At 35.4% G+C, this 72089-nt stretch overlaps 5 protein-coding genes and 1 non-coding gene across 6 annotated transcripts in view; 2 read left to right on the forward strand and 4 right to left on the reverse strand.

Annotated features, from left to right (window-relative positions):
* LOC111783356 overlaps positions 1 to 257 on the reverse strand; it is a 4913-nt gene extending 4656 nt beyond the window's left edge. Inside the window, exon 1 of the mRNA XM_023664282.1 lies at positions 1 to 257. This exon is cut by the window's left edge and continues 258 nt beyond it. The gene's annotated coding sequence lies outside the window, so the exon portion shown is untranslated.
* A 14622-nt stretch (positions 258 to 14879) lies between these two features.
* Positions 14880 to 16355, reverse strand: LOC111782728 (alpha carbonic anhydrase 7-like). Its single transcript, XM_023663519.1, has 6 exons — positions 16238 to 16355; positions 15935 to 16152; positions 15644 to 15853; positions 15390 to 15554; positions 15259 to 15312; positions 14880 to 14953 (listed from the first exon to the last, which is right to left on the reverse strand). Exons 1-6 carry the CDS (start codon positions 16323 to 16325, stop codon positions 14882 to 14884), a joined length of 807 nt encoding a protein of 268 aa, XP_023519287.1. The 5' UTR covers positions 16326 to 16355; the 3' UTR covers positions 14880 to 14881.
* A 3087-nt stretch (positions 16356 to 19442) lies between these two features.
* On the forward strand, positions 19443 to 20924 carry LOC111782727 (alpha carbonic anhydrase 7-like). Its single transcript, XM_023663518.1, has 6 exons — positions 19443 to 19560; positions 19646 to 19863; positions 19945 to 20154; positions 20244 to 20408; positions 20486 to 20539; positions 20845 to 20924. Exons 1-6 carry the CDS (start codon positions 19473 to 19475, stop codon positions 20914 to 20916), a joined length of 807 nt encoding a protein of 268 aa, XP_023519286.1. The 5' UTR covers positions 19443 to 19472; the 3' UTR covers positions 20917 to 20924.
* A 2329-nt stretch (positions 20925 to 23253) lies between these two features.
* Positions 23254 to 26157, reverse strand: LOC111783606 (alpha carbonic anhydrase 7-like). Its single transcript, XM_023664524.1, has 6 exons — positions 26085 to 26157; positions 24853 to 25070; positions 23820 to 24029; positions 23578 to 23745; positions 23427 to 23480; positions 23254 to 23337 (listed from the first exon to the last, which is right to left on the reverse strand). The coding sequence occupies exons 1-6, from the start codon at positions 26155 to 26157 to the stop codon at positions 23254 to 23256; spliced, it is 807 nt and encodes a 268-aa protein (XP_023520292.1).
* A 9343-nt stretch (positions 26158 to 35500) lies between these two features.
* Positions 35501 to 35605, forward strand: LOC111783729. Its single transcript, XR_002813412.1, has one exon. It is a non-coding gene; the product is annotated as a U6 spliceosomal RNA (small nuclear RNA).
* A 33737-nt stretch (positions 35606 to 69342) lies between these two features.
* The window catches only part of LOC111783166 (BEL1-like homeodomain protein 8), a 3943-nt gene continuing 1196 nt past the window's right edge, over positions 69343 to 72089 (reverse strand). The window contains exons 2-5 of the mRNA XM_023664064.1: positions 71588 to 72089; positions 70753 to 71129; positions 70612 to 70672; positions 69343 to 70195 (exon numbers count right to left, since the gene is read on the reverse strand). The exon at positions 71588 to 72089 is cut by the window's right edge and continues 440 nt beyond it. Coding sequence (XP_023519832.1) covers positions 69764 to 70195; positions 70612 to 70672; positions 70753 to 71129; positions 71588 to 72089 — 1372 coding nt within the window. The 3' untranslated portion in view covers positions 69343 to 69763. The remainder of the gene's footprint in view (positions 70196 to 70611; positions 70673 to 70752; positions 71130 to 71587) is intronic.

Here is a 72089-nt window from a genome sequence, read left to right on the forward strand (position 1 = left end):
ATAGAGATGTAGGGGCGGGAAAATCTAAGTGAACCCAGGTGGGAATGGGAGGGTGAGGGGAGAAGAGAGCATAGTGTGGAGAGTATGAAGAGGATAAGGAATTTTTTGTGAAGAAATGGAAATGGGTATGAGAAAATTCAAAATGGTTCAACTGGGAAAGGTCAAGAACATGGGAATTGGCAAAATTGTGACAGAGGATTGAGAGGGAGAGGGAGAGCGACGGGCGGAGGGAGAGAGGGATATGAGCATTTGACCTTTTTTGGTTTTATGGAGGATAAAGTAAAAACTTTAGAGAGTTTCAATGGCTAAAACAATATTAATAAAAATATAAACTATAATAGTGAAAATTTGGGAAAATTGGTCAAAGTCAACCTCGATGGGTAAATTGGTCATTTTGACCCTCCTTTGTCTAACTCGAGGTCTGGAATATTGGTGGTTAGAAGTCTAATGTTTCAAAAATACTCATGAACTCTCGTCTTCCAGACAGTACATTTTTTTGCTTATGGATTACTATAACTGTTCAAGAAGACACTTGAAACTAGAAGCATAAATAAACTCACTTGATGGACTACCGAGCTACAAGTCCCACAACATAGGAGCGAGATTCTCTAAAAAGCTAAAGTCGCGAGCAGTTAAGAGAGCCCACTTGGAGACTAGGATCTCAACCTTGAAACTCGAAGAATAAACAAACCCACTTGATGGACTACCGAGCTACAAGTCACACAACATAGGAGCGAGATTCTCTAAAAAGCTAAAGTCGCGAGCAGCTAAAGAGAGTCCACTTGGAGACTGGGATCTCAACCGAAAATGCTAAGGTTGCAATGTGACTCAACAATTTATTATTTCGCTTACATAAATCTAAAAAATTTCAAACTCAAATACTCAACTTATTTTAAAGTGGGTTCTTCTCAATCAAGATAACTTTAATAAACTAGTTATTTAATATATTACAAAAATTTTAAAACAAAATATTAATAATTTTTATCAAAATGGTAGAGGTACTTTTGTTATTTTAATTAATAAAAATAATTAATATCCAGCAACACGAAACAAACATAATCTGACTTGCCTAAATCAAAGTATGATAAATCAACAGAGATAAAGTAAAGCATATCTCATCAAAGTTGGTGTGATCAAAGCATTGTGCATGCTGGCTGATAACCTGATCCAAAAACAGATCCATAGCTCATTCTCGTGCTTAGACTCAAACAAATTAAAGTCCCGTGTTTCTAAAAAAACGTACCTTTATACTTTGGAGATTAATTTGAAAATAAGGCTTTTTATCTATATCTATATATATCTATATATCTATATATATATATATATATATATATATTTCAACGAATACGTTTCAACCTTAAGAAAGTTGAATTATTAAACCTCACTATAAAAATTACAAAAATATAACTTGTTTTGGTGCGCTTTGATGAACAATAATAAATTTATGCAAAAATAAATTAATTTGAATCGACTTCTAAGCATGCAAGATCACTTCCTTTCTTGTAGGGGTGAAATTTAGTTGAAAGATTTTGATTTTCGACGACAGAGACATTTGAGCTGGAGCTTGTCTCTGAGAATGAGTACCTAATTTGGTTTGATATACCAAGAACTCTTGAATCAAAGACATTAGTACCTCTTTGGTTTCTCTTGATAATAAAATATCTTAAGCAAGGAAACTTGTTTTAGATTCGAATCACGTTGCAAATAAAATTAACAAAATCATGTCTTACTGATCTAAACTACGTAAGATTGTAAAGAAACTTAGTTCGAGACTAAAAGAAAGTACAAATGCTCTTTTTACTAGTTTTATAAGTTTGATTCTACAAATACAACATCTATGGCTTTTATCATCCCACTTGAACGATTCGAGATCAGTCGGAGAATATACACTCTCATGGCTCCAGACAGATATTTTGGCTGATCTGGCTTGTTTCTAATAAGCTCAGACCTCTTTTTTATTAGCTTTCAACTCTTTGATAGCGTTTAAAGATAGGTTTTTTCAGGAATTTTTGACGAGAAGTAGATATTATTATTGTTGTTATTTGCTTCATCAAATGAAAAACGACCCATAGAGATAGGGCCAACACACGTGACAATTGGTAGAGTAGTCAACTTCTGCTTGAAATTAACATGATATCATTTTCATGTATAATGGCTATCATCTCCTCTCAAATCATATTTCAAATCCTTAAATAATATCAGATTCTTATATTGATTACTATTCTACCATTAACAATAATAATGTAACGTTAAATTTTGTCCTAAAATTTTAGGGTTGTTTTAAATTCTTATAATTTAAAAAGTTTACAATTGGTTCCTCAAATTATAAAGGTTTTATCTATTTACTTTCTTTTTTACCCAAGCTGATGAACAACCCGTGAGATTCCACATCGATTGAAGAGAACAACAAGTGTCAGCGATGACACTGAGCTCCAAAAGGTAGATTGTGAGATCCCTCATCGATTAGAGAGGGAAACGAATGCCAGCAAGGATGCTCGGTCTCGAAGGGGGGTGGATTGTGAGATCCCATATTGGTTGGAGAGAGGAACGAAGCATTCCTTCTAAAGTGTGGAAACCTCTACCTAGCGGCTACGTTTTAAAAATGTTGAGGGGAAACCCGAGAGGGAAAACCCAATCAACACAATATCTGCTAACGATGGGCTTGGGTTGTTACACAACCTATTATAATTTTTTTAAAGTACAAAATCTACGGACAAAAATTATTATTGATAGAGATACAATTAGCCAACATGTTTAAGATAGAATTAGGAGTGTTCATATAACTCGATAATCCGAAAAATTCAGACTACCCAACCCAAATCATAACGTTGGGTTGGGTTAATTTTTTTGTTCAGTTTGGGTTAGGTTGAAGTTTAAAAAAAACTAAAAAATTGGTTCAATTTGCTGGTTTAATTTTTGTCTCAAAATAGGATTACAACCTAACTCAACCATTTTAAAAAAATTAAGAATATTTAATGTTTCTCATAGATGTTAATGATATGTTATGACTTGTAAATGTTTGATATTACTACCCAACCCAAATCATAATGTTGGGTTCGGTTAGATTTTTTTCAATTTGGGTTAGGTTGATGTAATGATCCTAGATTTCCATTAACCTAAAGTCGCTACTATCATCATACTCTATGCTCTTATGTGGAAGTAAACCTTTAAAACAACATCGTAGATCTAAATTCATCCTAAAAACATAATATAGACTCAAAATATTGTTATGGTCTTACGTGTTCGAAAACATATTCAAAATAAGATGAAAATAATGATAATAAATAAAGTAAAACATTAAATGCAAAACACCCTAATTATCATAAGTCTAAGAATTTAAAATGCTATTAGTCTATGCACGTGTCATGGTCTCTTGTTGCGATGCCATTGTCAGCCGTACATTGGTGCCTTGCCTTTACTTGAAATAGAAGTAACACACAACTTGAGTATTTTAAGAAATACTCAGTAAATAACCCCATTTTTGGAGTTGGAAATGCAAACACAAGCAACTCATGATCCAGGGACTTATTATTAAAATTATCATAGGGGTGGCCTCTAGCGTGGACAACATTGGATGTGCAGTACTTTCCTATGCACAACCCACATGTGCAAGCGTGGATCACAAGGCGGTTTGCACCCCTCTAGACCCATCATAATCGAGCTAGCTTTTCGTAGTGACGTATGGAGGTCAGCAAACCCTTGAGTGTCATGCGAGGCATGCTCATCATCACCGTCATTGTAATGAGGCCTTTTGGGGAAGTAGCCCGATGTATATGTACACACAGAATGCATGAGGTCCCTATAGTTTGTCATCTTTAAAAGATCTTTTGATACAACCCTAAGTTCCATTCACATATTACCATAAGTAATGTATGTACATTAGTCTTCATACGTTCATCATCATTATCATTCACACGTGCAAGCATGGATCCCAAGGCAGTTTGCACCCCTTTAGACCCATCATAGTCGAGCTAGCTATCTGTAATGACATATAGAGGTCAGCAGACCCCTGAGTGTCATGCGAGGCAAGGAACACTTTGATGCACACGAGTGATTACTACCAAATGGTGTTGTAGCTTTGCCAACCAAGAGGATGAATTGATTGTCAATACAACTCTACACGAGTGATTACTACCAAATGGTGTTGTAGCTTTGCCAACCAAGAGGATGAATTGATTGTCAATACAACTCTTTGTGCGTAAGTTCGAACCAAGAGGAGTTTTGCACAAGATGCATGAAGGAAGCTAGAGCTAATTTGGATTGAAAGATGACGTTCCAAACATCGTCAAGTACCTATAAGTTTTTGGTATTTTTATTATATTTGGATGTGATTATTTGCTTCTAGTTGTCCTAAAATGAAGAGAAAAATATCTTTGTAATGATGTATTAAAGTTCTACCACTTTCATAAAGAAATCATTTTGATCCGAGTTAGGTAGGAAAAGTAATCTAGGAAAATGCTTGCGCAGGCTACGAGAGCGATATACGTGTCAATCTGCAAGTGACACTATGTGTCCAGCCATAAGTGGGCCACTTGTCGAGCAATGTGTGGTGTTGCATGACAGGCTGAGGTGATCGGCTTTCCGGGCGGGCTTTGTGCATGTTATAAAAAATTATCGTTATGCCCCTAGGTTGCTATTTCAAGAAGCATGTCGTTTTATGTAGAGAGATTATGCATCGCTAGAATACAAGTTGGGCAACATGAATCAGTATGTTATGCACGATGTTAGAAATTACCAAAATGCCCCTATGATGAAATTTGTGATGGATGTTGTTCTATATGCTTTCTGTTGTGTCAGAAAGGAGGATTGACTGAGGTGATCTGCTTTCCGGGCGATTGATAGATATTATCTCTCCATTGAGCTTTTTTGTCTCATTGTTTGCATGAATGTTTCATTTTATGTTTTAGTGTTTCAGGTGATTCATAGGACATCTCCCTAATAAGCTTGCATGCATGATTAGATTATGTATATGGTGCTCTAGGTGATTGATAGGATAATCATCTTGGCAAAGCATGCACAACAACCAAGCTTTATTTAGGGTGCTACCGCTAGAGTGGTTTACATATTGACATAAGTTAGTACGTTTCTAATAGACCTTGTACCCTAGGTAGTGAACAAATAGAGATTTAGACTTGTGTGCTTCTAGAGATTGGTTTAGCTCTAGGACCTAACCATGAACATCCTGGAAACGAGAGATAGGTTTTAAACTGCCTATGTACCCAATAAGAATCTATAGACCTCTATGACATCCAAAAATGACAAAGGTAACCTTAGGTTTGCGCAGAGTTGATTACATAGAGACGATGAAGATAGGTCGCTTCATTGTAGGTTCCAAGGATGAGAACTAGAGCTTGAGACAGCCCAGACTTTCTCAATTTATGGAGAAGCACTAAATGATGCTAGAAAGATGGACATGCGAACTTGGATTAGAGTCTAGGGAGCCTATGTAATTGTGAGCACGTCGTGAATGATAGTAATGACTAGTAGTGACCTTTAAACCTCGACAGGGTGGAACATTACGTGCAAGGAGTAGGGTAGCTCTAGGAGCACCATAAAAGATGGACACATGTTCATGGACAAAGAATCCGAGGAAGTATTTCTAAGAGGACTATGAGGTTTAGTACAATTTCAGCATCCATAGATGGGTGTGCAGAGTGTAAACGTCCATAGTCACGGTTTGGTAAAGTTACTATCTAGACAACGTAAAAACTTGGGTTAGGAAAGTGGACAAGAGCATGTCATACCCTAGGAGTCAAGCATAAGCAACTTTCGAGAATATAATTTTTTAAGGAGAGGAGAATTTGTAACATCCGAGCTTCGACTGAAACTTTTGAGGTTTATTGATGACCTTCGAGGAGAATTTTAAAATGAGGTACATAAGAAAAATCACAACAAAAAAAAGATGAAAAATTAGAAAAATGGGTCAAAATCAACCCTAATGGGTAAATGGGTCTTTTTTACCCACCATCCTAATTAGGGATCTAAAAGAACTCTAATCAGATCATTAAGGAGGAATTAGGTTATGACTTCAATCAGATATGAAAGTTTTCATTGGAATTAGGTTATGATTTCTTAGTATGTTGTTCTTGGAAGAGTTTCACACGAGACTGATGAAGGAAGCGTGAGCTCAGATGATGATATTTCGACGTCTACCAACTATAAAATTTGTAAGTTTTTGTATTTTTTGGTATGATTATTTCCTTTTTGTGTTGTCTTATTGGTAAATGATACGAAGGAGGCAACAATCACACAATATATACTTCAAGGAAGATGTGAAGAAAATGTTGTTCAAATTATCATAAGATGTTGCAATTCATGTCACATTAAAGAAAATCAAACTTCATTTTTATTGTTAGATGATTACAAATTTGGGGTGGATGATAATTTAGAGGGAATGTACTTTAAGGAATGCTTTTTATGAAGATTTACCTGAGGATGTCGGAAGAATTTGTCCGTTAGTTAAATCTTTTCTTTGATTTTATTCGTGATTTTGTTATCTTATTCATATTTTAGTTAGAAATCAAATAACAGTAACCATTTACGTGTGTCAGGTATATTGCTTAGTGATATATAGCATTCTTAGGAAAGAAAGAAAATCAGAATCCATTGAAAATGACAAATAGTATTTTAAACCGAATTAAAAAAATTAAAAAAAAAATTCAATCCATATGAAATAATATTGTTTTTTTTTAATTGAACTTTTATTACCAATCTCGAACCATGAAAATATGAAATTTAATTTTTTTTTTTTAATTGAGTCAATTAAGTTTATATTCAAAACAGGTGAAGGCTCGATATAAGTGAGAATGAATTTGAAGGATGAAAGCAACCAAATTTGGATCTAGATATTCGAAATAGGCAAAATACTATCGAAGGTTCGTGTAGGATTTCGCTAGGATAGTCTCGCCTTTAACACAGCTAACGAGAAAGAAAAGGGGTGCTTTTTCATGGAACGATGCTTGTGAGACAGGCTTCCAAGACCTAAAACAACTTAGTACTCATGGTACTCGAAAGTTCAGAAGGATATGTGATCTATAGCGACCTGTCTAAAAAAGAACTAGAATGTGTGTTGATGCAACACCGCAAGGTCATTGCATATGCGTCCTGTCAACTAAAAGAATGTGAAAAGAACTACCCTACCTACGACCTAGAGTTGGCAACCGTAGTATTCGCGCTAAAAATTTGGCAACACTACTAGTATGGAGAGAAACCCAAATTTTAAAGAACCACAAGAGTTTAAAATATTTTTTCACCTACAAAGAGTTGAACATGAGGCAAAGAAGGTGGTTAGAATTAGTGAAGGACTACGACGTAGGTATCGAGTACCACCCTGGAAAAACAAATTTGGTCTTGGACGCCCTAAGTAGAAAAACGACCCACTCGTCGACAGGTAAGGATACAAAAATATTTCAAACGAGCCAACATAGTTGTATCTGTAGTAACGAAAGAGTCACAATTGGCTCGACTCACAGTACAACCCACGCTTAGGCAGAGAATTATTGACTCCCAACGAGAGGACCCTAACCTACAGAAAATTCTAAGCCAGCTATCGAGAGTCCAATAAACGAATTCTCGAAATTCTCAGAGGAAGGATTATTGTGTCAGGGACACCCATGTGTCCATAAAAGAGTTAATGAAAGAGATATTGCCAGAAGCTCACAACTCGTCATTTGTCATGCAGGAGGTACTCAGATGTACCAAGATTCAAAACAACACTTAACATGAAGACTACCTAGACCCTAAGTATAAAATATAGCTATGGACTTCATAGTAGGACTACCTAGAACGTTGAAAGACTATATAGTGATCTGAGTAATTATCGATAAGTTGATTAAATCTATACGATTTTTAAATATAAATAAATAAACTAACCACTATTTATTAGTTCTGTTTTAATTTTAAAAATACATGTTATTGACACAAAATTAAATGAATAAAAAATTAATTTCAATAAATTTTAAATTTTTATTATAAAATTGATAGATTGATTTTAAATTTTAATATATTTATTATCTCTATTGTTATATTATTATATCACAATTTTCACCTATTTTTTTTTTCTTATATTTGAATCTAAGTAAAATATTTTTACATTATTTTTTTTTGTTATGTATAATTTTTTTTTAAACTATACATTATTGTTTTTTTTAATTTTATGATTTATTCTTATTTTTTTGCTAACAAATTCTGAAAATGTCACTAATTCCCAAGAAATGTCGGTATTTAGTTGTATGACAATATTGAACTATGTTAATATGTTACAAATTGTACTGGTTGGTGTTGATGAATTAATTGTTTTGAATGATTATAAATTGATTTGTGTGTGTTGGAAACTTTTAATACATTTTATTTAAGATTATATCAAATAATTATAAATGGTAAATAAGTAATTCTTTTTCAAAAAATTAACAACCCGACAATTCAACCTGAAAATATAGGGTTGGGTTGGGTTACCGATATCCAATTAATTCGAACGGTTGGGTTCAGTAAAAAAAAAAAAAATCCCTCAACTCAATCCCGACTACTTACACCCTACTTTTAAACTTAATTAAAAATATCTCTAACCAAAATCTTTACTTCTCATCTTTCCTAAAATAATATATGTGTGTTCGTTGTTTTTTTAAACACTAATTAAACTTTATCAACTAGAACAATGAATAATAAAAATGAAAAAGATATTATATATTTTAATGGAATAAATTCGTTCACCACTTATATTTATAATATTAATGAAAACGCAATATAATTTGAATGATTAGAATAAGATAATGACACAATTATAAATAAAAACAATAACCAAATCTTTAATCTTTCAATTATTCCCAAGTTGAAACAATGGTTTGAATTTGAATTGTTTAATACAATTTTTGTTACATCATATGCATAACAATGACATATCAACCACTCAACATAAGAGTTATGATCGGAGATGAAAATTAGAAGATAAGATAATGTTTAACTTAGATTATAATTTATTAGAACTTTAATATATTCTTGTGGGCAGGTATGTGCATCGTTATAAGAAATGCTTATATTCTGATTAATATTAATAGCACGCGTCTTCTAGGAAGAGGTTTCCACGTCGTTATAAGGAATGTTTCGTTCCTATCTCCAACCGACGTGGGATCTCATAATTCACCTCCTTGGGGGCCTAGTGTCACAATCGTGGTTTCTAGGCAGCAGATTTGGCGATTGTGCGACACCCACTCTCAGCACCGAGTGGGTCTAGCCTACTTCGAGTTACGTTGCCTGCGGTCGGGCAACGTGAATACAAACCTCGGACCTCGATTTCAAGAGAAGATTTTAGAAAGCGCGGAAGAGAGGTTTTGGAAAAAGAGTTTTGAAAGCAAGGGAGAGAAGTTGAGATTGGTGTTATATGGGAATATAAGCAAAAGGCAACAATAATGGCTCACTGCATATAACTATCGGGTAGGGAGAAGTTGACAACTAGTTGTATCTCCCTATAGTACATTTTAAGGTATTTCATGTCTATCAGACATAGCCATGATATCGCTGAAACGTCATACTCTTAAAGAAAACAAAAAAGAAATAATACAACATGAAAGCGGTAAAAGAAAGCAATAAAGTAGTACAAGGTAAAGATTTCGGTGTGTCACGGGCATGCGGCCATGGGCGACATGCCTTGGACAAGCATGACTGTGACACCTAGCGTCCTTGCTGACACAACGCCTGGTATTTGTTTCTGATACCATTTGTAAGAACTCAAGTCCACTACGAGTAGATATTGTCTGTTTTGACCTGGTACGTATCACCGTCAATCTCATTAACGCGTATGCTAGGAAGAGATTGTTTCATTCTCCCTCCAACCGATATGATATCTCAGCTTTAAGTTGATAGATTATTATATTTACATAATTTTTGTTTGAAGTTTTATATAAAATTTTTGACATCAAATCAAATGATCTCATTCTTGACATTATAAAATCCATGAAGGAATCTAAGCTAAAAATGGTGGAGTTTCTCAAAAGGAGTTAAAAGCATCCACTCTCTTGGGTCTCCTCCACTCTCTAGTTGGTGTCTTGTAATGAAAAAGGAACCATTTTTTGTTCTAAAAAATTGAGCTCTCTTTCACTTTTACAAACCACTTCATGGGCCATCTCCCACTTCCTTGCCATATTGTTCATTCCTTTTTATCTCTTATCTTTTTCCCAAAAAGGATTTTTTTTTTTTTTTTTTTAATCTTTTACGAAAGAAAATTTTATAATTGATTGAATCATTTCTATCCGAGGTCGATTGAAGAGGAGAATAGGGTATGGAAACCTCTTTTTAGTAGACACGTTTTAAAATCGTGAGACTGATGACGATATATAACAAGTCAAAACGGACAATATTTACTAGCGGTGGGCTTAGACTATTACAAATGATATCAAAGCCAAATATCGAGCAGTGTGCCTGTAAGTACGTTGGGCTCCAAGGAGGGTTGATTAGGAGATCCTACATTGGTTGGAGAGTAGAACAATGTGGTACCCTCTGTCTGGTAGACATGTTTTAAAATTGTGAGACTGACGACGATACGTAACGAGCTAAAGTAGACAATATTTACTAGTGATAAACTTGGACTATTACAAGAATACTTATCTCGAAAAAATATTTTTTCGTTGATTGATTCATTCCATACTAGAAATATTCGATAACACGAATTCATATTCCTCAATATATATTACGATCATTAAAATTTACTAAATCCCGTGAACCATATGGATTTCAGAGGATAGGGACAATATGATATGCCTATTGAGCAGAGTTCTATTTTAAGCCGATTGTTCTTTTCCAAAACAGGAAAAAAAACAAAACAAAACAAAACATAGCCCGNTTTTTTTTTTTTTTTTTTTTTTTTTTTTTTTTTTTTACTGTCAATTCGTTGTTGGAACAACTTTCAAATGAAGTGGGTGAAAAATATTTAGCTCATCGTTTGATCCATATAAATTCAATCGTGTTTACCAAGAAATAGCATCAACTTCAAAGTGTTCATGAACTGTTGATCATTGAAATCTACATATTTATCGAGTAAATATGATCACGATACAAAATACTTCAAAATGCTTCGGTACTCTGATTTAATCCCACGAACATTTTGCTGAACATATCTACAAGAATTGGATTTGATAAAGAACATATCTACAAGCATCGAGCTAGCTAGGATTAGAATACCTTGTCAAACATTCACAATAATTTTACAGATCGATTTGAAATGACTTTTAAGCATTTGTAAATACAGTATATAAGAACTTTCATTAAAAGAAGTTTCCATACCCTTATAAAAAATGTTTCGTTCTCCTCTTCAACCGATGTGAGATCTCACAATCCACCCCTCGCTCGCACATTATATACTCCTGGAGCTAAGAGCCACTTATATCTATAATAGTTAAGAGGCTTCAAATATCAACTCTGGCTCTATCCTTACGTCCTCAAGTTAAGAGAAGCTCTGGAAGTCAGAAGTATACCATTAGCCGGCATGCTATCTGTACTAACTGGAAGGACAGGTTGGGGTGTATACAACGTAACATCTGGTAGAGGAAAGTTATGTGGAAAGTACACACCAGCACCATGTTCATATCCATCGGCTAGTCTAATGTAGATAAGGACGTGTTGAAAAAGTAGGTAACTGTTGCAACCTTTTAGGCCGATAAGACCTATTCATGTGAATGGATTGATGTGGTCGAGGTGGATGCTTGAGTTGTGATTGAATGTTTTGATTGTTTGAGGAAGTGCCTAGTAGTTTTCTAAACTTATGAATTTGTTTATGATCAATTGTCTAATAGGATTTTTAAAAATTTTGGTTTTTAGTTATGTAGAAGCTTATATATATTGAAACTATGTAACTCTTTTGGCTACGAGGGAGTACAATAATAAAACATTTGCAGTTAATTTCATTATATCTTCTACGGTCTCTTTTCAATCTTTTTTTCAACAAATTTGGTATCAAAGTCAAATTCTTGTCAACAAGAGAGTGATTGTTTTTTTTACGATACGAAAATGGTAGTAGCTGGTTTTTCTTCTCTTGCACACAGCTTATACCAATTTTTAATGCTGAGAAATTTGAATGGTGTAACGTCGTGATGAAGACCTTACTTAGATTGCAGGAGCTATGGGACTTAGTGGAGTATGAGTTTATTAATGTATTAGAACCCATAATAGAAGGAAATGGAAGAGTAAGAGAAACAAAGAAAAAGGATGTCAAGACCTTCTTCACTATTCAAGAAGCAATTCATGAGACTATCTTTTTAAGAATGGCAGCAGCAACCACATCAAAACAAACATGATCAATTCTACAGAGTTTTAAGAAGATTCAAAGGTTATAAAAGTGAAATTACGATCTCTAAGACGTAATTTTGAAACTTTGCACATGATGAATGATGAATCAATTGCTGATTTTTTGTCGAGAGCAATGACAATAGTCAGTTAGATGTGTGTCATGGAGAGAAAATTTTAGATAAAACAATTGTTGCAAAGATGTTGAGAAGCTTAACTCCAAAGTTTGACCATGTGTTATACTCTCCGTTGATGAACTGATGGCCGGGCTCGCTTCAAGCTCATGAATCAAGAATCAATATATCATTAGAAAGGAATGAAAAAAAAAAGGCATGTTAAGTGAAAGAGATAGCCAACCACCAAAGAGAAAAATATTTGTTTAGCAAGTAGAGGACGTGGAAGAGGAGGATTTTACAGCAATCATGATGGTGACGGTAACATGGGTAGAGGGAGAAGTGATGGACTCAAGCAGTCCAATGAACAAAGTAACATAAGGAATGTCATTCAATGTTACCATTGCAAAATATATGAGCATATAAAAGCTGATGGTTGGTAAATAAGTTTTACTTCAAAAGTGATAGATCATGTCCAATTTTTGTCTGATTTAGTGTACAATTTATTGGGTGTTGAACAATTGATAACTAGAGAACATTCGATTATATTTGATAACAACAAATGTATCATTACAAATAAGAAATCAGGCTATAAAGTTCAAATTTTCATTAATTCAAATAAGATGTTTCCATTGGATGTTTATAACATCGAAAATTTTTCTCTTGCTGCTAGTACAAAAGATGACTCGACACTATGAGCATCTTCATACGAAGGGCCTGAAAGTACTCAAGGACAAAAGCATGGTTTTCAGATTACCAAGAATTGATTCAATTAGTTTATGTGAAGGATGCATTCATCGCAAACAAACTAAGAAGTCCTTTGCCATTGGAATAAATAAAAAATCTTCAAATTATCCATTCATGCTTATTTATGTGGGCCAATTCAAACTAAATCCTTGGGTGAGAGTATATTTTTTACTATTTATTGATGACTGTAGTTGCACGAGCAAGATTTAGTTTAGAAATTTTTCAGAAATTTCAGAATTTTAAAGGTATGGTAGAGAACCACATTAAATTTTTTGTATAAATAGAGGTGGCAAGTTCATATCTAAAGAATTCAATCTCTTTTTGCTAAGAAAATGACATCCAAAGGAGTTAACAACTCCTTACACTCCAAAACAAAATGGAATGCTGAACAAAAAAATCAAACTAGTGTGGAGATGATAAGAGTATGTTACAAGAAATGAGACTTTCAAATCAATTTTGGGCAGAAGTTGTAGCAACATTCCATTAAATCTATCATCAACAAAGGTTGTCATGAATCGAACTTCTTATGAAGCATGACATGAAGGAAACAATCTATAAGTCCTATCCGAGTTTTTGGTTGTGTTGCTCATGCTTTGAAAAAGCCTCAAATTCGTCAAAAGCTTGATTAAAATTCTAAAAAAAAAAATACATTTTATTTGGTCTTATACTCAATCAAAGCATATAACTTATACACCTCTCTTAATGAAAAGATTTCAGTTAAAATTGATGTAAAATTTGATGAAAAGGCAAGTTGAGATTGGATTAAAGAACATGAGATTACATGAGATTACAGTTGAAGTTTTTACAGATGAAAAGCACAGTCAACTCCAGTGCATCTTCTAGTACCTCTACATCAACACAAAATTTGTCAAATTATCAACTTCAATATCACTAAACAACTCTTCTCTTGAAGAATCTTTGGATGAGACATCGCCAAGGAAGTATAAATCTTTAGCTGACGTATATGCATCATGTCAATTTGCTCGGCTTCAAACCCTATAAATTAGGAAGAAGTAGCTAAAAAAAGAATTGGCAGAAAGCCATAGTAGTAGAAATGCAGACAATTGAGAAAAAATGGAACAGGGTTGACATGGAAGCATACAGAAGCATATTCTTTTACCTTTCTCCTTCCTAATCCGAGAAATAAGCATTGACCATTTATTCGCTATCTAGGGTTCCTTCTATTTTATAAGCATTTCCCCCTTCATCTCATCTTGGAATTTGGCTTCTAAGGCTCTCAATAATTTCTCACATATTTGAATTTTAAAAGAAAAAATTTAGAATTACTTCTCGTTAGGGCTCAAGTATTACATCGCTCGTGTGCATCAACCCACTAGGGTGGGCTCGTTACACTCCTTCTAGGCTTGACTACGGGTTAGCCCACGTTCATACTATCATAAATCAACGAAAAAAATAAATGTGTATCATATCATGATGTATGCCTCTGTACATTACATATTAAAGAAATAATCCGTTCTCGTAACATACAAAATACATGAAGTCTTACCTTTTAAATCATATTACACAGTGGAAAACTGATTAAGTGATTAGGCTGTACTATTATAACCATTCAAAATAGTACCCTCCATTAACATCTTCTATCCAATATAACAAAAATGTCTTATTATTGAATATATCATAAATTTATGATATTCATATCAAATACAAAATAAAAATAACTTCCCAATGTATTGGGAAAGAAAAGTATAATCAATATTCATGTGTTGCAAGTGACATTAATTTTTCCCTCATGATTTGACTCGGAGTTGAATCTTTCGATCATTAAGCGGTTGCAAAGGCCTTGCATTAGTGTCTGAGTCCTGCATATATATAAACCGATTAAAACCGCTCTAATATGCTAATATGAGAGCAAGTAATTGAATCCGCTCAAAATTAGATGATTGAGTGGAGAAAATTATCGTGGTTTCATAAATGAACCAAGTACACAAACCCTAATTACACAATTAAAAATTAGAGGTATATGAATACAAATCAAAATACGAATATGAAAAATACATGAACAAAAATTCGATAGGATCAAATAAAAGTTTAAATGCATGCATAACAAATTCCAAACCTCATTTAAGAACTAAATTGTCCATTGACATAAAATTATATTACTTACATCATGAACCGCCACTCGAAGTAACTTCACTTGTTCAGGTGAAACGGTCCTAACCTGAAAACGTATAAAAATGATTTAAGCATTAAAACCATGAATATACATAGGATGATCTAACTTGAAAAAGAAAATACCTTTCTGACAAGGGTCCAAAGCACATTTTGAGAACACGGCGGAACAGTTAGAGAGCCAATATATCGATAATATAAACTGCTTCTCATCTCTAATTGTGACGGATCAGCCAAATCAATTGGTTCATCTTCTTTTGTATCAGAAACTTCTTCCAAATACTCTTTCATCTAAGTGAAGAAAAAAAAAAAAGTGTTAAATTTAGAACATAACAATCTTAATCAGTCTCATCTTCAAAAATTGATATTTGAACATTTACCTTGGACAAGAAATAGTCAGGTCGTCCAATTTTGTAGAGAACACCAATGACAGCAACACTTCCTGTTGGGCTTTGGTGCACCAAATGGGCTTCTAAAGCAAATCTTCTGCCATTGATTGTATGCTCAGAGGGCGAATGCCAATGGAATTGCTTAAGAAAGTAGCGAGTTCCATTAACTTCCATATAGCCAGCCCCTTCACCCCATTTCAACTACAATAACCATCACAATCCATACTCAAAAGGGTTTTGTTTAAACATAATTATAAGCAAAGTTGACATTACAACAATTACCATAATATCATGGCCTCGGTTCTTAAGAGTTGCATTAGAAGGCTTATACTCGGTCTTGAGGTTCGTAAAATGGGGTACAATTCGAACTCGCTCGTGCAATAGATCAATGGGAGATTGCATTAGCCCAGCCTTGCAGCTATGCCACTCTCTCTTAAGATCTCCCCAATGGGAAGGCCCTCTCTTTCCCTCTTCATTATAATCAAACTCCTTCTGATCCTCTGCATGCAATATCAAACAAACATTTAAATATTATACAACAAAGCTCATATCCTAATAAACTACATGACACAATAGGTTGCCTACCAACTTCTTGAGACATTGCACGCCATGAAACCAAAAGGAAGGCACACAAAAATGTGCAAAACAACGCATGAAAAGAGAGCTTCTCCATCTTAAAAGCTTTGATTTCTTCGTTAAATATTTGTTTGTATTTCAGAGCCAAGAAATTGGGTATTTATAGGCACAAAGGTGAAGTATGAACACATGGAAATCAGAAGCTTCTGTGTTCCTTCCACCGTTAAGTTCAACTAAGTTTGAAAAAGAGGAGAAAGGCAATGAATTCATATATAATTAATGGATATTGGAAACAAAGCGCTGCCGTACGGTTTCTTTTATGCATGTAAACAGGGTGGTCCTTTGTTGAGAGTCTTCTAAAATTGAGGTGAAAAGATATCAATGAAATGTTGTGGTGCATATAAGATTGAGAATGGGTATCAAATGAAGTTGACAAAAACAAAGATCGCCCACACGTTTATAAGTGACTCTCTTGAAAATAAGGTTGCAAAAATANACAAAAAAAAAAAAAAAAAAAAAACTTCAACTAATTATTATTTCTCTTTTGTTGTTCTAAGATGTGGGGTCGTAAGTAATTGGGTCGGAAAATGCAAACACATGCAACTCATACTCAAAGGATTTATCGTTAAAACTACCATTTGCTCAAGTTGCAAATTCTCAGATGTAACAATACTCAACAAAATTCGGATATTAGTGAATTTCACACCGAGAGAAAAGATTTTAGCATAATCAATGGCTTTCCTTTATGAATATCCTTTAACTACTAATTGAGCCTTAAATCTTCTTTTCACATTTGGTTCAACCTTGATTCTCAACACCCATTTGTTCCGTAGGGCTCTCTTTCGTTAGGTAACTCAGTCAACACCCACGTATTATCTATTTAAGTGAGCTCATTTCATCTGGTTTGCTCCCACTTGGTTGAATCTTCAACCTATAGGCCTCATCAAAGAATTTTGATTCTCCTTCGTCAGTCACAACAAATAGTGTAATGAAGGTGAATATCTATCTGGTGCTCTAATAGTTCTGAATGATCTCCTCAACACTTGCTTAGGTGTCACTTGCTCCACTTCTAGTTCTTCAGCAACAGTTTTAGAAATTTCTTGAGCTTCTACTATAACATCACTGTGCGAGTTTTTTCGCAACTCAAGGTTAAGCCCGACTTACTTTGTAGTCTTAGAACTTATCTTCTTTTTGTCCTTTTATAAGACATTTTCATTAAAGGTCACGTCATAGTGTCTTATGATTTTTTTGTTCTTGTCATCCCAAAACTTGTACCTGAAGATGTCAAAGCCATAGCCTATAAAATAGCACTTTACAATCTTAGCATCGAGTCTGTCTCTCTTCTCTGGATCAACGTGAATGCAGTGCAACCAAAAGTTCTCAAGTGAGAGTACTTGAGTTCTTTTCCTATCCACACTTCTAGTAATTTCAACTCCAAGGGTACTGACAACTCTCTATTGATCAAAAAGATGTTGTATTCATAGCATCAGCCCCTCTTTGGTAGTTCAGAATGAATCCTCATGCTCTTTGCTCGCACATTCAATATTTTGTTCATTCTTTCTACAACACCATTTTGTCTTGCCTTACTGAGAACTGTCCTCATTAATCTAATTCTTTTAGTTGCACAAAATATTTTAAACTCTGACTTGTCGTACTCTCTTCCATCGTCAGACATAAGACATAAGACATTTGATCTTCTGATATGGAAATCAACCCAAGGGAAAGTATGGAACGGATTACCTTGATGATCAAGATCAAGAGTAAAGAAAACTCGTTTCTAAACTCGTGATTCGAATCACTCCACAAGAGAGATTGATCATGTCGAGCTTGAATGATTCTACATGCAACCTAAACTACATAGAATTGCAAAGAAACTTAGCCATTGGCTAAAGAAAAAGCACAAATGCTTCTTTTACTATATTTTCCAAGTCTACCTTACAAATACAACATACATGACTTTATATAGCCTCAAAAATGAAACTACTAAAGTTATTCCAAGAGTTGTAACATTCCTACTTTATGGCCATAATTAGCCATTATGTAAATGTAACCGAAATTAAATAACAAGTCTTAAAATACAATAACTCTAAATTACTCTAAATTGTAACCCACCCAAAATTTACAACAATCAAACTTCATTCTTCTTCAATGTAGCATGAGTTGAAACATCTTTTGATAATTTTGACAACCTTTTCTTCACATCTTCATTGAAGTATATTGTATGATTGATGTCTCTTGGTTCATATCATCTTCAAGCTGATCTGATTTTCAACTTCAACTTTTTCCTAAGTCAGTTATGAAGTTCGGTCTCATATAATATATGTTGTATGTAGTTTTGTTTTTTTACCCTAAAGTTGTTGACTCTGACAATTGAGAGGAAAATGTTGACGGAGTAAAAAACGGCCAAAGGAAAATTCTTCTAACAAGAAAATAATTGAAAACAAAGGGAGAGAGAATATTTGGTCGGACCACTTTTATCTCACAAAAGTAAGGTCACTTGTTATATTTTTAAATATTCATTGTTTTCCTAACATTTTGCCTAGTAAAAGTAAGAGACCTCTTGTGGAATGACGAATTTTGGTGTAAAGGTCATGGAACCATGTTTTCTTAGATAGTTTTCTATGTTTGTTTTCTATAATAGGTCGAGTTATTTTCATGTTCCAATTAGATTTCATGAACTCGAATCGTTTCTTAAAAAGTAATTCTCGAGTATAATTATTTTTCGCTAGAGTCGATTTGAAATTTCATGACATATAATAATTAGTTAGAAAAGAAATTTTGGAAGTTTGTGGATTTTTATTAGCAACCTCATTTTCTAAAGTGTCTATCTTTTCTTTTATGATCTATAAATGTGTGGTGACATTTTTTTTCTGTCGACTTCATTTGATATCCTTACAAAACAAAATCCTCCATTTTTTTTTTCACCACAATATGTTATTGATAGCTTTTCACCACAATTTTAGAAGACTCTCAATTATGGACCACCCTGGTTATACGTATAAAAGAAACTGTACGCCATCGCTATGTTTCCAATGTCCATTAATTATTAATATGTACGTAATATAGCGCCCAAGAATTCATTACCTTTCTCCTCTTTTTCAAACTTAGTTGAACTTAACGGTGGAAGGAACACAGAAGCTTCTGATTTCCATGTGTTCATACTTCACCTTTGTGCCTATAAATACCCAATTTCTTGGCTCTGAAATACAAACAAATATTTAACGAAGAAATCAAAGCTTTTAAGATGGAGAAGCTCTCTTTTCATGCGTTGTTTTGCACATTTTTGTGTGCCTTCCTTTTGGTTTCATGGCGTGCAATGTCTCAAGAAGTTGGTAGGCAACCTATTGTGTCATGTAGTTTATTAGGATATGAGCTTTGTTGTATAATATTTAAATGTTTGTTTGATATTGCATGCAGAGGATCAGAAGGAGTTTGATTATAATGAAGAGGGAAAGAGAGGGCCTTCCCATTGGGGAGATCTTAAGAGAGAGTGGCATAGCTGCAAGGCTGGGCTAATGCAATCTCCCATTGATCTATTGCACGAGCGAGTTCGAATTGTACCCCATTTTACGAACCTCAAGACCGAGTATAAGCCTTCTAATGCAACTCTTAAGAACCGAGGCCATGATATTATGGTAATTGTTGTAATGTCAACTTTGCTTATAATTATGTTTAAACAAAACCCTTTTGAGTATGGATTGTGATGGTTATTGTAGTTGAAATGGGGTGAAGGGGCTGGCTATATGGAAGTTAATGGAACTCGCTACTTTCTTAAGCAATTCCATTGGCATTCGCCCTCTGAGCATACAATCAATGGCAGAAGATTTGCTTTAGAAGCCCATTTGGTGCACCAAAGCCCAACAGGAAGTGTTGCTGTCATTGGTGTTCTCTACAAAATTGGACGACCTGACTATTTCTTGTCCAAGGTAAATGTTCAAATATCAATTTTTGAAGATGAGACTGATTAAGATTGTTATGTTCTAAATTTAACACTTTTTTTTTTTTCTTCACTTAGATGAAAGAGTATTTGGAAGAAGTTTCTGATACAAAAGAAGATGAACCAATTGATTTGGCTGATCCGTCACAATTAGAGATGAGAAGCAGTTTATATTATCGATATATTGGCTCTCTAACTGTTCCGCCGTGTTCTCAAAATGTGCTTTGGACCCTTGTCAGAAAGGTATTTTCTTTTTCAAGTTAGATCATCCTATGTATATTCATGGTTTTAATGCTTAAATCATTTTTATACGTTTTCAGGTTAGGACCGTTTCACCTGAACAAGTGAAGTTACTTCGAGTGGCGGTTCATGATGTAAGTAATATAATTTTATGTCAATGGACAATTTAGTTCTTAAATGAGGTTTGGAATTTGTTATGCATGCATTTAAACTTTTATTTGATCCTATCGAATTTTTGTTCATGTATTTTTCATATTCGTATTTTGATTTGTATTCATATACCTCTAATTTTTAATTGTGTAATTAGGGTTTGTGTACTTGGTTCATTTATGAAACCACGATAATTTTCTCCACTCAATCATCTAATTTTGAGCGGATTCAATTACTTGCTCTCATATTAGCATATTAGAGCGGTTTTAATCGGTTTATATATATGCAGGACTCAGACACTAATGCAAGGCCTTTGCAACCGCTTAATGATCGAAAGATTCAACTCCGAGTCAAATCATGAGGAAAAAATTAATGTCACTTGCAATATACTTTTCTTTCCCAATACATTGGGAAGTTATTTTTATTTTGTATTTGATATGAATATCATAAATTTATGATATATTCAATAATAAGACATTTTTGTTATATTGGATAGAAGTTCAAGAGCATTTTTGTTATATTACAATGTGTTTATTTCTCTTCGTTACCCGAATGAAACTAATTTGGTTTTCGAAAGAACCAAATTGAATCAAGCAAAAAAAAAAAAAGTTATGAAATTGGGAAGAAAACAAGGCCAAATGGAGCATACATGTCTGCCCAAGTGGAGGAGGCAGAGGACACGTGCCAACTTATTAAAAAATATGAAAAAAAAAATGTCAAACCAGACCGAACCGAGTAGCCGTAGACCAAATCATGAGAAGCTCGAGCCCATAGCCATAGACCAAACCGAGTAGCCTTGCACCAATGTCATGTTAAGAGCATGAGTACTACGTTAGGCGCTTGACGTACTCGTATGTGGCTACGTGCGTATCCTCCTTTCCATCCATATGTGGAGGCGTATAGGCTCGTTTTTCACCTTATTAACCCGTTTCTCTATGTTTCACCCTAATTTTGAATTGGGATGTACTATAGAAATTTAAGAAAATTTGGAGTTCATACCAAATGGAAACACGAAGGCACATGTCAACCCTATGTAAGTTATGCAAACTTTCTTCAAGAAGTTCTTATACGGGTGGCTAAGACATACTATCTTGCTTTAGGTGATTAGGTGGTTAGAATAGATGAAATTAGGATTGTAATAGGGTAATTTGGATGGTAATGCTATGTAGGATGTAAAAAAATTATTAAAATTTCAATTAGGATGAGATTTTGAGATGAATGCTACTTTAAATTTATTTTGTTGCGCTAGAAAGGAGGATTGGATATCATGTAACACCCGAGCCCGATAAGAAATTTAAAACCTGATTTTTTTTTTTTTTTAAATTCGAACTTCTAAGATTTTATTGAGTGTCTTAGAGACCAGAGCCATGCCCTACAATTAGTCGTGCCAATAGATTGGTAAATCCTTGAATGTCGAACAAAGGACTCTAAAAGAAAAGGAGTCAAACCTCCTCGAAGGCAGTAAAAAATGACTAAGACTCCAAAGAAGTCGAGCCTCAATTAATGGGAGGTGTTTGATGAAAGTGTCCCACATTAGTTAATTTAGGGAATGATCATGAGTTTATAATCAAAGAATATACTCTTTATTAATATGAGGCCTTTTGGGGAAGCACAGAGCAAAGCCACGAAAGCTTATGCTCAAAATGGACAATATCATACCATTGTGAGGATTATTGGGAGTGAGTCCCACATTGGTTAATTTAGTGGAAGATCATGATTCCGAATTCCTTCCCTAACTCTAATTTCTAAATTTTGTTAAGTATTCAACTTTAATTTTTCTTGGTATATAAATATGTATAACAATACCATGAGTGTGAGGTCATTATGCATGGCCCCCTATCATGGGTCATTTATGGAGTATTCTTTAGAATACTCGGGCCGTGTGCTACATCATTTTTTCAGGTAAAGGCAAGGTGATATGTACGGTTGACGGTGACATCACAAAATAGAGACCATGACACGTGCATATGATAGAAACATATTTAATTTTCTTAAACTTAAGTTAGGATAGGTTGTTATGCATTTCCTATTTTAAATTATTTCAATTTCGTTTTCAATCTCATTTCTGAATTATGTTTTGAACACGTAAGACCATAACGTGTTTTTAATGATGAAGTATGTTTGTTATGAGATTTATTATTTAATAGATAATGTTTTAAGAAATATATTCAGCATGAGCTTAGGTTAAGATGATGGTAATAACTTTAGGCGACTAAAATCTAGGTTCGTTACATCCTTTGTCTTGGATCATCTTCTAATGTACGTAATCTTGAGGAAAACCTTCCTAGGTTTGATAGTAATAAGCTAAAACATGGCTGAATTTGGTTTTTATGTAATTGAATCCAATAGGCTTGAACTTAAACTAAATTCAAACAACCAAAATGTAATCTATAGGATAAGTTCTAACCAGACGAGCTCGAAAAGGTCTTGTGCAACTATAAAAAAAGATGGGTCATTACCGAAACATATTCAAATGATTTCGAAATCGTATATGTGATCATTTCAAATTATGGGTTAACTGATTATAGATAAATGGTACAAATCTTGAGTTCCTAAAATGAACCAGGTTTATTTTTAGTATAATTCAAAATTGAAACATTATTCATGGGTACGAAATATTGTTATGAACATCGAAATACAAATGTGAAGAGTAGGGGTTGGCAAGATAGCCTAAATGGTGAACGAAAATTCGTTCTTGTCAAACTTCACTTTCCTTAGGCCTTTGGAGTTGCGTCTTTCGATCATAGATTGGTTGCAATGGTCTTGCATTAGTATCCGAGTCCTGTAATTATATAATTTATAAAGTGTTGATAGACTATTTTTTTTTTTATTAATTTAATTTTTTTTAATCTCAATTAATTTATAACTTACATCATGAACAGCTACTCGAAGTAGTTTCACTTGTTCTTCGGTCACCGTCCTCACCTGAAATGAAAATAAATAAACAAATTGAGTTATGTTCGAATGGGTTAATACCTCTCAAATGAAATAATATTAAATTAGTATTAAACTCGGAGAATACCTCATGTATCATAGTCCACATTACACTTTCAGTGCACGGTGGCACGGTAAGCGAGCCCATATATCTATAATATCGTTTGCTGCCTATCTTTATCCGAGTTGGATCGATCACTCCGATTATTCTCTCCTCTTCATGGCTATCGGAGACAAGTTCCAAATGATCCTTTATCTAATAGGAAATAAAATTGTAATAAGTATATGATTTATAATGCTATTTCTTGAAGATTATGAAAATATACTCACAGTTGATAAGAAATAATCAGGCTCTCCAATCTGATACAAGATTCCAATTACAGACACCATTCCATTTGAGCTCTCATGGACCAAGTGAGCTTCGAGATCGAACTTCTTACCATCAATGGTGTGCTCAGAAGGTGAGTGCCAATGACATTGTTTGAGCTTATATTGCATTCCATTTACTTCCATGAATCCACCTCCTTCTACCCATTTCATCTGCTCAACAATTCAAATATTTCACTAATGGGTTAGTTATAACGGTCCAAGCCCACCGCTAGCAGATATGGTTCTTTTTTAGGTTTTTTCTTGCAGGCTTCCCCTCAAAGTTTGTAAAATGCGTAGGGAAAGGTTTCCACGCCCTTATAAAGAGTGCTTCGTTCTCCTCCATAACTGATGTGGGATCTCATAATCCATCCTCCTTCAGGGCCTAGCATCCTCACTGGCACTCGTTCCTTTCTCCAATCGATGTGGGACCCCTACCAAATCCACCCCCTTCAGGTCCAGCGTCCTTACTAGCACACCGACTTGTGTCTACCTCCTTTGGAGAACAACCTCCTCATTGGCACATCGGCTGGTGTCTAGCTCTAATACCATTTATAACATCTCAAGCCCACCACTTGTAGATATTGTTCTCTTTTTTCCCTTTCGGGCTTCCCCTCAAGGTTTTTAAAATGTCTCAAACCCACCACGAGCAAATATTGTCCTCTTTGGGTTTTCCCTTTTGAGCTTCCCCTCAAAGTTTTTAAAATGTTTAAGGTTTCCACACCCTAGAGGTGTTTCGTTCTCCTCCCTAATCGACGTGGGATCTCACCGTTTTTCAAACGCGTCTGCTAGAGAGAGGTTTCCACACTCTTATGAAGAATGTTTCGTTCCCCTCCCAACCGATGTGGGATAACATAAATATAACCATTACGGTCTATGCGTCCTTATACTAACATAAATTTAACCATTTGATATGTAAATAAGCTAGAAGAGAGTAAATGCAAGAGTTCAATATCTTCTAAAAGGGTTGTTTTTAGAGTTTTTCGTTATTGATTACCATCATATCATGGCCTCTGTTCTTGAGAGTGGCATTAGAGGGTTTGTAGTTGATTTTGAGGTCTCCAAGATGCGAAATAACTTCAACTCTTTCATGCAACATATCGATGGGAGATTGCATTAAACCAGCCTTGCATGCATGCCACTCTGGTCGAAGCTCTCCCCAATGAGTCGGTCCTTTTATTCCATCGGATTCATAATCAAATGCTCTTTCATCCTCTGCATGATCAATGATCATATAATCATTAAACCAATTGAGAAGGGAAAAAGATATCATCAAGGGAAACAAAATGCTAAATATATAGCTTAGGCTACAAAATTAGTGGATGTATTTGCTTACTTTGGAATAGGACAATGAATCTAATTTGTCCATACTCTCCTAACTTTGTTTTTGATTTCTCCGATAACCCTCAAGACACGGTTCCTCACTTATATATCTAGGATCTTCCTCTTAATTAGTCAACGTGGGACTCCAACAATTCTCTCCTTGAACAAAAAATGCCATTGAGCCTCCCCTTTTGAAGAATCATCTATATGTCTAGCACTATTCTTATAGACGATTTCTAATTTCTAGATCACATTGTTAGATCGATAGAGCTCTGCCACAAATTTTCACTATGACTACACCTTCGAGAACTCCAACAAATAGATCTATCTCCTCTACCAATTTTTTATTCGTATCATTTCAAATAATTTTACTCTGAGATCCCACATCGATTGGAGAGGGGGACAAATCATTATTTATAAGGATACAGAAACCTCTCCTACCAGACGCGTTATAAAGACCTTAAGGGGAAGCCTGAAAAGGGAAAGTCTAAAGAGAACAATATCTCCTAGTGGTGGGATTGGGCTATTACAAATGGTATCAGAGCCAGACACTAGGCGGTGTGCCAACAGAACACTAAGCCTCAAAGAGGGTGGACATCGGGAGGTGTGCCAGCAAGGATGTAGGGCCTCCGAAGGGGGTAGATTGTGAGATCCCACATTAATTCGAGAGAGGAACGAGTACCAACGAGGACGTTGGGTCCTCGAAAGNAAAAAAAAAAAAAAAAAAAAAAAAAAAAAAAAAAAAAAAAAAAAACAATATTTACTAGCGGTGAACTTGAGCTCTTACATTTATCATCATCGAAGTATAACTAAATACATTTAAAACTTAAAAGGGTCGAATCAAAAAATATATATAAATACATAAAATGAAAGTACGTAAAAAACAATGTAATATGAATCTCTCACCAACTTCTTGGGATTGTGCCTTAAATGAAAGCAAAAGAATGCAAAAGAAGAAAGAACACAAGAGCTTCTCCATGTCCTAATACGAACTGTGTTTGATCTCTAGAGAATTTACAATAAAGTGTGATTTAAGAAGATGGGTTTAGGAGTTTTATGGTATTTATAACATCAACTTATAATGTGAATGAAAGAAGAAACATTATGAACCTTCTCATTTTCTTCAACCAATGTTTGTTTTTCAGCGAAAAGTTTGAAATTTTGGGAAGAAAATATGAACTTTTCCACTCAAGAAAAAGACATTAATTAATTTCTAATCATTCATTATTGAAAGCAAAACATGAAGTTCAAATAATTCAGGTGGTTTCCGTTTCAATATTGTTTTCCACGTTCATTAAGTCAATGATGATGATATGTTTTGTATTATTAAACTAATATAAGAAAGGTTTATGTTAATTAATTTTCTTAATATTTGGTGTTGAAAATTTAACCAAACTGCATAGGTTAAAAAAATGAAAAGAAAAAAACAAAAACAAGTTGGGCTGCTGTTCGAGATGATCAAACGTTTGATTATGTACCCAACAAGAAAATTGACCAAATCCATGAACCAACATTTTGGTCATAATATATTGTAGTTTATGTTGTCTTTCAAACCTATGATCAAGGACATTAGTTGTCTGTTACTATTTAGAAACGAAAAAGTTGTACAAAATGTGTTTTTTTTTTTTTTTTTTATTATCTAAATGAGCTGATTTGAATATCAGTTTTCAAATTAGACCAGTTTAGTCCTAAATTACAAGTTAGTACTTCAAAATTTAGAAAATTTCTATCAAATTGAGTTGGGTTGGGTTAGGTTAGGTTAAGTTGGGTTGGATTAAGAGAATTTTTTAGATCAACCCAGAATTTCAGGTTGGTTGGATTGATAACCCAACTCAATCCTCACTCAACTCTTATAATTTGGGTTGGTCAGTTCGAATTTTCGAGTTTTCGAGTTCAATGTACACCCTTACTCTAAACTAAGGTTGTTCGTATGTTGGGTTGGGTCGGGTTAGGACAATTTAAAACCAACTCAATGGTTTTGGATGTAAAACTTTTAAAACAAAACGACCATTATTAAATAATGAATCCAATTCAACTCGGTAAATTTTTTGGTTCAGACTAATTTGGGTTGGGTTGTGAGTTTTTTTTGTAACAACCATACAAAATAATAATAATAATAATAATAATAATTAAATAAATAATAAAAATAATAATTTTACCTAAACTACTCTCCACTAACCTCTCCTTCTTCTACCAACTATCTCTCCTCAACCAACTCTCACGCTAAATCCCAAATCCAAAATGAAGAATGTATCCGTGGTTCCTTCAACAATTAAAAAAAATACCAACAACCAAATTTACCGTCTTAGCTATAGATGTGACTGGAAGGAGAAATTTTGGTAAGTTACTACTGTAAATATTTCAAATCTTGTCAAAATATCACTTCATAATCCGATCTACTTTTCATTTGTCCATAATTCATTGTTTTTATTAACCAAATTAAAATAAAATAAAAAAAAAAAAAAAAAGTAAATATAGAAGAAAAGGAAGTAAATAGAGAGTAGAATGAGATTGGGTGAAAATAATTAACCTAGTAAATACAGTAAAGAAAGATTTAGTGAAAAATTAACTGACCAAGAAAAGTTTAACAAGGTAAATACCGAAGATTTTGTGAAAAATTAATGGAGTAAATATAAGAGGAAGAGGGAAAATTTAACAAAGTAAATGTAGAGTAGAAATCTTTAATTAAAAGAAAAATAGATGAAATATAGAGGGAAAGAAAAATGAGAGATATAGAATTGATTAAACCATGTGTCTGTGTAATTCAAGAATCGAATAATATTGGTAAAAAATAATTGTAAACATAATTAAAAGAAAAAGGAAAGGAAACACATAATAAGAGGAAATAAAAATTATGGTAAATGTTAAAAGAGTTTTAGATGGATGGCATGAAAATGAAATTATAACAAATATAAATAAACATTTTAAGACTTTATTCATGCAATAATGTTTGCATGAAGTTTAACCTATGGACTAACGTAAATTAGAGAAATCATTTTATAGAAGTTCGAACTTGAAATTGATGTCATGAACTTACATAGGTTGACTTGAATATCAAACGATAGAATCGAACTTTCATTAAAAATAAATTAGTGACAACAACTTAAATTAATCAGGTATGTGATCTTACTATATGATAAGTTAGAAATTATATGAGTTACAATTATGATGATTGAGATATGATGATGTATGAATGGTATCATATGATGTCGTATACTAGTATATGTTGATGTACGAGTTATGATGTTGTATGAGCGGCGTTGTATGATGTCGTATACTAGTATATGATGATGAATGAGTTATGATGTTTGAGTTATGATGCATGATGATGTGTGTAATATATATATATATATATATTTATTTATTATAACGCATGACAGTACTTGATATGCTTGATGCACTTGACGACGATATGATGAGCATGATGATTACATTATGTTATCTTAATATGACAATGTTTTTCATATTGAGCATGTTGTATGATAATGAGTGTCATATTGCATCATGTCAATAGACCGACATAGGACACAACCTTAATAGCATGAAAATGATGTTAATATAAATATCAAACGAATATGTGTTACTTATGTAACAAAGAGATGAGACTAGAGGGTTGTGTCAGAAGAGAGGTTATGATGAGATTTAGAGGGACCTTAGGCATGTTGTATGTTCATAAGCATAGAACTACTTTCCCTAGAGATGATGAGTGCGGATGCGCACAATATGATGATGAGGGTGTTCATGAGGTGCATGACATCAGGGGTTCCACCGACCTCCAGACGTCACTACAGATTTGCTTGACTAGAGAGGGTCTAGGGGGGGTGTGAGTCCACCTGGGGATTCACACTCGCACGTGTGGGTCGTGTGTAGGGAAGTAATACACATCCATAGTTGTCCAAGACTGGAGGTCACCCCTAAATGAGATATAGATAGGTCCCAAGAGCATGATTCCATGTGTTTCCATTTGTATGGTTCCTTATAGTGGGGCCGCTTACTGAATATTCTTTCAAGTACTTAGGCCGTAGTTTTTTTAGGTAAAGGCAAGATGCACATGTACGGAGGACAGCGACATCGCGAGTAGAGATTGTGACACGTGCATAAGGTAAACTCATATTTAAATTTCTAGTGTAACGCTGTGTTAGGATAATAATAATAATAATAATAATAATAATAGTAAAATAAAAATAATAAAATAAGTAAGAAAAAAAGATTAACGGATCACCCCTCCTTTAATCTCTCCACCCTACCCTAAAATGCCTCCTCATCCGTCATCAATAATTCTACAACCAAAAGAGAAAAAGAAAGAAAAGATTTGATGGGGAGAAGAAAGGCAGATAGATCTTCTGAGAAGAAAGGCAATTTTCTCGGGAGAAGAAAAGCAGATAGATTTTCTGGGAGGAAAAAAAAAAAAGGAAGATAATGGAGAGATAGTTAGGCAGATGATTGAAGAGAGATGTCATTTGGGGGGTTAGTAGTCAGATTTAACTTTTCCTTTTTTTCTTATATGTAAAGATATTAATATGTTGCAATTATGTAGATCTGAGTTAGAAACGATGATATCTTATAATTAAAAGTTGGTAGGAGAAAAGAAATACAAAGAAAGAGGGAAAGACTGTGAAAACAGATCAAACAATCCGAAGAAGGGAAGAGAGAAAAAAAAAAAATAAAGAAATAAAGAGATTTCCAAATAAAAGAAAAAAAAAAGAAATATACCGTAATAGAGAGAAAGATTTAGAAACAACCAAATATATAGAAAATCTTAAATATGGTAATTAGACGGTTAAACATAGTTAAAAGAATTAGATATGAGAATAGAATTAGAAAAGATTTAGAATTAAAAGGAAAACAAAAAAGAAATACACCGTGATAGAGAGAAAGATTTAGAAACAACCAAATGGATAGAAAATCTTAAATCTGGTTATTAGACGGTTAAACATAGTTTAAAGAATTAGATATGAGAATAGAATTAGAAAAGAATTAGAATTGAAAGGAAAACAAAAATGGAAGAGAGGAAGATTTTAAGAAAGAAAAGAAAATTAAATCGATCTAAAATGGCTCCGTTAATAGATTTGAAGGAAGAAAAGAAAATTAGAATAGATTAAAAATGATTTTGTTAATTGCATATACATTTTTTAGGAAAGAAATGAAAATGAGATTAGATTGAAAAGTCAGTAAAGTCACCGAATTAAAAAAAAAAGTATATATATATATATATGATGATTTATGATATTTTAGGAAAGGAAAGAAAATCATATTTCATAATAGAGGAGATGAACGGAGTGATGAAGGTAAGTGGAAAATATGAGAAAATTATTATAATTTGTACCCATTAAATATAATATTATTAGATTGAATGATCAAGTAACATGAAGTTTATTACCCAATACAATTTAGAAATAATGAAAACATGGAATTCGAATTTTTTACTAAGGTCGTTTTAGAGCTGTATTTCACATTGTTAGTTGGATTATTAATTAAAATGTGAAATGCTAACGAAAGGTGACGAATGGTTCGATATGAAGCGAACTCTAGCAATCTTTGGAGCAACTCTCGAGGAACGGGAGCTTACGTTAATTAAATTAGGGAATACTTCGGCTAAGGCCAACCAGGTAAGTGGCCTTACTATAGGATAGGCTAAAAATTGTACGAGTTACGATGATGTATGAACTATGTCGTACAATGCGGTATATGAGTTATGATGATGTATGATATATGACTTTGATGATGTATGAGTTATGATGATGTGTGGGTTATGATACCTGATGATGTGCTCACTATATATATATTTTGATGAATGTCGTACTTGATATGTTTGATGAACTTTGTGGCAATATGATGAGTATGATGAGTATGATGATTGCGTGACGTTTACCTTAATATGATGACGTTTTCCATATTGAGCATGCTATATGATGATGAGTGCCATATTGCATCATGTCGTTAGATCGACATAGGACACAACCCTAAGAGCGTGAAAATGATATTAATATAAATATCCACGAGTATGTGTTACCTAGAGTAACAAAGAGATGAGACTAGAGGGTTGTGTCAGAAGAGACATTATGATGGATTTAGAGGGACCTCATGCATATTGTATGTTCATAAGCATAGGGCTACTTCCCCTAGAGATGATGAGTGCAGACGCGCACCGTATGATGAGCGCGTATGCGCACAGGTGCGAAAGCACACAGATGAGGGTGTTCATGAGGTGCATGACACTATGGGGTTCCGCTGACCTCCGGACGTCGCTACAGATTAGCTTGACCAGAGGGTCCAGGGGGTGTGCGAGCGCCCTGGGGATTCACACTCGCACGTGTGAGTCGTGTGTAGGGAAGTACTACACATCCAATTTGTCCGAGACTGGAGGCCACCCCTAAGATGATTAGAGATAGGTCCCTAAATCATGATTGCATGTGTTTGCATTTGCATGGCCCCTATAGTGGGGCCACTTACTGAGTATTCTTTGAAATACTCAGGCCGTGTGCCACATCATTTTTCAGGTAAAGGCAAGGCGCACTTGTACGGAGGACGGCGACATCGCGAGCAGAGACTGTGGCACGTGCATAGGGTAAATTCATATTTAAATTTCTAGTCTTAAGTTAGATTAGGTTGTTTTGCATTTCATTGTTTTAAATTATTTTATATTTGTTTTTGTTTTCTTTAAATTTCAGTATTTCATATTTAAACACGTAAGACCATGACTGTGTTTTCCAGAGAAGAAGTTGTTTTAAATGTTTTTTTTTTTGAAGTTTACGTTATCAATTATGTTTATGTAAGAGTTATATTTCTGTATTATAGATGAGCATGAGACGTTAGTAGCGACTCTGAGTATGTGGAAATTTAGGGTCGTTACATCTAGTCTTAGGTTAGAATAGGTCTTGCAATTCATTGTTTTAAATTATTTTGTATTTGTTTTTATTTTCTCAAAATTTTAATATTACATATTTAAACACGTAAGATCATGATCATGATTGTGTTTTCTAGGGAAGAAGAGAGTGTAATGTTTTCAACATTTATACTATAGATGAGGTTTTCTTCTCAGAGTTATATTTCTCCATTAGAAATGAGCCTGAGACGTTACTAGTGACGTAGAAATTTAGGTCGTTAAATATTTATTTAATTTATTGTTTTAATAATAATAATAATAATAATAAATCATGAGCTCAATAGAAAATTTTAAATTTGACTTTTTAAACCCAATATTGAAAGTTTCAAAACTTGAACTGTGATCGATAATAATCTCTTATGGCATGTGTTAAGGATATTTAGTAATAAATTATAGTTTACCGTATATATTATATTTGATATTTTATTATAAGGCAAATATTAGATATTTGCCTTATTGCCATAGGTATCTTTCCATTTATTGTTATTTCCATTTATTACTATTTCCATATCCTTGTAATTTATTTGATTATTACTATTTCCATATCCTTGTAATTTATTTGATTATAAATAAGATAACTTTCACACCATTTAGGTGTGGTGGATTAATCAAACATTCACAGCATGATTGTAATATTTTTCAGAGAGGTATTATTTATTTATTTTTGTCTGAAATAGCCTAATTTATTTTCTAATTTTCTCAGGTACTTATGAAAATAGCATTGAAAAATATTAAAATTTTAAGAATTAAATTACTTCTTCAATCATAGAGCTAAATTAAAAAAAAAAAAAATTATATATCATAGACCAAAACACATTTGACTTTAAAAATATTATCACGTGTGAAAAGTGATTAGAAAAATTCTTTAATAATGTTTTTCACCTGAGAAAAGTTATGGCGGATGAATTATTCGAATTTGTTGGTTAATAGGTCTTTAAACTTTAAAAATTATCTGATAAATTTTTTATTTTTTAACTTTTCTATTAAAAAATTTTAAAATTGATTGCGGTTAAATGTAAAATCCCAAGCATATCGAGTAAAATTTTAATATAGCTTGAAGTGGAAGAACATCGTCCTCCGAATTGATGCTCTAGTGTACATAATTATATAGAGAAATAAATGGAAAGAAATATAGGATCAAAGCAAAATAATAGGTGGAGAATACTCGGGATGAACCAACGATTAAATTAATTAAACAATCAAGACTGATACAATAGATAGGTCATAAGTCAAGAAGATGATAATGGCAGATTCACCGAATCTCAATTATCATATCATGTCACCCATGTCTTTGTCTAGTTTTGAATAACATATCACCCTTATTATAACAACCTCTAAAGGAATTCTAATTATTCCGAGTCAAAAACACCTTTTATTTATATCATTAAGTTCTAGTCTAAATTACTTTTCTCGAACATAAACTCATTAAATATTGTAAAAAGTCTCACGGCTAAATCAATCCCCTAGTAAAAAGTTTTGTCATTATGCTCGCCTAAGACTAAATCTAAACTCACGGAAAAAAGTCGGAACAAAATGTACAAGTAAAGGAAAGACGAGAAAACTATTTGGTGCATCAATCCTCTCTCCCGCTACAATCTCAACGTTTACGAGCCGTGAATCTCTTAACTCTCAAGCAACCTCCTTTGAACACCAAAAAAATGTACACCCTCTCGAGAACGAGCTAGAAAAAGAATTGTATATAGAAAAAACACTATAGCAAGATCTCGAACACGCCCAAATCTCCCTAGTCTACTCGAAATAGTTTAAAAATCTACAAACAATGCTAATAATCTCTTGAAACAACCCACAAATATTTAAACCAAGACTCTAGTAGTGAACATATTTTATATAAGCTTGATGATCAATATGTTAGATGAACACGACTCTCCACAATGGTATTGGAATGATAGTCTACTTTGAGCATAAGTTCTCATGGCTTTGCTTTGGGCTTCCCAAAAGGCCTCACACCAATGGAGAGAGTATTCCTTCCTTAGAAACCCATGATCATTCTCTAAATTAGTCGATGTGGGACTTTCATCCAACACCATAATCATTTATTGAATGAACATATTGGTTGTAACTGCTTAGGCTCACCGCTAGCAGATATCATTTATTGAATGAACATATTGGTTGTAACGACTTAGGCCTACTACTAGCCAATATTGTCCTCTTTGGGCTTTCTCTCCCGGCTTTAAAACGTGTTTTCTAGGGAAAGGTTTCCACACCCTTATAAAGGTTGTTTCGTTCTCCTCTCTCAAAATTGTGGGATATCACAATCCCCCCCCCTTCAGGGCCCAGCGTCCTCGTTGGCACTCGTTCCTTTCCCCAATCGATGTGGGACTCCCGCCAAATCCATCCCCCTTTAGGGCCCAGCGTCCTTATTCGCATACCGCCTCATGTCTACCCCCTTCAGGGAACAGCCTCCTCGCTAGCACATAGTCTGGTGTCTGACTTTGATACTATTTGTAACGGCCCAAGTCCACTGCTAGCTGCTAGGGGAAGGTTTCCACACCCTTATAAATGATGTTTCGTTCTCCTCCCCAGCTAACGTGAGATATCACATTGGTACTATTTTTTTTTTATTTTAGAATCAACCATTTATATTGTGTTTGGGATATTTTAATATGAAAAAGGGTTGACGAAAGAGTTTGGTAGAGTCATAGAAACCATTCCATTTTCAATTCCAAAGTAGCTTGATGTATAAGAAACACGTTCATTGGGAGATAATATGTTTACAAGAAAATGATCTTTGTATCTTTTCCAACCACTCCTATGAGGTTTGATGGAACATCTCACCTACATTTACTAGGGTTTTCATTGTTTACATGTAATAAATATATATTATAAAATGTAAAAAATCATTTTTCTCAAGATTGGACTATTATTTGGATTTAAAACTAATCTAACACAACTATGAAATCATATTAAGAAGAAGAATTTTAAAAAGTTAGATAAAATATATTTTCGGGCTCTAAAATATGTATCATGACTAACACGAGTCTTCTAGGATCTTTAATCTCACTCACATACGTACTAAGAAAATTTCTAGCAGGTCACCCAATATAGAATTGTTCTAAGTACAACATGGTTAACGAAGGAGCTCCTATGATTGAGTCACTGACAAGAAAGATGCACCTTGTTGGTATAGGTAGTAATTTTCAATTGTTGCAAGTCTTTCTTAGTTATCATATCCTCAAGATCATTATCATTCGGATGTGGTTTTGGTTAATTCATGTATCTCTCCTTTACTCAAGGTGACACATGCCCACCAGCTTCCACTTTGGTCCATCCTCGAACCACATCTTATTAGGCGAGGTACCGTGATACCATTTGTAACAACCCCATGTCCAAGATTTGAAATTCGGGTTCGATACCTGATGACCCCAACATTCCCTTGCATCTCTCACGACATGGTCCCTGCCACCATCACTAGTTTGTCAAGATTCGGGGACATTCGATTAAATTGGAACAATACAAAGAAGATTAGCATGACCCTTATGCAATGACGACACACACATGTCAAGAAATGATCCAAATATTAGGCATTGGTCGTTACATAGTCAACATCACTTCATCATTTCCTTAGATCAATTAACGTTTAACTCTACCTAAGACATGTAAAATGTATTTTTTTTTTTACAGGTAGTTCAAATTCGAGGAATAAAAAATGTAAATTACTCGACGTATTTTAAAGAGAAATTAGGATGGATTGTTATATTTTTACCCCCTTTATTTTAACAATAGCTACCATGGAGAACCAATTTGCCTAGTTTGAACTTCTCCCCATAAGAAAAGGCATTAATTTCCAATCATTGAGTATTTAAAGAAAAAGAACTCCAATTAGGTAATATATGTTTCAATATTGTTTCAAATGTTCATTAAGGTCAACCACGAAGAAATAATTGGTGTCATTAAACTAATATCGGAGGGATTCATTTTCTTAATATTTTGTGCAAGAAATGAAACCTAAAGAAAAATGAGTATCCATGACATCATACTCAACCCAAATTAAGGGGAGAGAAAAAAAACGTCACGAATGGGGAAAACGTGCAATTTTGCCCGAAAATCAGAGATATTGACATTTTTTAAATAAAATAATATATTGTTCATGATAACGCTAATGACCTTCAATTTTTTATCAAATGAATAACATTAAATTATCAATAAGATAATACAAATTATTAAGAAAAAAAATAGATCATTAATTACGATAATTTATGGCATTAATCCCAACAACCTAGGATCAAACATGAAGAACAAAAGAGAATAAAGAGAAATATACGTGGAAACACTACGATGGAAAACTCCACGATCACTAGGGTTTATGTATAGATGGTTCAAGTAACTCATAAGTAAGCATCATATCATACAACTTAACAATTCTCACTTGGAGACTGATCTAGTCAATTTAAAAAAATTCATTCTCAAACGATTCTCCTCATAATCAATATCTTCACCCCACTACATCTATAGAAGCTATAAAAGACCAACCAAAGCTTTGTACAACCTCTTACAAACATCAACACATTTTGTCAACATGTTTGTTGGATGCACCTTCTATATTTTCAAAACACATATCACCTTCTTTCACTCTCCTACGAGTGAAATGGTATGATTATTTGATGTGTTTTGTCTTTGAATGATAAACCGATTTCTTCACTGATAGTATGACATTTGTCTTGTTTCAGCCCTTACTTGGTTGGTTGGGCGCCACTTCTGTGTCGCCACCTTGTCTATTTGTATGTGAGGGTGAAGACATACTATCTTCATAGTATGGTTGTGACACTATTTCCTACTTAAACTAGTCATCGTCCTTAATGACTTTCTCAGGAGTATAATAGCATCGTGGATTATGACATTCTCTGCCATTTAAAATTTACGTTGTCTCCATGACGATTCGAATATCGGACTGACTACTAACACACGCTAAAAATAAACTTGCCTCAGATCGAATATGAAACTGCGCACTACTTATGGACTATCTCACTAACAAACCTTCTTTCAGACTCTAAGACTCACAACATAAGTACGACAAACAATGACTTGTCCAAATGTTGTGGACTATCCCACTAGAGACCTACCTTGGTTCTCCCAAACTCGACCAAAGAATCATTAGGACAAAACTAGCATCAGAATATCCTTGCTTGAGCTAAAGGGGAGTGCCCCCCAAATGTGTCCATATTAGACTCAACACAATTATTTTATGAGTCAGATTAACCACAATATTTCCTCGTCATGGCCACATCTCATACTGAAGTAAAGTTTAGAATCTTTTAACACTCCCTTTACTTTAACACAACCAACTCTTTACTTAGCAACTTTCATACGACAACAATGGCAAGCATGCGACACACCTACTTTTGTTGTTTTCCCCTATGTTTACCTATTTTTTCGTCTCGATTTTAATACTAACCCTATTTTCACCTAAATTAGGTTCCTCCAAGGGTTTTTCCATAAATTTTGGAAACTTTTTCGACTAGTAAGCTGCTTTCGGGAAGGCATGCAACAACCCGATAAGTAACCACACAAAATTAGGAAGTTATACTTGTAGGACGTGCTTGGTGATGCATGCATGATAGTGAAAATTACTTATAGGTGACTAGATCCGAAATATCCTATACTTGCTACCTTGATGAGATTTCGTATGTAGATTTTTGTATACTTTACTACTCCTTATATTTAATTATACTATGTTGGTGGTTGGGGTATTTGTGTTTCTGCGCTCCAGGTTCTTGATGGATGTTATTGCATCGTTGAGTTCGTGTGACTGCATGCATAGTTAAACATACATAAACTCATGTTGATTGATTGTGTGAACTTATTCTATGAATGATAAGTATAGCGCGTACCCTTGTAGTGACTGAGTTAGGTTTATATAGAGGACCCTCCAGATATTGCGTTAAGTGGTATCGTGAGGGACGACTAGAGGGTGAAACCCTTTAACTCTGGACTACAATAGACTCGAGAATTCATGATTGAAGGAATCGGGAAGCTAGAGCCCCTATCAAAACCACCTAACTACCCTTGAGATCTAGAGAACTACTTTAGAACCCTGAGACAGGAAAAAGATTTCTTAGCCTATAGAAGCTGATATAGTGTTTGAGGACCTTCCACTTCCCTTTCTACTCTGGTGTGGTACCATCGAGCTAGGTGTCATGTTGGTTAGGCTTGTGTTACTTAGTGGTAGGCCGACTACATTGCATGGTGCATCCATCCTATGGTAGGACGTTGATTACATATGTAGGTCAAAATTACCTACATAGTGGGTATGTCCTATGGGAGGATGTTGACCACGTTGGTGACTTGTTCGAGCTGGCTTGTACCAGGGGTTAGCGCCCCCAATCGTTAGGTGACTTCATGGCTTGTGGGATAGGTTCGCTAGCTAACTTTTCCATGGACGACGAGTAGGCTAGTTGTCACAACCGAAATTTTTTAGAATGAGTCGTGACTCAAATGACAATATGGATGCAATGTGAATGTAATAAACAATTGAAAAGATATCAATGCAAAAAATCATTTATTTCAAAAGAAGAGAATTTCAATACAATGAATCAAGTTGTGACTAGTTTTGACAATGAAGATACATGAAAGTTTGTGAAAGTAAAAAGACTAGACTAACGCCCCAAAACATGCTTTCTTATGTCGCAATCCATGTATCTCAAACACGCCCTCTCTCTCGACTCGTAGAATCATGCACCTGAAAAAGAAAATGTAGCAAGGATGAGTATAAAAATTATACTCAGTAAGCCACCTACTTGTAGGCTCTCATCGCGTTCTAGGCTTAAAAGATTCACACGGGCTTCTTATCGACTCTAGGACGGCTGATTCTAGTCTTATCCCCTTGGAGCTTCTAGTTCTCTGTCCTTTCATTTTAAATCTTGAGAGTTCCTTATGTCGAGCTATGAATGACTGGTGACCCTCTACGAGGCGTTACCTCATACATGACGTATATGAGACTATATGGTGTCTTACCTAGGGGTGAGCTGACGTCTCCCAGGTCCATAGAGTCACCCTCGTTGGGGGGGGGGGGGGGTACCCCTTCTGTATCTCACTCAGCTAATGGTCTGTAAGACGTGGGTCTCTCGTTTCCCATGCGAAACGGCTAGGTTCAATCGGGTTTTGAACAGGAACCCCTGTTCTCCAACAAAGTTGTTGACACCGTTCACATATTACAACCGAAGGACAACAATTAAGTTAGTTGGTAAGTCATGGTGGTCTATTAGGCTGTTAGGGAAAAGATTAAGTCTAAATTAGGCTAGTCAACCTAACCACCCCTCCCTAGTGTTAGCATGATACTGTTTTATTAGAATGAATGGGGTGTGCACAGAATAATTATCTAGAATCATCCTACATAATTCATGCAAAATAAACATACATGCTCAACGACGCCATAGCATTCATCAAACACCTAGAACGCAGATCAAAAGTTTCCATCCTCATTTCAGCATGAAATAAACACTCATATAACGGAAATATAAAGCATACTAGCATTCTAGACACCATGCTTCCATACTCTTAATTTTCTAATCACCTAAATTCATTTCATTGTAAAAAAAATCTACGTAAGGTAAATATTCTAGCATGCATGCATTACAAGAGAATCCTAAAAGTATTTCTTACTAAGTACCATGCACTGACTTACATGATTGACACTTGCCCTTTCGTTTCACGTTTTCACATGAATAGAGTGTCCAAAAATAGTGTTTTTCTTCAATTAGGTCCTACATCACATTAAATATGATCAGAATTGGAATCAGGATAAAAATTGAGCAAACTTCTTGAACTGGTCGAAAACTGACTTATTGGGATTTATGCCTTAAAGTCTCGTAATTGATTATTTAGTTTTTAGCAAATAATTTTTATTATTTTATTTGTAATTTAATTGTTGTCATGGTATGAAAATCAAAGGTTATTAATGTAATCTTAAACAATATGTGGTTGACACATAAGAGAATCGTGTTCAAGTAATAACCTAAAGAGTCTATAGTATATGGATAAGATTGGGTGCCATATCCTTGTAACACTATTGATACGGTCCACTTTGTAGTCATTACAAATGATTTGATCCAAATCGTTTATGTGGAGACATGTACGTGAGGGTGTCCTATACAATGAGTTTGTATAAGACTGGACCAGTAAATATTTAATCTCTCTTTATAAATCTGTTAATTGAGAAGATTAATATTTCACATGATGATCATATGCAATTCGATCTTAATTCTGGGTGAGTTATGAACTCCTACCGGTGAGGGCTTGTCCTTTAATTTACCTGGGTGAGAATAACTCTTTTAGCCGATTTAATATGCCTACAATTTTGGTAACTTGACCAAATAGGAAGTTGGGAACTTAATATCATGAGATGAAATTCACTCATTTCCATATCAGGGAAGTAGATGAGTTATTCTCTTAAGTACTGATTTCAGGACTTGAACAATGGGGCCCCACCCTCTCATTGGCCCAAAAGAGACTTCGTTTATGATCGGATCATAAACAAATTGTTCATTGGAGAATTAGTGGTACTTAAGGTGAAATATGTAATTACAAGGATAAAACGAACTTTTGACCCACTGTAATTATAAAAAACTCGTGAACGATCGACTTGCTTGTAATGATTATATCAATGGACATAACTTGTCCTACAGTGCATAAAAGTGCAACTCTAGGTCTATAGTGGAGTGTGCATAAAAGTGCAACTCTAGGTCTACAGTGGAGTGACCTATAGTTAATGAATGAAAATTGATTAATTAAAGAGTTTAATTACTTAATTTTATATCATTGGAGCTTATAATCGATAGGTTCATAAGGTTCCCTTGCTATTAGAGCTGATAATCGATAAGTCCATAAGGTCCCTTGCTGGCTCATAATAAATTTGAAGTGTTTCAATTAATATTTAATATATTGATATATTAAATATAAACGAAAAAATATATTTAATTTGAAAAGTTGAAAGTAATATTTAATATATTAAATATAAATGAAGAAAAATATATTAATTTGAAGGGTTCAAATTAATATTTAATATATTAGATATACTAAAGAAAAAAATATTTATTGTATCTAATATAAATTAAAAATTAAATCAAATAATTTATTTTGCAAATTCAAATTAGTTAAATATGTTAGGATATCTTATAATATTTAAATATGATTCGTATAAGATATTATATCCTAATATATTAAATATGCAAATATATTATTTGACAAAGAGTTTCTATACACAGGATCTCGAATTAAACAAAGACATACTATCTCTTTCATTTTCTCGAGAAAATGAAAGTACATTTTCTTCTCCAATCTTTTTGGGATTTTCTTTGAAGAGGCTCTCAGCCTTGACCTTATATTCAAGTCATAACAAGAAAGACCTCGTGGAAACTTTTACGTGGTTGAAATACTTCAACAAGTCATGCAAGGTAGAGTTTCTACAAAGTAGAGTTCTTACTCTCCTATTTATTGCTTTGTTTAAATTCATAATAAAATCAAAACGGTTCCCAATGCTTCTATTACGTGGATGAATAGTTCATTCCCTTCATGACTCACATGCACCAGCTGTCACGGTCATGCTCGTCCAAGGCGTGTTGCCCATGGCCGCATGCCCATGACAAGTCAAACCCTTTATGTCTTTCCATGTTCTAGTGTTTTACTTTTGTATTTCTAGGAAGTACGACATTTCGGAAAAATCATGTATAGGCCTGCCAGACATGAAATGCCTCATAATGTACTATAGGGGATATGACTAGTTGTCAACTTCTCCCTACCAATAGTTATATACTGTGAGCCGTTGTTGTTACTCTCTTGCTTGCATATACATAACGTCTCTTTCAAAATCTCTCTTTCCAAAATCTCTCTCTGCCCTCGTTTTCTAAAATCTTCTTCTTAAACTGAGTCTAGAGGCTTGAGCATACGTCGCTTGGCCGTAGGCGACGTAAGAACGAATTGACTTAGCTCACTTATCATTGCAAAGTGAGTGCCGCACAATCGCAAGTCCGCTGCCATCAAGAGTGCGATTGTGACAAGTGGTATCAGAGCTTTGTTAGCCCTGTGACATAGCAAAGACCGAAACCATTTTGACGACAAAGTCGACACCTAAATCACAAGCCGACCGGCTTACTTTAATAGAGGAGGAAATGTTGTTCCTCAAAGTAGTCCTTGACACCATCCGCTTCCTGGAAGCACGGGTGACGGAATTCAATGGAAAAGTCGTAGAAATCGACGCAATGGGCAACCGGCTGGATGGGTTGCCAATCACAGAATTAATGTTTCGAGTGGCCTCACTCAAAGAAAGAGTTGCTCCTACGAGCAGCTCAATACCTACTGGTAACGCCGATAGCTCTGTCGCGCACAAGAAGGGACGTGGCGAAGAGTTCGACGGGCTACAAAATACTATGATGAGTTTTTTTAATGGATTAGCTGACAAATTCAGAACAACGATCGATGCCATCCAAGAAAAGATGGCCAACATGAACACTCGAATTGGGGTGTACATGAAAGCCATGGAGAACGTCACGGCTGGGCAAACTCATACAAGATCCAACAAACTGAAGTTCCGAGACCCCAGACCCTTCAAAAGGAACCGGGACGCCAAAGAGTTGGAGAACTTCATCTTTGATGTCGAACAGTACTTCAAAGCCACAACGGCTTGTACCGATGACATAAAAGTGACAGTAGCCTCAATGCATCTCATAAACGATGCAAAACTTTGGTGGTGTACAAAGGTTCAAGACATCGAGAATGAATTGTGCACCATCGACTCATGGGAAAACCTCAAGAGAGAGTTGAGGGACCAATTCATCCTCGAAAATGTAGAACATATAGCAATGGAAAAACTAATAACCCTAAAACAAACTGGAAGCATAAGGGACTATGTCAGACAGTTCTCGACCCTAATGCTAGATATGAGGGGCACGTTAGAGAAAGACAAGGTATTTTTCTTTATAAATGGATTACAATCGTGGGCCAAAACAAAAATACACGAGAAAAAGGTTCAAGACTTAGCTACCGCAATCGCCAGCGCCGAGAGACTCCTAGACTTTGGGAACAAAGCGAGTTTCCAAAGAAGAACAACACAGGCTCCCAAACACTGGGGGCAAAACATATAAGCCGCCAGGTCATTGAAATGAAGACCCCAATAGGCCAAACAGAAGTAACGACAGACCAAGTGGGTGGACAGATAGACCTCCTCAGAATAACCAAGCGGGGACATCTCAAGGACCTTACCCTAAAAAGAACTACCCGACGGCACCTTTACAATGCCTGTTGTGTAAAAGCCCCTCACAAACTGTCCTACTGTCCTCATCGGGTCTCTCTCAGTGCACTCCAAGTGTCCATTCAAGAGAGCAACGACACAGGAGTCGAGACTACGCCAGACAAGAGGGAAGATCAAGACAACCCCCGAATGGGTGCGCTTAAATTCTTGTCAGCCCTCCAACGGAAGGTCGACCCAAAGGAGATAATAGAGAAAGGGCTCATGTTCGTAGATGCAACAGTAAACTCCCGACCAAGCAAGAGCACCTTGATAGACTCAGGTGCGACCCACAACTTCATCGCCGACCAATTAGCACGAAGATTGGGACTCACCATAGAAAATGACCCTGGAAAAATGAAAGCTGTCAACAANCAGCGCCGAGAGACTCCTAGACTTTGGGAACAAAGCGAGTTTCCAAAGAAGAACAACACAGGCTCCCAAACACTGGGGGCAAAACATATAAGCCGCCAGGTCATTGAAATGAAGACCCCAATAGGCCAAACAGAAGTAACGACAGACCAAGTGGGTGGACAGATAGACCTCCTCAGAATAACCAAGCGGGGACATCTCAAGGACCTTACCCTAAAAAGAACTACCCGACGGCACCTTTACAATGCCTGTTGTGTAAAAGCCCCTCACAAACTGTCCTACTGTCCTCATCGGGTCTCTCTCAGTGCACTCCAAGTGTCCATTCAAGAGAGCAACGACACAGGAGTCGAGACTACGCCAGACAAGAGGGAAGATCAAGACAACCCCCGAATGGGTGCGCTTAAATTCTTGTCAGCCCTCCAACGGAAGGTCGACCCAAAGGAGATAATAGAGAAAGGGCTCATGTTCGTAGATGCAACAGTAAACTCCCGACCAAGCAAGAGCACCTTGATAGACTCAGGTGCGACCCACAACTTCATCGCCGACCAATTAGCACGAAGATTGGGACTCACCATAGAAAATGACCCTGGAAAAATGAAAGCTGTCAACAACGAGGCCTTGCCTATTGTGGGAGTCTCCAAAAGAGTCCCCTTCAAATTAAGGGCCTAGACAGGAGAGATGGACCTTGTCGTGGTTTGCATGGACAACTTCGACATGGTGNTGGACAGATAGACCTCCTCAGAATAACCAAGCGGGGACATCTCAAGGACCTTACCCTAAAAAGAACTACCCGACGGCACCTTTACAATGCCTGTTGTGTAAAAGCCCCTCACAAACTGTCCTACTGTCCTCATCGGGTCTCTCTCAGTGCACTCCAAGTGTCCATTCAAGAGAGCAACGACACAGGAGTCGAGACTACGCCAGACAAGAGGGAAGATCAAGACAACCCCCGAATGGGTGCGCTTAAATTCTTGTCAGCCCTCCAACGGAAGGTCGACCCAAAGGAGATAATAGAGAAAGGGCTCATGTTCGTAGATGCAACAGTAAACTCCCGACCAAGCAAGAGCACCTTGATAGACTCAGGTGCGACCCACAACTTCATCGCCGACCAATTAGCACGAAGATTGGGACTCACCATAGAAAATGACCCTGGAAAAATGAAAGCTGTCAACAACGAGGCCTTGCCTATTGTGGGAGTCTCCAAAAGAGTCCCCTTCAAATTAAGGGCCTAGACAGGAGAGATGGACCTTGTCGTGGTTTGCATGGACAACTTCGACATGGTGCTTGGGATGGACTTCCTCCTAGAACACAAAGTTATCCCAATGCCACTGGCGAAATGCTTGGTGATCACCGACCACAACCCCACAGTAATACCTGCAAGCATCAAGCAACCAGGTAATCTTAGAATGATCTCGGCCATACAATTGAAAAGAGTGATGGTGTTACTATAACACGTGTGGAAGCAATTTGGATCTTAGGCACTCTAAGTACATAAATTATAATAAATTAGCTAGCATGTTCAAAAGCATTAAAACTTAATGAGTTTGAATACTAACCTTTTGTAGTTCAAATTCATTTTTCTTCACGAACCGGTTTCGAACCACCACTAGTGTCTTCCCTACTATTCTCTGGCCTTAGAACGAGCTTGTGGAATCCAATGAGTGACTAAACTTGATTGGAATTTAGTATATGTAAAGAGAGAGTTTTGAGAGATTTTCTTTCCAGCAAACTTTCAAGGTACGTCATCACTTTATTTCTAGAGTCATATTTGCATGTCCATGCAAATTTGAGATTACCCAATTTTGACACTCAAATTTGTGCGATTATGCGGCAAACATCCAAGTTTGAGTTAACCAAATGTTGACCATCAAAATTCCACTCAAATTTATGGGGTTTATTTGTCAAACATGCATGTTTGGTTAAATCAAATTTTGACACTCAAAATTCCACTCAATTTGTGGGATTATTATGTGGCAAGCATGCAAGTTTGGTTAAACCATATATTGACACTCAATATTCCACTCACTCAAACATGGATTTTTCCATGAAGTGAAGTCAACCAGTTGACTTTCTTTATCTTAATTCAACAATTAATTTAAATAATTAATTTCAAATCAAAATAATATTAAATGATTAATTAAACAATTAATATTTAACATTAAATCAAATGTCAATCCCAATCAATTTCGGCACATCTTCATTATGAATCCCTATTCATAATTAAAATATTTAAATCTTATTTAAATATCTCCAATTCTCTCTTTTTGTTTAATTCATAATTAAAACAAAATGTGGTTAAATATATCGTATATATTTAATGTGNGGAATTTAGTATATGTAAAGAGAGAGTTTTGAGAGATTTTCTTTCCAGCAAACTTTCAAGGTACGTCATCACTTTATTTCTAGAGTCATATTTGCATGTCCATGCAAATTTGAGATTACCCAATTTTGACACTCAAATTTGTGCGATTATGCGGCAAACATCCAAGTTTGAGTTAACCAAATGTTGACCATCAAAATTCCACTCAAATTTATGGGGTTTATTTGTCAAACATGCATGTTTGGTTAAATCAAATTTTGACACTCAAAATTCCACTCAATTTGTGGGATTATTATGTGGCAAGCATGCAAGTTTGGTTAAACCATATATTGACACTCAATATTCCACTCACTCAAACATGGATTTTTCCATGAAGTGAAGTCAACCAGTTGACTTTCTTTATCTTAATTCAACAATTAATTTAAATAATTAATTTCAAATCAAAATAATATTAAATGATTAATTAAACAATTAATATTTAACATTAAATCAAATGTCAATCCCAATCAATTTCGGCACATCTTCATTATGAATCCCTATTCATAATTAAAATATTTAAATCTTATTTAAATATCTCCAATTCTCTCTTTTTGTTTAATTCATAATTAAAACAAAATGTGGTTAAATATATCGTATATATTTAATGTGTATTTCCTAATTTAAATTCGAACACTTCGAACTCACTCGTCACGCAATTCTAAGGTTTAGTCCGATATGAACTAGTAGAGGGACCTAATGGACCTACAGATCATGGGCTCCAACGATCCGAGATTAACTGGCTAAACTCATTAACCTTTTAACCAACATTCGTTAACTACAAGGACACTCCACTATAGACTAGTAGTTGTACTCCCCTCACTATAGATATATTTCTGTTCATTTGATATAACCATGATTAGTAAGTCGATCCTTCACAGGTTGTTCGTAACTAGAGCTAGGTCAATTTACCGTTTTACCCCTAAAGTTACTTCTTGTTCCTTAAGTCCCACTATCCTCTAATGAACAATTGGTTTGTGGTCCAACCACCAAACCGAATCCCTCTTGGGCCAATGAGAGGGTGGGGCTTCTTGTTCAAGACTTGGAGTCAGTACTTAAGGGAACAACCTCTCTACTATCCCTAAAAGCGGGTAGGAGTGAATTCCATCTTGCACCCCACGTCCCCAGCCATTCACCCAATCTTACCCCTGAAATGGGAGGCCTATTGAGTCGGCGAACTCGAGCCACTCTCACCCATGCAAATCTAAGGATAATTCCGAATAAACAGGAGTTCATGGTTAGCTCAGGATTAAGATCGAGTTACCTAAGTCATAGAATGAAAAGAAAATCAGTCTCATCAGTAAACGATATTATAAAGTGAGAGTGATTTTCTCCATGGTCCGATCTTATGCAATACTCATTGCATAGGACACCCCCACTCACATGTCTTCGCATGTACAATTTAGTGAGCACATTTTTTATGTCATATCCAAAAGTGGGCCGCATCCATAGTGTCCCCAGGATAAGGTACTCAGCTTTATCCTTGTACTATAGATCATTTTAACTATATACTTGAATTTGATCCACTCTTATGTCTCTACATATAGTTCAAGTAATCATACTATAGCCAGAGTGTTCTTAGTTTATTGGATTTAGATTAATAATCGTAAAATTCACTTTATTCAATAACAATCTTTACTAAATAAATATCAATAAAACTTTATTGAAAATAGAATATGTTTTTATTTACAATCTATGAGTTTTAGGACATAAAATCCAACAAAGAGACTCGCATGAGAGGAACCTATATTTATGACTATACCCCTGATGGAAGAAATGACCACTGAGAAAACTATTCCAAGCGAAATCAAGAATGTACTAGACAGTTATGCTGACATAATACCAGAGAGCATACCACAAACATTACCACCCCGTCGAGACATTGATCCCGAAATTGAACTCCTCCCCGAGGTTAAACCCCCAGCGAAGAACACATACTGGATGGCTCCCCCTGAGCTAGCCAAATTGAGGAAACAACTAGATGAGTTGTTGGCGGTAGGATTCATCCGCCCGGCAAAGGCACCTTACGGAGCCCTCGTACTATTTCAGAAAAAGAAGGATGGGACCTTGCGTCTATGCATAGATTATAGAGCCTTAAACAAGGTGACGGTACGCAACGAATACCCACTGTTGATAATATCTAACTTGTTTGATCAGCTTCACGAGGCCAAATACTTCACGAAGTTTGACTTACGATCAGGGTACTACCAAGTACGTATCGCTAATGGGGACGAGCCCAAGACGACGTGTGTAACAAGATATGGGGCCTTTGAGTTCCTGGTAATGCCCTTTGGCTTGACAAATGCCCCAGCTAACGTTTTGCACGTTAGTGAACCAGGTTTTCCATGAATACTTGGATCAGTTCGTCGTAGTATACTTCGACGACATAGTTGTATATAGCACAACCTTAGAGGAACACAAAGTGCACCTGAAGCTAGTGTTTGATAAGCTGCGGCAGAATCAGTTGTACGTCAAGAAAGAAAAATGTGTCCTCGCACAAACATGTATCAACTTCCTTGCACATTCATTAGTTGTGGACAGATCGGTATGGATAGCGATAAGATAAAAGCTTATCCAAGAGTGAAAAATTCCTACTTCTATATCCGATGTGCGATCCTTCCTAGGATTGGCAAACTACTATAGGCGGTTCGTCGAAGGGTTTTCACGACGAGCCGCCCCATTAACAGAACTCCTGAATAAAGACCACCATTGGTCGTGGTCAAATGAATGTCAAAGGGCCTTTGAAGATCTGAAGGCAACCATGACGAGGGGTCCTGTCCTCGAATTAGTAGATGTTACTAAACAATCTGAAATAGAGACAAATGCTTCTAACTTTGCCCTAGGCGGTGTCCTTATTGAAGAAGGCCACCCCTTATGAAAATCGAAAGCTCAATGATGCTGAAAGGAAGTACACTGTCTCCGAAAAAGAAATGCTGGCTGTGGTCCATTGCCTACGAGTCTGGAAACAGTACCTCTTGGGATCACAATTTGTAGTGAAGACGGATAACAACGCCATTTGCCATTTCTTAGATCAATCGAAATTGACGACAAAACAAGCCCGGTGGCAGGAGTTGTTGGCTGAATTCTACTTCAAATTTGAATACAAGGCAAGAAAGAGTAACCAAGCAGCTGACGCATTGAGTCGGAAGGGCGAACATGGGGCCCTGTGCATGTTAGCCTATATTCACTCAAGTAAGATCGATGGATCGATGCGCAACATCATCAAAGAACATTTACATAAAGATCCATCAGCCAAAGCTGTCGTTGAACTAGCCAAAGCGTGAAAGACACGATAGTTTTGGGTCAAGGGAGACCTTCTAATGACAAAGGGAAACAGATTATACGTTCCAAGAACAGGAGAACTGAGGAAGAAGCTCATTTAGGAATGTTATGATACTTTATGGGCCAGACACCCTGGGTGGCAACGAACATATGCCTTAATCAAAAAGGGGTACTTCTGGCCAAATATGCGGGAGGACATCATGCAGTACACCAAGACGTGTCTCATCTGCCAACAGGACAAAGTCGAGAAAGTCAAAGTCTCGGGACTCTTTGAACCTCTACCCGTGCCAACAAGGCCTTGGAAAAGTGTCTCTGGACTTCATAACACACCTCCCAAAAGTTGGGAAATATGACGCCATCTTGGTTATCGGAGACCGATTCTCAAAATATGCGACGTTCGTTCCCACCCCCAAATTATGCTCGGCTGAACTAACAGTCCAACTATTTTTCAAACACATTGTAAAGTTATGGGGTATTCCGTCGAGCATCATCAGCGATAGGGATGGTAGATTCATTGACACATTCTGGACCGAGTTATTCGTCTTCTTGGGAACGACTTTAAACATCTCCTCGAGCTATCATCCTCAAACCAATGAACAGACGGAACGGTTCAATTGCTTGCTCGAAAGAATACTTACGTCACTTCGTCGACGCTCGCCAGAAGAACTGGATACAACTGCTAGATGTTGTCCAATTCTGTTTCAATTGTCAAACGAGTTCGTCTACGGGAAAGAGCCCCTTCGAAATTGTAAGTGGACGACAACTGGCCTTGCCCCATATTATTGATCATCCTTATGTAGTAAAAAACCCTCAAGCTCAAAACTTCACTAGAGAATGGAAGCAGACAACAGATATAGCTCAGGCATATTTGGAGAAAGCTTCCAAGCATATGAAGAAGTGGGCGGACAAGAAGTGTTGGCCCCTCCAATTCCGAGCAGGAGACCAGGTCCTCATCAAGTTGAGACCAGAACAAATCAGATTCCGCAACCGAAAGGACCAGAAACTAGTTCGAAAATATGAAGGTCCGGTTGAAGTCCTTAAAAAGATTAGGGCTACTTCCTACAGAGTTGCGCTACCCACATGGATGAAAATCCACCCAGTAATTCATGTGAGCAACTTGAAGCCCTATCACCCTGACCCAGACGATGATCAACGAAATGTAATCACTAGACCGAGCATCGATCTGAAACAAAGAGACACCAAAGAAATAGAGGAGATCCTAGCCGAAATGGTTAGGAAGATAGGAAGACCTGTACAGAAGATTCGCGAATTCCTTATCAAATGGAAGAATCTCCCTACGGAGAAAACCAACTGGGAACACGTCGAAGATCTGGACTCCGCCGCCACCCACATCGCCAGGTTTGAAAGTAGTCGGTTGACAGAGGCGTCAACCAATTAGGTGGGGGAGGATGTCACGGTCATACTCGTCCAAGGCGTGTTGCCCATGGCCACATGCCCATGAAAAGTCAACCCCTTTATGCCTTTCCATATTATAGTGTTTTACTTTTGTATTTCTAGGAAGTATGACGTTTCGAAAAAATCATGTCTAGGCCTACCAAACATGAAATGCCTCAGAATGTGCTATAGGGGATATGACTAGTTGTCAACTTCTCCCTACCAATAGTTATATACTGTGAGCCGTTGTTGTTACTCTCTTGCTTGCATATACATAACGTCTCTTTCTAAATCTCTCATTCGAAAATCTCTCTCTGCCCTCGTTTTCTAAAATCTTCTTCTTAAACCGAGGCTAGAGGCTCGAGCATATGTCACTTGGCCGTAGGCGACGTAAGAACGAATTGGCTTAGCTCACTTGTCGTTGCAAAGTGAGTGCCGCACAATCGCAAGTCCGCTGCCATCAAGAGTGCGATTGTAACACCAGCCACGCGCTTCCACGTGCTCAAGAGAAGGCTAATCGCATGAGAAGGCTATACATGCATTTTGGTCATACTTTGATTCCTTTCTTCTTGTTTGTAAAGTTTTTAAACTCGATTAAATTTTTGTTACTTGTTCTTTTATTTTCATGCATTGCATAGTCTAGTGAGTCACTTCTAGTCTTTCAATGCCTCAAAATTTCAGATTGCGACAGAATTTGGTTAAATTATTTGAATTTTTGCTAACTCAACTATAGGTGTGTAACCTAAGACCCAATCCTCATCCTAGCTGTGTAATTATATTTCTATTTTTTTTTTCTTTTCTGTTTTGAAAAAAAAAATGTACCGAAGAGCTTCTACCCTTAATGATTCAAAGAGAAAAATATCCATTTAGTACTAATTTACTAATTTTCTATAACAAATTTTAAAAAAATCATTATAACTAAATTAGTTTTCATTAAATTCCTTGCGACTAAATTTTATTTCATAACAAAAGAAGGAAAAAAAAAATAGATTATCATTACAATCCAAAAATCCATATTTCAACTTCATCAAATATCTTATTGTAAAAGGCTTCAAAATATTTACAAATTTTATATACTATAAGGATTTGTAGCATATTAAAATTCATAAACTCAACTATTACACATTAAAGCTCGAGATTTAAATTTTTAATTCAACAAAATCAAGAGATGACAACTTCTTAAACTTTATAGATGATCGATTCATTTGAACACCTAAGTGTGTGATTATAATCCACTCTATATTTCCGTTGTAATTCTTACTTTCTTGAATTTTTGTTAGGGAGAGATCTTATAAAGAACGCTTCCTTCTCCTTCCCACTCACAATCCTCCTCTTTTGGAGCCCAAGAGTCTTTACTGACACACCGTCTTGTGTCCACCCTCTTCAGGGCTTAGTCTCCTCACTGGTACATTGCCCAGTGTTTGGCTCTGATACCATTTGTAACGGTCTAAGCCCACCGTTAGTAGATATTGTTCTTTTTGGACTTTCCATTTGCCGCTTCCCCTCAAAGTTTTTCAAACGCATTTTCTAGGGAAAGGTTTCTACACTCTTATAAATAATACTTTGTTTTCCCTCAACCAATGTGGGATCTCACACTTTTCGCTTCTTCAAAAGTCGTTCATCCTAAGATATAATATGCATTTCTCAATTCAAGTGCCTATAGTTAGCCTTTGGATAGCCCTATCAAGATTTTCCAAATATCATATACCATGATCATATACACTAGGCAAACACTGTGTGTTCAAAGGAGCAAAACAATTGTGCTCAACTCTAGAACTTAGGCTTCTGTTTCAGCTAACATGGTGGAATTTTCCTGTTTATGTATAGGCCACAATTATTCAGCATATTCATCATTCAATCCATTTTAAAACATTTCTTTAAAAATTTGTGGGCAATCCACTTAATCTTTGTCTCATTTGATGATGAAAAAAAAAAATCCCAATTAACAATGACCATTTATGTGCTATATAAACAGTCCACCACCTAATAGAACTCATCACTCAACAAACAATTTCCACTAAATACTCCAATTTAGCCCTTTTTTCCTACCATCTTTGTTTTCTTTCATTCCATCTAATCAGCCATTTTCTTGGTTTGTAAAGATTTAGAACAAAGATTTGGATCAAAATGAGAAGACTAACGCTTGGTGCATTTCTCCTGTTGGTGCTGATCAGCTCGACCATGCTAATTGAAAGTACAATGTATACGAGTCCTCGACGACTACTGGCCGACAGAAACGAGCAGAGGGTGATGGGGAATGACAATGAAATGACCAAAAATAGGCGCCCTAATGATAGTGGTGAGTACAATCACCATGGGTGTCCTAGAAGAGATGTGGATTGCTGGAGTAACAAAGAAATTAGGGGCTAATATGGGTTTAGTACAAAGTTAGCTGGCTACACGACATGTTTGCAAATAAATAAGTCAACTGTCCACTTGACCAGCTAGCTGTAATATATATGTTTTGTACTGCTTTTGTAATATGTGTGATGTAACGAGAGGTTCTTGTTTTATTAGCAATATAAATATAGGAGTTTTGTAACCGTATTTAATAATTTTTAGGTCCAGAGATTCTGTAATAGCTCAAGTCAACCACTAGCATATATTATCCTTTTTAGATTTTTTCTATCAGACTTCCACTCAAGGTTTTTAAAACTCGCGGAAAGGTTTCCACACTATTATAAATAATGTTTCGTTTTCCTCCTCATCCGATGTGTGATCTCATAGATTAAATCATTCACATTTGAAATGATAATTGGTATTTTTTTTTTTTTTTAATGATTTCAGTTAGTTCAAATTAGTTATTGTAATAGTGAATCTCTTGCTATGTTTGATTATATTGGAGTAGAAGCCCCGTCAAAGCAAGCAATTGCGCGAGTTTCAAGAAGATTCAAATGTCATAATATTGAAATTGCAATCTCTAAGATGTAATTTTAAATTTTGCTCGTGATAAATGGTGAATCAATTACTTATTTTTTGTCAAGAGCAATAGTAATAGTTAGTGAAATGCATGCCTATAGAGAGAAAATTTCAAATGAAACAATTGTTGTAAAGGGTTAACTCCAAAATTTGACCACATGGTGGTTGCTATAGAAGAACTAAGGATCTATCAGTACTCTCTAGTGATGAACTAAAGAGTGGGATTCAAATTCATGAGTTAAGAATCAATAGANAAAAAAAAAAAAAAAAAAAAAAAAAAAAAAAAAAACATATTAGTTCAGCAAGTAAATGTCGTGAAAGAGAATGATTTCGCAACTGACATGGTAACTGTGGTAATATGGATGGTAATATGGATAGAGGGAGAAATGATGGACAAAAACAATTAAATGAGCAAAATAACATAAACTATGAAATTTAATGTTACCATGATAGAGGATATGGCATATAAAAGTTGATTTTTAGTATAAATATCAAAGATGAATTTTACGGTAGAAAATGAAGAAGAAGAAAAAGGGCTTGGTTATGGATGGTTATCCTAGACTATCTTGGTTATCATAGACCAATTCTTAAAATACGCCACATTTCGACATCCAAAATATGCTCAGTCATATTAACAGTCCAAATATTCTTCAAACATGTTGTAAAGTTGTGGGGAATTCTATCGAGCATCGTTAATGACAGAGACAGTAGGCTGATGCTGTGAATACAACAACCTACTTGATTAATAAAAGGTCATCAATACCCTTAGAGTTCAAGTTGCCAAAAGAAGTATGAAAAGGAAAAGAGCTCAAGTACTCTCACTTGAGAACTTTTTCCTACATTATATATATTCAAGTTGATCTAAAGAGGAAAGACAAGCTTGATGTTAAGGCATTGAAGAGCTACTTCACAACTTATAGTTCTAACATGTTCGAGTACAGGTTTTAGGATGACAAAAGTATAAACGTCCTAAACATTATAACGTGACATTTGATGAAGATGTCTTGTACAAGGACAAAGAGAAGAAAGGCTTTGAGAGAACGAAGCAAGTGGGAGTTGAGGTTAAGTTGCAGAAAAATTTACTTATTGATGATGTAATAGAAACTCAAGAAACTTCTGGGATTGTTGCTGAAGAACCATAGGTGGAGCAAGTGACGTATGCGCAAGTGTTGAGAAAAGCATCTAGACCCATCAAAGCACCAGATAAATATTCACCTTCATTACACTATCGGTTGCTGACTGATGAAGGAGAACAAGAGTCCTTTGATGAGGTCATATAGGTGGAGGATTAAACCATGTGAGAGCTAGTCATGGATGATGAGATGAGCTCACTTGAAAAGAATAATACGTGGGTGTTGAATGAGATACCTATAGGAAAGAAAGCATTCTTGAACAAATGAGTGTTCAGAATCAAGGCTCAACCCGATGGCAAAAGGAAGTTCAAAGCTTGGTTAGTAGTTAAAAGATATTAAAAAAGAAAAAGAAATTGATTATGCTGATATCTTTTCTCCTTTTGTGAAATTAACTACTGTCCAAATTTTTTTGAGTATTTTTGCATTGGATTATTTACACTTTGAGAAAATGGATGTAAAAACAACGTTCTTAGGTGGAGATCTAGATGAGAATATCTATATGCATACCCCAAATAGTTTGTAATTTCATACAAGGAACACTTGGTGTGTAAACTTAATAGAAGCTTGTATGGACTAAAACAAGCACCAAGATAGTAGTACAAGAAGTTTAACTCCTTCATGTGCAAGAATAGTTTTCACATGAGTGAAAAGAATCAATGTTGTTACTTCAAGAAATACACTGATTCTCATGTGTTTCTACTATTGTACGTAGATGATATAATGATTGCAGGATCTAGCATGAAGAAGATAAACAACCTAAAGGCAAGCATGCCTTAGTATTCGAGAGGAAGGATTTGAGTGCAACAAACTAGGTTCTTAGGATGAGTATTTCTCAAGATAGAGCTGCTAGAACATGAAATCTATCGCAGCACCAATGCATTGAGAAGGTGTTGTCCAAATTCATAATAAATTATGCTAAACTCAAGATTACCCCTTTGGAAAATCGTGTTAAATTGTCAAAAGAAGAATCTCTCATGACAACCGATGAGCGTGAGCACATGACATTAGTCCCATACGCTTTTGTAGTGAGGAGCTTGATGTATATTATGGTTTGCACTAGACCTGATGTAGTACATGCAATGAGAATTGTTGACAAACCTAGAGAAAGAATATTGGTAAGTTGTGAAGTAGCTTTTGAAGTATCTAAGAGGTACCTCTAGTACTTCACTTTGTTTTGGCAATGACAAACTAGTTTTGCAAAGTTTTGTGAATGTTGATCTTAATGAACAACAGATCCAGCAAGAGCACATTTGAGTATATCTACACTTAGATAAAACAACGATTAGTTGGATGTTCAGACTTCATAATTGTGTTGCTCTTTCATCTAGTAAGGATGGGTATTTGGCAATAGTTGAAGCTGGGAAGGAGATGATATGAATGACAGACTATGTAGAAGAATTAGACAAGAAGAAATGCGAGAAGATTCTTTATACAGATAATCAAAATGTCATATAGTTGGTAAAGAAGCTAGTATATTATTCAATGACAAAACACGGTAGAAGACGAGTCATTTTACTCGCAAGTCAGTGGAAGAAGGTGATATGTGTCGGAAAAGATAGAAAGGTGCAAAGAATCTAAGTTGTGTTAGGAAATTGAGGTTGTGTAATGCCTTAGTTTGTCTAATGCAACGAAGATATTAATCTCTTGAAAATGAAGTTCTTGGTTGAGTGAATCAATCTCCAAGGGAAAAAATTGTTAGGTTATAAAGTTGGCTATTTATTTATAACTTACTCGAGGACTATACCTTATATAGGGTAAACAATAGTCCCGGCATAATATCCATATGGCACCATAAACCTTCTAAGGCATGACATTATCATTACCAATTCATCATCGTATGGGAATACAAATGTAGACATATTACCAAAATCCGTCATTTCTCTCTTCCAAAATTTTGAATATTTTTTAGATAGATCATAGAATAAGAGAAAATATTAATTCTATTCAAATCAATTCGTAAAATTGATCCTAATAGCTCAAATCAACTATTGAACTTGTGCTTGAATCGATCATCCTAACCTTAGAATTGTGTGTATGTTGCTATTTGCTTTCTCGCACTTTCATTTTATCTCTATTAAACGACGTCAATTGCTCGTGATTTCTTTAGTAATTCTACTCGAAACATCAAGAAGAATCAACTAGCACAAGCTTCATCCAAAATGCTTGACGAATTGGCTTTCTTGATGACATTTCTTTGGTTGGTATAGTAAATAGATGTCGTGGGTGTCTTATCCTAGGAACATTACTAAATGTCATCCACTTTGTAATATTTTCAAATGATGAGTTTGACATATTTTGTATAAAGAGTTTGTATAAGACTAGTCGATCTCTCATATTCATACTTCATAAGATCATATGTTTGCAAAAAAAATTACTCGTAGAATTCGATCTCCGTATATTTTTCACTGATAATTCCCGCCTCAATCATCGCAAAAGTAAATAGAAATTTTCGTTGGGATGAAAATGAGAAAGTCTTTTCCATCCCATCCGATCTCTTGACATCTCTAATGTGGATAAACATTATGACTGTCGTGCTCTTAAATATTTGGTTAGCACGCAATAGCCGGATAGCATGTCTACCACTCAAGTCAAGGATGATTCGTTAGCTTTGGCAGCCTTAAGGTCAACAAAATTGAACATCTTCTAAATGAATATTTCCATGCTTGACTTGAGTGACTTACCTATTTCTCTTGAGTAATCCGGATTCGGCATCGCAATAGCCGAACCCTATAATCCGGATTTGGCATCTAATCGTCCCAATATTTCCATGCGACATGGGTACATTATCTATTTTTTTGCTTCTAAGAATGAAAACGATCCCTACGAACAAACATAGGTCCTTTCAGGATACTTTATCTATACTTACATGCATTCTAAGAAAATTTCTAAATTGTTATCCAACATAGAATTGCTCCAACCAAAATACGCTTTACAGTGGAGTTCTTATGATTGAGCCATTAAAAAGGAGGTGGCACCTCGTTCGTATAAATAGTAACTTTAATTTTCTTTAAACCTTTCTTAGTCATCTTATTCTCAAAATCACTGTCATTCGGATGTGATCTCGATTCATTCATGACCCCTTCTAGAATATAATTAATACAAAACAATGACGTAAAAGGAGCGATAATTCCTATCAACTTCATGACATGAAGAAAAAAAAAAACTTTTAGAAAATGTATACCACCCACTTAATGGTGCCTCCTTTGGTGGAAAATCTCACATCATCAATAATTTACATCCATACCAACAGTTATGAGTTGGATTATCGAATTTTTTGAGTCAACAACTCTAAATTATGTCAATGATGAACACTTTTCTACACTCTTCTATTGCTCTCTCTAAAATAAAACTTTAATAAAGAAAATGTTTAATAAACAAACAATTTGAAAAGAAAAAATGTAATGAATCATTAATATCTCACTATCATAGGCTATATCATATTATATCTTAGGACATATCATCGAGAAAGCGTTGATTAAAGTTATACTTTAAGACTTTATGAAGTCGACCATTGTCTCAACTTCGACAAATTTCGAAAACCACTAAAGAGAGGTAGCCTGTGACGAGTTGATGGAAGTGTCCAACTTACAAAAAGAATAATCCCTTTTCATTAAATCTTCTTCATAAGATATGTAGGGAGTTCTCTCATTAATTTCCCCATCACAAAAGTAATCATGAAACATAAAATGTCTCACTATGCCAAATGAAGTTAAGTGATCGATTAAATTAGACATCTAAATGGTGTTCATATGATTTGAAAATCTAACTATAATTCAATCGGTTCAATTTAAATTATGGTTTGGGTTGGGTTAGATTCTTTTTATTATTTGGATTGGATTGAATTATTGAAAAATCGAAAATTCGAGTCAGTTGGAGGGTTGACATCTTTTTCGTCACGTCAACCTGACCAACCCGAAAATAGAGTTACAATGTTAGTGATAATTTGTAACTTGTGAATGTTTTATATTTAAGTTTTATAAAATTTTAATTAGTAATGTAATATGTATTTTGGATAACTATCATTCTTTAAAATAATTTTAAAAAACACAATCAGACAATTCAACTCAACCCAATTTATAAATAGAGGGTTATGTTAGATTGGGTTATGAACTCTATTGGGATTGCTCGGTTACTCAGATCACCAATGAAGTTGGTCCAATTGATTTTCCCAACTCAAGTATGTACACCCCTAACATCTAATGTCTCCCCTAAATTTAAAATTTAAGAATTGATTAGATACTCTCAAAAGTTCAAAAGTTAAATACGCAAAAATTTGAAAGTTAAAAAGATAAAACTAATTTAATCAAAGATAAAACACTTGAGAGGATGCACACAAACAGTGAGATATTGAGAATTGTTGAGAGGAGTCCCATGTTGGCTAATTAAGGGGAAGAGTCGTGTTGGCAAATTGGTATGAAGCGTTTTGGATGAACAAAAAAACAAAAACCATGAAAGATTATGCTCAAAGTGAATAGTATTATACCTCTGTATGAAGGTTCGTGGTTCTTAACATGGTAGGAGAGTCATGTCTTTAATTTAGTAATGTCAATAGATTCTGAAAAGTTTAATAAAGGGCATACTTTTGTTGTAAGTAAGGTTCTCAAAAAAAAATTCAAGCCTCAATTAAAGAGAGATTATTTAATGGTCTAAAGGTGATATCTAATAAATTCTATGGTGTGCTTTGTTCGATAGGATAGGAGGATTATCATATGATTGGGGAAGTTTTTGGTTCCTAACGAGATGATGAACATCCGATTTACTCTGAACAAACAATTATTCATCTGCCCACTCTAGTGTTGAGAACAAAATTTATTGTATATCATCCCAAGACAACAACCAAGATAGGTATGGATCACACCTATTGCCACGGGAGTTTGGTTTTGTTCTTCATCAAGGTAAGTGAGGCACCCAAAGGGAGCACGATTTTGGCTCATTCATCTTTTTGTTCAATCCATGAGAATTTTTTTAGTACATATAATTAGGTTTAAGCCATGGCTTTGATGCAGAGGTGATCAAAATCTCAACCATGTTCATAAGCTTTCGTGATTTTACTTTTTAATCCAGCCGACTTTAGATAATGTGAAAATAATTGGCCCCATATCTCATCGAATTCTTCTTTCTCTAATTAATATAGAATTTTGTTTGCAGCTAAAAATGGTTTAAGATTATGGATGTTGTTTTTAATCGAATGGGATTCATAAACATTTTTAGTACAGTCCCCTCTTTTATGCATGCACCTATTGGAATTCATTTAGTTCATCTCCCATTTTTGTTCATCTACTATTTTGGTTCATCTCTCATATTGGTACACGAAACACGTCTCGTGATCGGTGAAGTTAAATCTTTCACAATACCCCAAATGCCACAATCAAAATGCTCTTATACTAATATTGTGATGAAATCAGAAACAAGATTGATTGCGTTTTGAACCCACAAACAAAAATTTAAAAAAGAGACAAATATTTACGTGGTTCGAAGAGAAGAAACTTCTCCAGCATCCATAGGCTGCAACCAATAACAATAATCAAAGTGTTTACAAAGTGTATATCTCACACTCTCACACTACAAATTCTCACTCAACAAAGCTCATGTCACTAGGTAAATACAAAATGACACTTAATCTCAATGTTTCTCAACTATCTTAGACAATTCTTTATATAGGCATAAAAACATTAATGTCATGATTGGTGTATCGATATGGGAGATGAACTAAAATGGGAGAAATGAATTCAAATAGTTGCATGCATAGGAGAGGGGAATGTACCAAAAATGTTCATGAATCCAAAACATTCATGAACCGATTTTTAAAACCGCGGTCTCCGGTCTCCGTATTAGTTGATGTGACTAGTTCTTCCACTTGTGATGGTTTGTATGCATGTGATATCCATTACGCCATGTTGTGAATGAAATGAAATACTATGTATGTCATGTTATGTGTTGTCATGTAAAGATATGTGATGGATTATGTGATGACCACCATATATACATGATGCATATATGTACTATGTTATGGAGGAAAGGAGAAAGGAACTGATGTTAATATTATGCTATGAATGTAAATCATGGGACTTCATGCATGCATGTCATGTGTAACGAGATAGTTCTCTCGTTATGTTATATTAGTACGAACGCGTACCTTCTATATTTATGTTCGTTATAATATCAAGCAGGTCTTTCCTTTCATGTGGCATTCGATGAAGCGTCAGCGTGTTGTGCCCGACCAAGTCAGACCCAAGGAGTATGTATACGAACCTGCCTGGTGGGTCCATGTGCGCATGCGTGGGCCTTGTGTGGGGAAATACCACGCATCTACACGAATGACAGTGAATGCTAGAGTGGCCATGGAAGTCAAGATAGGGTAGTGGTATGCATTATTGTTCATGTTAGTAGTGGTATGCATTATTGTTCATGTTAGTAGTTGATAGGCCGTTTCTTCTTATGTTATTTCTAATTTCTTGTTTTAAATTAAATGGGTAAGTCATGACTTCATTTTAAAATGTTATTTTAAAGATTGTGAACGACTCTACACGTATGAAAACTCTAAAATTGGTTAAAAGTCATCCTATGCTTAGCGGCCTTTTTTAAGAATTTTTTAAGAAGCATATGATTGAAGATAAAATATGTTGGAAAAGCTGATGATCTTTATAGAGCAATAATCATGAGCCTACCACCTCAATAAAAATTATTATTCTCTAAAATTAGAAAGTGGTAAAAGATATTGAATAATGTTTAATGTTTACAACAATTTGAAATTATGACAAACCATGTAACACCTGTTGGATGATGGAAGTTGGATGATGGAAGTCCTACATCGACTAATTTAGGGAATGATCATGAGTTTATAAGTAAGGAATATTAACTCCATTGGTATGAGGCCTTTTGGAGAAGCCCAAAGCAAAGCCATGAGAGATTATGCTCAAAGTGGACAATATCATACCATTGTGGAGAGTCGTATTCGTCTAACATGGTATCCGAGCCATGCCCTAAACTTCTTATACAATGAGTTTATGAAATAATTAGTCTCCAAAAAGCTCACTTTTTCATAATAAAGGCCATTCTTTAATGAGAAAGCAAGGAAAAAGGGGGGGCTTTGGCATCACATAGCAAAGTCAGCAAGCAATCTGTTTGTCACTTTATCGATTGACTTTTACTATTTAAGATATGAAACACATAGCTTTCTACCTGATTTTCGCTATTTATAGTGCCACTGATATCAATCCCATTAGAGTTAATTGGCTCACAAATAATGATTATGCACCCCACTTTGGCTTCCTTCTTCCTTTTGGTGTGAGGGGGAAACCCCACTTCTTCGTACCCTTTTCACAAATGACCTTTTTTAAAACACCTTCTTCGATGCCACAGATGAATATATTAGGTTCAATAGTACGTATTTTGATGTTTATTTTATTTCCTGCGGATTGTAGCTAAAATAATAACAAATCTTGCATAATCTAAATATGAGACTCATGATTTGATGGTCGGTACTCATGTTGTCACAAAACAATGGATGGAACAGCCCAAGGTACTCATGTTGTCACAAAATAATTGATGTAACGACCCAAGCCTTCTGTTAGCAAATATTTCTTCTTTGGGTTTTCTCCTTCGAGGTTTCCCTCAAGAATTTTACAATGCGTATGCTAGAAAGAGGTTTCTACACTATTATAAAAGGTGTTATGTTCTCCTCTCAACCGATGTGCCCAAAGGGGACAATATTTGTTAGCGGTTTGGTTTGGTCTGTTACAAATGGTATCAGAGCCAGACACCGGGTGATGTGCTAGCGAGAAGGCGGAGCTCCGAAAGGGAGTGGATATGAGGCGATGTGATAGCAAAGACTCTGGGCTCCGAAGGGATCCGGAGGAACGAGTGCTAGCAAGGACGATTGTCGAAAGGAAGGAGTGCTAGCAAGGACGCTAAGCTCCAAAGGGAGGTGGATTGTAAGATCTCACATCGGTTGTGGAGGAGAAAAACACTTCTCGTGGTTGGGTCATAAATTTTTCTTGTGACAACTAAGTAAAGGAGTGGTACATGAATGAACTATCACCTCATCTGAATGAGAAGGACCCTTAGAATGGAATAGTTAGAAAAGACTTAAAAGAATTAAAAGTCACTAGCTATACTCGCAAAATGCACCTTCCTTTTCATTGACTCAATCATAGGAATTTCATGGTTCAGCGTATTTTACTTGGAGTACTTCTATATTGTGTGATCTAATAGGAATTGTAGGTGAGTGAGGATAAAGCATACTGAACAGACTCATTGTGGTTTGTGAGGATAATTTTCACTCTTAAGAAGATAGGAAATGTGACCATGTTGTAGGAGATACCAAAGGAACATACCGACCATCAAGTGCCAAATTTAGATTTTGAATCATCTTTGTACGTGGATTGTCACACTCCTAATCTCAATAAATTCATTCCGTTATAGACTCCTAATTAAGAAAGAGGTGATGAAATGACTAAAATGCTCTAGGATTGTGTTCGACTTTTATTATATATATCTACTCTTTTATTTTATATTTTTCTTAGGTCTTAGGGTCTTCTGCTACATTTTCAAATTTAATATCATACCCGACCTTTTAGTCTTTTTAACTCATGGTAGCACATTGGTCGTACATGCATCACATAATCATACAAATTACTCTTTCAACAATTCGTATCAACATGGTACACGTTATTTATATATCAAATAATTCATTCAGCAAAGAAATAAGACGCTTTTGTTTAATACTAAAGTTCAGTATCACGAATCACCATCACAACGTACATGTACAACTGTTAGAACACAAGTCTTTCTAAAACAACTCAAAGAACTCTAGAACGTACTCAAAATCTAAAACAATCTAAAATGCGATGAACCATCAAACTGAGGTGAATATTGGGTCGAATTGAGCCAATATCAAGTTCAATTAGGTCATACTAAGGTAAACTGAGCCAAATTGGTCTAAAATCAAGTCGAACCGAAACTAATCCATGTAAACCAAATTGAATCGATCTAAAACTCAACGTTCCTGTTGTTCCTCAACATGAGAGAGAGATGGAGAAAACAAAAAACTAGCAGCTCCAAGGAGATTGGAAAAGAACCAAAACATAATTGAGAGAGGATAAATAAAGTTGATATCATGGCGGTTGCATAAACTTCCTTGGACGAATCGAAGAATGGATCAAACTCTATCCAAAACTAGTCTTTTGTTACAAATATATCTACCATAGTCCAATCTTTTGATTGATTTCTCAACTTTGTGCTTAATCACTTGGAATTTTAAATTTTATTTTGTTTAAGATCGTTGTTAAAATGTTTGAATAATCATTACATTATTATTTTATTACATATACGTTCATCAAATATCTATCTAAATATCTTTAAACTTTGTACTTATCTCAAAAATATTATTAAATTTTTTAAAATTTTAAAAATATTCTTAAATTTTCAAAAAAAAAAAATCTCAAAAATAATTTCACCAAATGAATCGTTAGTGTTTTGTTTTAAAAATACTCTCAAAATTCAAAAAAATATCTCTAAACTTTCAAAATTCTAAAAATAAAAAATTTCATCAACTCTTACCGCTCAACTTTAAAAAGATTCATCAATACTTTTCAACTTTTTTAAAAAAATTCAAAAATTCTTTTATTAGTATTATGTTTAAAAAATACCTATAAAATTTTAAAAGTAACATTAATATCCTTAACATTTATAAAAGAAACGTTCCAAAAAAATTCTTATCATTAAGGACGAAAATCTTTTAACGACACTGCATAGATTATCTCTATACTCTTTAACTTTTAACGATACTATTTATGTTTACTTGGTGGGGATAAATTTGCATGATCTTCATAATTAAAATGGATCTCAAAAGACAACTTTATAGTAATATGGGGAAAACCACTTAACTTTGTCCCATTTAGTGGAAATCCCCATCTCCATTATTTCAACTCACACACACACCACAACCATGTCAATCCTAATAACACTCAGTTCTTTCCATTTCCATTTCCCTTTTTGCCTTAAAAAGATGAGAGACTCAAAGGAAAACCAAACAAAAATGAGAAGAAATGGCCTATTGCTAATCGGGCTATTGTTGCTTTTGTGTTCCTCTTGCTTGCATGCAGCTCATGCAAAGCCATATGAGGCCATGGAAGCTCCGAAGAAGCAACTAAAGCGGCAGCTGAGTGAAGATGGCAAGCCCCATGTGCGTCGTTATCCGGAAGATACAAGTTTAAAGAACCATCACTTTATTTCAAGACAAGCTTTCATCAACTATGGTGGTGCCTAAAAACATTATGTGCCTGTTTATTTTTACACAACATTTGGTGTTTTAAGCCTCTAATTACGTGTGCGTATTTTTTTTTTATGTTTGATGAGTCGGGATGAGACTAATTTAATAGAGAAAATATGTCTCAACACATTAAACTATGCTGGGAATGTCATTAGGTTTGCGTTTATAATATTGTTTGTTTGCAAACACAACATCCTTTGTCATTGGGTGAACACAAATGACATCACTACAAACTATGTAGTGGCTATATCTGGTTCGAAAGGTTGTTTTCGGTACATCTTCGTCTTTAATTTTAATTTGGTGATATCTTGATTGGAGGTCTATTTTAAAAAATACCGTTGCTTCTCGGAATTAGTCGAATAGGTCTTCCGTTCATGGAATATATGCTAAAGGTTTGGTCTTGCCTGTCTCTGTTTTTATTTTCGATTTCTACCATTTTCGATTTCTACCATTGTTATATATATATGAAAAAAAAAATAATATGTTTACATAATAAAAAAATATGTTAATATCAAGTAACAATGTCTATTATATATAATTATAAAAGTATATGAATTTTTTTAAATGATGATATCAAAGTTTCTCTTCAATTGATATCAAACAAAGAAAACAATCCACAATCTCACAAATAAACTTCTAAAATTCATGTAACGAGACACCCAAAATCAATTCATCGAGTTGAATTCTGTTGTTCTATGATGTATAAGACACTTATTATATTTTCTTGGGTGGTTTTGAATTTCTCAACAAGATAATTGGAATAGCTAGATGTAGACTACGTGTATCGATATTGTTAGCTCAGCCAACATCCGAATAAGCCACTAGCACACTAGGAACAATGAATGGACGAAAGGTAAGGTCAAAGTGGAGTGTTCCCTTGACATAGCGAATAATGCACTTGACAGCAAGAAAGTGATCTTTAGTAGGGGCATGCCAAAATTGATTGACATAATTGATAGCATAGAAAATCTCTGGACGCGTAATTGTCAAGTACTGAAGGGCGCCAGCAAGAGATCAATAGAGAGTAGGATTAGAGAAAGGAGAACCATCTGCAATCAACTGTTGAAAAACAACCATGGGGTGTAGACTGATTTGTCATCGAGCAAATGAGCACGAGTAAGAATATCTCAAACTTATTTTAACTAACTAATAAAAAGACCATCAGGAGTGGATGAAGCTTCAAGACCAAGAAAGTAACTGAGAGAGCTCAAAATGAAGCTGGCGAGTAAAGCTCTCAAGAAAAGATGGGTTGTTACCATTAACAATAATGTCATCAACATAAACAAGCAAATATATAAGGTTAGAATGTTGATGAAAGACAAAAAGAGATGTGTCGTGCGACTGCAAAAAGAATCCAAGTGTGAGAAGAAATGAGTTGAAACGTTGAAACCAGACGCGAAAAGACATGAGTGGTAAAGCGAAGATCAATATATCAAGAGATTATTTCATACGAACATGCTCACTTAGAGTGTCATTGAGAAAAGCATTCTTGACATCAAGTTGTCGAAGATACCATTTAATTATGACATCAAGAGAAAGCACAAATAGCAGTAGGTTTGACAACCAGACGGAAAGTCGAGACTAGAAACCTTAGTATAACCTTTGGCAACAAGACGAGCCTTGAAACGCTTCACATATCCACCAAGCAAATATTTAATGTGAAACACAATGTTGGTGTTGGTAGGGCGAGGAACCAAAATCCAAGTGTCATTTTGTCATAAAGCTCGAATTTCCACATTTGTGGAAGCAAGTCAAGCAGGATTCTTAGTGACATATTTGAATCATCTTGGCTAAGTGGATTCAAGAAGAGCATAAAGAAGTCCATATGAGCCCAAAACACTAAGATTTGTTGGATGACAAATCTTGAAAATACCAGCTTTAGCTGGTGTGATCCTAGAATGAGAGCCCAAAGAAGAGGAGGACTCAGTAGCATGTTCAATAGATGGCAGATCAGAAGCCAAGGGTGGCAAAGAGGACCCTGCAACAAAAGTATCAACTTGCACATGCTCATCCACAAGGTCAGAACAAATCACGCGAAGAGGAGTTGGATCGAAGAATGTGCGATGAAGGAGTAGGGCAGATGATCAATATGATAAAGACGCGGTTCCAAGAAATTTGAAATATGAAGAGAGGAAAGAGGTTGGGTTTGGGAGCTAGAGACCGTAGGAAAGTGAGTCTCATCAAATTGAGCGTGGGGTGATGTATAGCCTAGTGGTGGTGGGATCAAGAGAACGAAACTCTTTATGAGATAGACTATAACCCAAGAAAATACAAAGAATGTTGCAGGGAGAAAGTTTGCTAGGCATATAATCTCGCTAGCAAGGATAAACACGACAACCGAAGGAATGAAAATTGTCATAATGCGGAGAATAGTCATAGAGAAGTTCAAAGGGTGACTTACCTCCAAGAAGTGGAGTGGGCAACCAGTTGAGATATAGCTACTAGAGTGGGAGAGTCAAAGTCGAAAAAAGGATTCCTCCGTGCTAAAAGCGTCAACCCAAGAACGAGAAGAAAGATGGGAGTGGAAGAGAAGGGTCAAGCCAATTTCAGTCACATGACCATGTTTTCTATCAACTAGACCATTTTGAGCAAGTGTATATGGGCAAGAAAGTTGATGATGGATGACAGAAATACGCAAGTGATTAAAGCAAGTGCTAGTAAATTTGACACCTCTATCGCTTTGAAAAACGTGGATCAAGCATAATGTTAGTTTTCCATAAATTTTTTAAATCGAAGAAAAGTATCCAAGAAATCACATTTAAATTTTAAAGGAGAAAGACAAGTGAATAAGAAATAATCATCAATAAAAATAAGATAGTAAAGAAAATTCAGGAAGGACCCCAAAGATCAATAAGGTCTAATACATGGGACGACCTATGTTCATTGCGGGAATAAGGAAATCAATGACTTTTCGCGAGCTGACACCTACTACATAGCGAAGACAATAAAGACGTAAGAGAAAATGGTCTTTTTATATAAAAAAAAAAAAAAGGAAAAAATAACAAAATAATTCATATAACCGATGCGAGCATGTCATACATCATATGAATCACATAAAAATTTATTTTTAAGGACATAAATAAAGGAAGAGTTGTCGCACTCCATCACATATAGCCCTCCATCTCTTTTACCGGTCATCACCACCCTTCGTGTTTGACAATTCTGGACAACAAGAAGATTATTAATAAATGTAATATAAAGAGAAAAATCAAACATTAATTTACGAATGGAAATAAAAATTTCATTGAGATGAAAGATAAACAAGACATCTAATGAATGAATATTTGGAACAAGACAAAGAGTATCGGTGTGGGTAATGAGTAGGTTGGCACCATTCTCTACTATCACAGAGTATTTACCCCTGTAATTTTTAGACCGATCCAAAATAGATAAATCGACAGTTATATAGGTCGAAGTTCCAATATCCAAAAATCAATTAGTAGCCTCACTAAAAGTAGCATTGGTCTTACAATTGGAGATTTAACTACGAGTTCGAGTTATAGCTAGAAAGATTTTATTGAGAATATTTAATCTTGCTCATATTTTGATTTACTTTTAGTTTGTTTAATTCAAAATAAAAATCTAAGTTGATTACGGTGCTTACTACATGAAATGAAGTGTTTATTCCCAATAGTCACATTATATTGGAAGAGATTTCTCTTGTAAAAAAAATAGTTAAAGAGGAGGACGCTAAAACCAAGCCAAAAAGTTATAGGAATGAACTTTCAAATGTAATAGAATATTGAATCAATTTTTATTTATTAATAACTAAACAAAAGGTTAACCAAATAAATACTTTGAATGATTATAAAGATATTTTTTAGAGTCATTTTAGTCTCTTTTTCTGTAACTTCAGTAAGGTCGCGATTTCTATAAGATCTTTCTTGCTATAACTCGAATATAAAATTAAGACTCAGAACCCCATCACAACCCTACAACATAATTTCTTTAAATATTATACATATTTTATAGGTTTTCATTTATTTTATTTTATTTTATTTTCAATGATGTTCTTCCTAGAAGATTTCGACGAATAATATTTTTGCAATACTTGAAATAAAGAGTGAAGAAATAAACTAGTAGATTCTTAATACCACAATTACTCACCATTTTCGAGCATGATAGTGTACACTTTAAGCTTAAGCTCTCATGATTTTGCTTTGCTTCCCCAAAAGGCTTCATAACAGTAGAGATAGTATTCCCCTGAATTACCAATGTGTGACTCACTCTCAATAACCCTCGAACATATTAGTCATTTTCTTTTCGACAGTCACCACGGCTAGAAACAAACAACAAATTTGGAAGCATATATCAAGAGAAACAGTAGTTATGATGCCCAGTAAAATCCAGTAACAGTTGAAAGTACAAAAATTATTCCTAAAAGACATGGGGGTTGCTAAATCCTTCAGTTTTCAGTGTCAATCATGCAGCGAAGAGACAACAGGCAGGCACAGGCAGTAGCATTGGAAAAGATGGAAAGTACAAAGCAGCAGACTTACACAAAAAAGCTGAACAGAATATATTCATTACAGCTCCCCATCTAATAATCAGCATTGCAATGTTTCTTTCATCAAAATAATGCGCAAAGATAGTGAAATGGATAGGATACCTGTCCACCTTTCTTTCATCTCTTGGGTTTCTTCAAACCAATGGATTTTTGTGGGCTATTGTTAGTATGATCAACCAATTCCTTTTGCTTTTACCATCGAAAGAAGTTGGTTAGAGCCAAATTACCCCACAAAATCATGGATCATTTCACTTCCATAATGGCGTAGTAGTTGCTCATCTTGTTGCTGCTGTTGATGGTGAGCACTCTCGACTCGGTGGCGAAGGCCTAATGTTAGAGAGACTGCTCCGACTCCTCCGACGTCGACCGTGCTGGCTCGATATGGCACGAACCCCATCAATTCTCCTTCCGTGTTGGACTGAACCCCATTGTCCAATTTGGATGGTTTGCCTTGATCCCACTGACTAGTAATTTCATTCACAACACCATGGCTTTTTAGAGGCTGTTGTTCACTACTGGTCCAACCGGCTGTGTTTTCTATTGTAACATGGCCTTTGTTGTTCATTTCTGCCATGCTCTTGGTTTCTAGCATGTGTATCTCTTCTACCATTGGCTTCCACACCCGCACTCGTGCATTTATGAACCAATTCGACACCTGAAATATGCGGTCATATTTTGAAATAAATATATGATAAATCAAGTAATAATGGCACACTATTATTGTTATAACCACGAACTTCACAATGGTACGATATTGTCCATTTTGAGCATAAGCTCTCGTGACTTTGCTTTTGCTTTCCTCAAAAGGCTTCGTACCAATGGAGATGTATTCCTTACTTATAAACTCATGATCAACCCCTTAATTAGCCGATGTGGGACTCCTCTTCCAACAATCCTTAGCTATACTTCGTAGATGCCAAGCAATGGCATCCTACTTTTATGCCACAAATCAACCAGAAGGAAACAAAACAGCAAGAGAAACTGTCCTAACAACCGGATTAGACACCCTTTTCCACAAAAAAGAAGTCTAATAATGATCATAATTCAATAAGAAGAGAAACATTATGATACCTGGTTTCGAGATAAGCCTGTTTGAGTGGCCAACATGTGTTTATCTGTGTCCGTGGGGTACCTGATATATCAGCAAAAAAAAAGAAGTGAGAGATTTCTCAAGTCAGCCCTGAAGAAGTAGAGTCTAATAGGGGATCATACGGGTGAAGAAAATGCTCAAAGAGCCAGGCTCTAAGAATTGCCACAGCACGTTCAGGCAAGCCTCTCTGCGGCCTCCAAACATTTTGGGATTCGAGGAATCCGATATTAACAATGCCAGTTTTTTGCTTTTGGAAGCTCTGTTCCATGTATTTCCTGCCGCTTGTCCCAGCAGAGATGGACGACGAATCCTCACCAACTACCTTCCTCAGATACTTCAATTGTTCGGAGATGGCATTCTTTAGAGACTGGAAGTGTCTTGACACTGTCTTTAGCGCCAGAGAAATGTAAGGCGTCGAAGAACTAAGACCAGCTACTGATTCAAACGATGACACTACCATTTGCATTTGCTGATGATATTGTTTGTATCTTCTGCAAACCTTATGATACAACGGCAAAACAAATTAGAAACATGGAATTGCAGCAAATGTTGTGCAGTAATGCCACAATGATTTCAATGGTTGTACCAATAGCGGAAGCAAGATCGAATGTACTCAGACACCCACGAATAGAAATTAAACAAAGAGATAAAGATTTACGTGGTTCGGAGAGAAGAAATTCTCCTACATCTACAGGTAGCAACCAGTCTTAATAATCAAAGTGTTTACAAGTGAATACCTCACACTCTCACATTACGAAATCTATCAACAAAAGTTCTTCCTAATTGTCACTCAACAAATACAATGTGACACAAACTCAATCAAATTCTAATATTCTCAATCATCCTAGACAACCTGATTTCACGTAGAATATTAATCAAAATGGTTATAAACTTTAAATGGGAGTTAATTATCAAAATAAATAAGAATTTTAATCTAAGCGTTCTAACGCAACGAACCTCGTCGAGCATATATAGAAGTTTTGCCTTCTTTTGCTGATACTCCGGTTGATGAGATTCAGAGGAAATGCTCCCAACGCCACTAAAATTTGTTTCATCATCTGCATTAAGGGCAGGTGAGGCCTCACATGGTTGGACAAACTTATGAGCATTTGAGCTACAAAATTCGTCTAACAAAAGTTGAGCAGGCTTTAAGAATTTGGAACTCTTTAAAATGGTGGCATACCCAGTAAAGGGACCAAGAGGACCAGTGTTTCTATATGGATTCATAGAAACTCCCATCATATTTTGAAGAGATTTCCCATAATTTTTGTTACCAATAGTTTCAGATTTGACTGTTTTGGATTCCTCTGATTCTTGAAACTGTGTATTAGAAGACAGAGACAGCGCTAGACGTTGTGGATTGGAATCACTCACAAAACCAGTAGTGTCATAAGGCAACACGTTTGGCTCATTTCCACGGCCTTCACAAGCAGCAGTTTGGTTAACAACATCTTGAAGT

This window comes from Cucurbita pepo, chromosome LG20 (assembly GCF_002806865.2).
Source record: "Cucurbita pepo subsp. pepo cultivar mu-cu-16 chromosome LG20, ASM280686v2, whole genome shotgun sequence".
Taxonomy (NCBI): domain Eukaryota; kingdom Viridiplantae; phylum Streptophyta; class Magnoliopsida; order Cucurbitales; family Cucurbitaceae; genus Cucurbita; species Cucurbita pepo.

Coding starts and splice junctions, on each gene's coding strand:
- LOC111782727 (XM_023663518.1), top strand. CDS start 19,473: ATGGAGAAGCTCTCTTTTCATGCGTTGTTTTGCACATTTTTGTGTGCC. Junction 20,155..20,243: donor CTGACTATTTCTTGTCCAAG/GTAAATGTTCAA, acceptor TTCTTCACTTAG/ATGAAAGAGTATTTGGAAGA. Junction 20,409..20,485: donor TTTGGACCCTTGTCAGAAAG/GTATTTTCTTTT, acceptor ATACGTTTTCAG/GTTAGGACCGTTTCACCTGA.
- LOC111782728 (XM_023663519.1), bottom strand. CDS start 16,325: ATGGAGAAGCTCTCTTTTCATGCGTTGTTTTGCACATTTTTGTGTGCC. Junction 16,153..16,237: donor TGCAATGTCTCAAGAAGTTG/GTAGGCAACCTA, acceptor TATTGCATGCAG/AGGATCAGAAGGAGTTTGAT. Junction 15,854..15,934: donor ACCGAGGCCATGATATTATG/GTAATTGTTGTA, acceptor TGGTTATTGTAG/TTGAAATGGGGTGAAGGGGC.
- LOC111783606 (XM_023664524.1), bottom strand. CDS start 26,157: ATGGAGAAGCTCTTGTGTTCTTTCTTCTTTTGCATTCTTTTGCTTTCA. Junction 23,481..23,577: donor TGTGGACTATGATACATGAG/GTATTCTCCGAG, acceptor TTTTCATTTCAG/GTGAGGACGGTGACCGAAGA. Junction 23,338..23,426: donor TTCGAGTAGCTGTTCATGAT/GTAAGTTATAAA, acceptor ATATAATTACAG/GACTCGGATACTAATGCAAG.